This window comes from Amaranthus tricolor, chromosome 11 (genome assembly GCF_026212465.1).
Source record: "Amaranthus tricolor cultivar Red isolate AtriRed21 chromosome 11, ASM2621246v1, whole genome shotgun sequence".
Taxonomy (NCBI): Eukaryota; Viridiplantae; Streptophyta; class Magnoliopsida; order Caryophyllales; family Amaranthaceae; genus Amaranthus; species Amaranthus tricolor.
This window is the reverse complement of record NC_080057.1, coordinates 21,066,762-21,138,850: the sequence shown is the minus strand read 5'-3', so window position 1 is coordinate 21,138,850 and position 72,089 is coordinate 21,066,762. Positions and strand designations below refer to the sequence as shown.

The window sequence follows — 72,089 nt, the reverse complement described above, 5'->3', positions numbered from 1 at the left end:
TGAACATGGCTGCAGAAGATGATGATGACGATGATTAAGATAAAAAAAAATGACTTTTGCTAAAACCTACTAATTTGCTATAACACTTACTTTAATACTTAAAATATCTACTTTGGATGGTTAAAACACTTTGTGCTCTTAAAAGTCTCGTTTACTTTTGAATGTATATTAACAGCTCGTTTGGTTGACGGTACTAATTGGTGGTAATGGAAATGATTTGTAGTGTAAATTTTTATAATATGTATCATGTCATTCCCATGGTAATGAAAGTTTGATCATTGAAAAGTTTTTTTGTTCATAATTTTCCATTTACTATCCAATATCACATGTTCAAATGGTAATTCATTGGAATGAGTTTTGCTAAAAAAAAATGAAATTCTTGAAGGAGAATAAGTATGACCATTAAACTTGTCAAAAGATATTCCTACCAAATTGCACTAATTTTTCATTATCATTCTCACTATTTAGTATTGATTATCAAACATGCGTAAGTCTAAATTGTGCATCAACTATCAACATATTGATTTGTTAAAACATCTACTTTAATTCTTAAAATAAATATTTTGGATGTTTAAAACACTTATTTTGCTATGAAGAGTCTCTCATTCACTTTTTGGTAAATGGTTCTAACACTAATTTTAATACTTAAAAATACCTGTGTTAAATGGTTAAAAAACCTACTCTTACTCTTAGAAGACTCTAATTCAATTATTGTCTAAATGATTATAAACAAAATATCTACTTACTTTAAATGGTTAAAACATCTACTTGTGTTTTTAAAGTGTCTCATTTGTTTGCAAGAAAATCTAGTGTAAATTGACTATTAATACTTTGTTTGTTAATCATTTACTTTAGATCTTAAAATACCTACTTTTGCTTTTGAAAGTATCTAATTCAAATTTTGCACTAACGGTTATAAGTTATAACACCTACTTTAATACTTGCAATACCTATTTTTAATGGTTAAAATTATATGATTTAAATTCTTTTACCGTTACAAATTACAATACATGAAATATCGATTTTTAAAACCTTTATATACATATCTTGAGATACGGCCTCATTTGTACCATATGCTTCTAAGTGGCTCTACACTTAAAGCTGCAAAAAAAGTTATCATATATCAATAGGATGATACTTCAACAATCCATAGCTACCATTTCCATAGAAAATCAACTACAAATGTCTTTTTCACTCTCACAACTGCTCACAATCTCTCCGACTAACATAGAGAACCACATATTAGACAAATACAGGAGATGGTTAAGATTCCACCTCAAAAAATTGCCGGGTTAAAGCCTCGTATAGCTGGGAAAAGGAATACAAAGGTCACTATTAGCAATAACGATACGATTTCATTATAATCTATAATCTCGTAACACCAAGCTTCTTGAATTGCTTAACTCTATTGAAGTCTAAGGAATAGTAGTTCTTTTCCACTTCCCACGCGATTTGCGACATGCCATTGAACGTTGATTTCACACCTTTCTCGTTTGTCACTTCTCTAGGAAATGGGATCCGAATTTCAAATAAACCATTAGGAGGTGAATAGAGACGCATGTCAAAACCTAATCGATCAACCCACACCATCTTCGCCTCAGATACCTGCAACAAAAACAAATATTGATCAACCAACAACAGTTTATTGCCAGTCTCAATACGACCATAAAAACAAGATCATACGAAACTTCATACCTTCTCTGTTTCATATTCTTCACTAATCAGAAATATCACAGCAATTAAATTAAGTTCATGCATTCAATTCAAGAAAAGTCGGAGAATTTGTGAAGCTAACATAAAACCTTATATACACAAGTTGACAGAAAATTTAACCAATGAAACTGAAAGATCCCCCTGCCGTCTTTACTTTCAAGTTTCAACACCGGACACAGCTTGGTGCAAATAAGCAACTAAATAGACAGGGTTATGGTATTCATTGTTGGCTAGACCGTTAGAGGCTGAAAGGAAATAAGCATAACAACGGTCATAAATAATGTAACCCGATCAAATACAAGGTATAGGCGCAGAAGACGGTGATTTCAAGAAGTCAAACTAATTATGATTGAGCATGATAAGATGTGCCGATGTGCAATTCTATCTAATATGCACATCATTACAACATTCATACCTCTCGGCTCTCACTTTCCTATTGTATTGTGAGGCTCCAAGGCACTAACGGCTCGTTTGGTAACCGGTACTTTATGGTGGGAATAATAGTGAAATGTTAGTGTAATTTTAGTACGAATATCTCTTGATGAATTTAATGGACATACTTATTCTCCTTCAACAAGCTTATTTTCTTCATAAAAAATCCATTCCAATGCATTACCACTTAAACATGTGGTATTAGGTGGTAATGAAAAATTGTGTAAAAAAAACTTTTTTATGATCGAACTTTTATTACCATGGTAATGACATGATACATATCATGAAAATTTACACTACAAATCATTTCCATTACCACCATTCTCAAATGTCTCATGTTGCCCTCTTGACATACATCGAACAACTTGGTCAAAAAATTCCTTAAATTTATTCGTTATCCCTAAAAATTAGATGAGAATGTTTTGTTATTTATCTCTAACACACTTCAACCTACTATGATCATGTCTAACTACTTGTCTTCTTATGAGCATCCAATAAGTAGTCGATTTGGTTGTTCACTTCTATAAGTCACCCAATGGTTTTCACGTTTCAATATTATAATTAATTACTGACAAGTCCTTCAACATAACCCATTGTTCGGATCACCGTCAATACATAATGTTTTCTAATATTAGGATAAATTTTGTTTTGAGTGCTTCTTTGTTCCCATTGGGGCACACATACACTATACAGTGATTTTGACATTCAATATTTCTCTTCCATATATAAGCTTCACTATACAGTGATGACATTCCTTCAATTAGTTTACACTATCACATCATTGGCTAACCACTCATTCATAACAATATCAACTCCATTTATTCCCTTATCTAGCTCTAAATACAAAAATTTTCCTAATGGGATGGGGGTATAGCATATCTAACAACAATTAGTTCATTTGTGCCAAATTGATGTCGCAACCAAATATTAAGTGCTATAACATGAATCAACGGTCATGAGCTTGAAGATTACCTATCAAAGGTCTACTTAAAAGATTTATCTACATTTTAAAATAAAGCTCAATGCATTTGATCCCCTACCATAATAGGGTGTTAGTTTGATAGGCAAGATCCTTTTATGAGGCATAAATTAAGAGATTGAAAACAACTCTTAGAGCATATCTAGTGGTAGGATACTATTGGGAAGAAAAAAAGGCGAATTCCACCATCTTTTTATAACCTCATTTCCACTCTTTTCTTTAGTGGGTATCTCCTATTTTCAAGATGACAAATATTTGTCTCCCCAAATTTTGTAACCCCACTAGACATGCTCTTAGGAACCTACTTTTAAGATCTCATACAAGGATAAACTAGCGCAAAACTCACTAGTTTTTGTTGCAAGAGTAGCTTTGTTCTTGAGCTAAACTTGAGTTCAATAATACGTATTTCATAAAGATTTTAGACAAATAATAGTAAATGATTGTGGTATGCACAAAGGGGGTCAAAATAAAGTGATTCCCATTTGGGTTTCTACTTGGACGAGGTCCAGGGGTCAAATGTAATGCAACCTTACCCTTGTGATGGAAAAGACATGTTTTTTATTGATTCTTGATAGAAAACATCATTAGCAATGTCACACAAATAATAAGTACACATTGCGTCATTTTTCTATATTCCATTACAATCAAAAACCAAAGTATAAAAAATCTTTAGCTAGATCGAGAATAGACAAAATAACTCTAGTAACCGAGAAGATTGATGCTTAAGACATGAACAGAAAAGCATGTGTGTGATCACACCCCATCGACATGAAATAAGCATCCTAGCTTGAAAAAAAGTGACTTGGATAGAGGGATCCTTTTGTTGAATTACAATCTGTTGCTGAATGTTAACGAAAAAGGACTAATTTTGTAACCACTAAATCCATCATAATGCCCCTTTTTAAAGTTCTTTTCTAGGTGAGGGGATCGTCATGCCACATGCCAAAAAAGGAAATGTTGCACTACAATTATTACAAGGATTCAGAATTTTAAGTCAAGTATAGCCGGATATACCTGAAATTGCAAATCAGCGTAAATGTTGCAAAAGCGGAGTACATCCTCCATGTTGTTTGCATTGATCTCGTTCACAACCTTTTCAGCAATATCTCTTAGAGGATCTGGGTATGAATTTTTATAATCTGAAGATGTCACCCATACACCATCCTGAAAACATTACGTGAAAAGAATACGCATTGAGATAATCTAATTTTGATAGCATGAAATCAGCCAGTCGGGATTTTCATATAGTTAAAAAGTACACCAATGCTTTTTCTGTGTCGTCAAAGAATTAAACAATGAAATTAGATAACTAACAAACTTCAAGAACACACCAAAAAAGCAAAAACTACTCGGTTATTCACAATTCACAAGGATGGAGATTAAGTGATACCTCCTGAAAATCTTCAAGCTGCAGGACGCGATCCACAGAAACGACATACAAGAGGTCTTCATTTATTTCTTCCCCGAACCTTTTCTTCCACACTGAATGAAGCTTCTACATAATCAAACACATCAAGTCAAGCTCAACTTAGTGACAATGATTCCATCAATTTACACTATCACTCCATCAATAATGGAAATGAATGATTACCTTCAGAACCGTTTTATCCTCCGGTTTATCTAGGCTACCTTGTATGGTACACTGAGGAGTTCTCACTTTACATTGTTCTAGCTGCATTTACATGAAATTTTATCATCATACTAATGTCAATTCAATCAAATAGAGTAACAAATGACTTCAATATAGAGCCCCATCACAGGTGAAATCTTATGGTAAGTTTGTATCATTTACTAGTCAATCAAACTCGACTACTTGTGTTAGACACAAGTTTGCGTCCAAGTGTCCGTCCTGCTATTTTGTGACAATTTTCCATGATTTCGGCCTAAATGTAGCGTGCAAATGTCATTCATGACGATATGTCGACGATCGACAAATACTTCAAGTGCAATGAAGAGTCTCATTAACATATTGGATAACATAATCAGGACACTTTCATTACAGACAAAAATGCGGCAATCGCCACGATTGCGGTAACAAAACGGTGATGCACTAACAGGAATGATGCGTTTATCGTAACGTGTAAATATCGTCGAAACCAAAAGATATCCATTGATGCTACACATTTACAACACAGAAAATATCGGTTTGTTGTCAACCATAAATTTAATCAAAACAGCAATGCCCATCTGAATTAAGATGGTTCATTATGCAATTTTACCAATTCCCCTAATTATTCAGACAATTATTTTGATAAACAAACATACATGAATAAACCCATCAGAATTTAAGCTAATTATAGTCTAATAAAGCCCTTAATTAAGAAACCCAAAAAGCTACCAACTTTAAAATGTTAAAAACAAATTAGAATTGGGAAAATTTTAAACCTGAACATGAAGAGTAGACCTTTTATCAATGGAAAAGTGTCTATTAGAGAGATTCAAACAAACAATAGGAGTACCATCAGCATCAACAGTAAAACGAACTCCAATTCCGAGAGGCCAACCATCATGGGTCAAAGTAGAAAGAGTCCCAGATGAAGATAACTCCATTATAGTTCTAGAAACTTCAGCGGGGAAAGGTTTTACCTGGGTTGTTGTTGATGGGTCTGAAGCTACTGAAACGGAGCATTTTAAGGGGAATTTGTGAGATGGGTTTGGTTGAATTGGGAGAAAATTAAGGGGTTTCAAGGATATTGGTTTATAGGTAGGATGGAAATTGGAAGGGAAAATGTGGGAAGACAGAGATTGGGTTTGCAAGATCATTGTTGCAGAAGATGAGTTTGAGATTGAGGGAGAGGGATGTTGAGGAGCTTAAGGATTTGTGTGGGATAAAGGTTAGGATGTTTTTTGATCGTTTTGTCTGTTGTGATTTTGTCAAAGAGATGAAAAATGGATCGCTCAACATTGACTAGGGATGGTTATGGGCGGCTTTGGAGCGGGTCTGGCCAGATCCGGACCCGGACCTTTTTATTTTTTATGGATTCAGATTTGGATCCGGACCCTTATGGTCCAAAATTTTCAGACTCAGACTCAGACCCTACGGATCTGACGGGTCTAGGGTCTTTAATGGGTCTTATACAAAGCCTCTTTAGTTTGTCAAAGTTGTACCTTTTGCGAGTCTTTTTGTATTTTTTTAAGCAACTTATTATCATATTACAAACACTTGTTCGAGTCCATAAAATTCAAAATACAAAATAATTACTAAAACGTAAAAACACTTGTCTAAATATATAATTAAAAATCAAATATAAAAGACTAAATGAGAAACATGGTGAATCAAGTGAATGAGAAAAAAATTAGGGACTTAGGATTACTGAATTGAGAATGAGAACTTGAGAAGGCAATCAAATGAATCAAGTAATCAACTGATCAAGGGCCCAAGGCATTATATTATTATATATTAATAAAAAAAATTAATATTAGAATTCAAAAATCAGAAATTCATAATATAAAATTTAAAAGTTTAGGGTCCGGGTCCGGGTCTTTACCTTAGGACGCGGACCTGGACTCGTCAAATATTTTTTGGATCCAGATCCGAGCCGGATCCGATGGGTCTCAAAAATTTAGACCCAAGCCCTTAAAAAAAGGGCGGGTCCGGAGCGGGTCCAATAGAGTCCTGGATCCATGACCATCCCTAACATTGACCAATAGTTGTGTAATTTTGTAATTCGAAATAAAAATTAACAAGAATAATCTAATTTTTTTTTATTTATTTTCTTACAATAATTTTAATTTTTGATTAAACATGAATAATCTCAATTATAAGAGAAGGTGTTTGCTAAGAATACACCAAGATAGCCTCTTACTTATACAACTCACTTTGCATTAAAAAAATTTTAAAAAAATAAATATAAAATTAAATTATAAAAAATTGAAAAATTTCAGAACTCATTTTTAATCTATATTTGCTCCTAGCATATTGTGGTGCAAATAAATAGCAAAGGTTAAATGATTAGATAATAACTCAAAAGTAAGATTATCCATAGCGAATAAGAGACGAGTGAAAGGTTTATCTTCAATAAATCTTCCTTTCTAATTTTGGCTTGTAACTTTGGTTAAGAAAATTTTACTCAATCAATAATAATTAAAGTATAGTCATCCACTTATGGGTCTAGTACTTTGTTTAATTTGACACAAATTTGATCCTTGAATTCGATCTTGAAAATTTGAAACAAAAAATATAAAAATATAAAAAATTCACATAATAGTCAAAGTTTTAAAATATTTTCCAAGATAAGCAGTTTTTTCCCAAAGCAGAGGTTCGACTTGTTCGCTATTAGTAACAACGAACAAAGAAGCTTGGTCAAAAAAAGTCAAGGTCTTTGTTCCCTGTTAATAACTACAAATAGAGATTTTGACTGTTTTTGACCAAACTTCTTTGTTCGCTGTTAGTAACAACAAACAGCTACAAACAGCTAGTGAAGCTATTTTTTTTCCCTTTTTTTATGTTTAAAATTACAAATCAATATAATATATACTTATAATATACATATATACTTGTAATATACATATATACTTATAATATACATATAGACTAATATATACATATATACTTATATACATATATAACTAATGTATACAGATTTAAATATATAAATATACATATATACATATATAACAAATGTATACAAATATAAATAAATAAAACATTAGGTATATAATAAACAAAACAAATATTATATACATATACATATATAACAAATGTCAATATTGTTCAAATGTTCAAAATACAATCGTACGTACACCTACACACAAAACTAGTGCTCATCACCCTTGCCCACCCATTCTAATTGTGAAGGTCTCCTGCGCCTCTTACGATAGTATGAGGCTATCGTATGACGATCAAGGAGAAGAGGTGATTGATATTGAGATGACCCCTTCTGTAACGGTCCGGTTTAAGTGACTCGGAAATCCATATGAAAATATAAATTCCGGTTCACTCTTTGGACTCCAGAGAAGACTTTCCTCTAAGACCGTCAACGTTCCGTCGATAAAGAAATACAAATAAAACAAAAATCAGAACCAGCGTGAAAGATAATAAGTCAGCGGAAGCTCTAACGTACAACTCGAGAGCCTAAAGGCCTCTAAACCAACTAATTGAAATAGCGGAAGCGAAAAGAAAACTACATTATCTCCTGTTACTTAAATACAGAGTTTCTTTCTACTCATAATCTAATACAAAAGATAATAGCATAGTTTTGATGATTACGGGTTCTAGGTCGAGATCTCACTCCAGGCCTCACCTGCAATCAACCTACTAGTCGTCGTATGACAACACACAGTAGGTTCCAAAGAAACAAACCAATACACGTCAGAGACTTCATACCAATATCAATCAGGTTGAATACAAGCAAAATGTTCATCCTAGCATGCATAGGCTCTAATACATTTATTATTAATTAATCCCAACTTGTAATGTTGCCCGTCCTGTTCGGGTCGTTCAAGTATAAACCATTCATTATTAGATAATTCCAACTTGTAACGTTGCCCGTCCTGTTCGGGTCGTTCAAGTATAAGTTCAAATATTTTTGGAGGAATACATTTGGGAGAGCTAATCCCAAGGCAACCACCGACCTAAGACGTTGCCCGTCCTGTTCGGGTCGTCAAAGGCTAAAGTATGCATACGCCCATGGTGACCGTAATGATCCAAAACTGCCATGGGAACAATAATTATAATAATCCAAACCAATTCGTTAACCCCTTTGGGTAACATAATACATATATTCTCAATTTCCAATAAATTTCTTTCAAATTATTTGAGATGTCTAATCCTTATGCGAATTACCATGCCTCGATAGAAATGAAACAACATTACTTGCACAACCACATAAACAGTATGGTCTAAGCGTGTACCTTTAAGCGCTGCAAACAACAATATTCAAGCATGACCGAAATTTCGCCCTCTTATGAATCGAGGTCCTAAATAACACACACACAAAACGATCACGTATTAGGACGTGTTTACACATTTAATCCACTCTATACGCTAAAATATCACTAAGACGTGATAATTTTTAATTGTTTACATCCAATTCCCAAAGGTTCTAAATTTCACATTCTGACCAGAAACTTTGAGGGCTATTTCGGATAGGTTAGAAAATTCAAATGAAAAATCCGACTTCGCCATTGCGTTCGGAACGCGTCAATTACCTTGGGTATCAAATTTCGTAATTTCTAACATCCATTTACTATTTTTATTTATTTTAAGCGTTTAACGAATTTTTAACGCAACGATGCATAAAGCAACGGAAAACAACTAATGTTTCCGGGTCGGCACCTTTAACGAGGCAGATCAGCTGCTGCCCGAATACATATACATAGATATTTTTTTTATTCATCATTATTATTATTTTATACATACATTATCAACCCCTTTCTCTTTTAAATCTCATGACCAAAATAATTCTAGCTAGGTCACATTCACAAAATCCTTCAAGAGACTTGAAATTTCATAAACTATGATAACTAAATTAAATACTTAATTCTCTTAACAAATTAAATTTTGTAGAGAATTACAAAACCAAATCACCCCTTTTAAATCAAGACACATATATATAAATATAACACAATCCTTCAGACAAATCAAATTTTGCTAAAGAATTATTAAATTTTGGATGACTATATTACTTAATCCATACCATTTACATTTCATCTAACAAATTGAAATTTTGTTAGAGAAAAGTAGACCATAAGGAATTTATTAAAATATCAATATAACTTTAAATACTTAATTCTTATAACAAATATAAATTTTGTTAAAGAATGTTGATCATGAAGTTCCTTTTCTTATTCCTTTTAACAAATTATAGCTTATTAAAGGATTATTAGAGAAAATTTTCGTATATAAAAGAAAAATATTCAATCCTCTTATAAGTCATACGATATCATCATACATAAAATATATTGTATATAAAATCTACAATTTAACAATTCAATTAGACTTACCCTTAGATCACAAGATTGGATGGAACAACAAGAAAATTTTTTTTTTCTTTTGAACTGCCGAAACAAGGGAAGCAAGGAAGAAATTTTTCTGAATTTTGAGAGCTCTTGAAACAATTGAAATGGCAATGAAATCCAAGAAGACTAAAGAATTAATAGATAATTTAAACAAGCATTATAATTGTGCCATAAACACAATTATGAGAGGAGTTACAAGACTCCTTCCATGCCATAAAACCCAACTGGCCACTCTTCACTTTCCTTTAGTTTAATTTTTTTTGTATTAATTAATTAAGTAATATTATATTATTTTTAAAAACAGCAAAGAAACGTCACGCGATAACATCGTACGCGATAAAACTCGTTACCGTTAAAATAAACTTACTTCGTTTCTTATAATTAACCATGTAAAATAATATAATTCAATATTACTTATTTATTTTATTTTGTTATACTTTATTTTGTTATATTTTATTTATATTTTAAACCCGATAAATTACAGGGTGTTACACCTTCCCTATGATGACCCTGTTCCCTCGTGGGGGTACGTCACATCAATCTCCTCTAGATGAACGTCAGGAGGAGGAGGCGATCTTTGGACATCGGTAGACGGCTATGCCGTCTCAGCGACTTCGGGAATGAAGTGCTGGAACTGCGTCCCTAGGAGTATGCCCTGGGCTATTTTGCGCACAGGCTCCTCATGGGTAGAGCTAATCACAACTTCCATGCCTTGTGCCTGCAATCATTTAAAAGTTAGAATATTTTTATATTATGAGTTGTAGGTAAAATTAAACAATATCGAAAATACTTACAAACTGTGTCATAGTCGGTGTGGCTAGTGCGTACTAAGCAGCGGTGATGATACCTCGTGGTTTCATCCATCGACAAGTGATGAAGAGGAATCACGACATGTAATCTGGAGTGGTAGCTGCGCCAGCTGCATTGATCGACACACCTTAGCTAAGCAGCTCCAGGCGATGATCCCAACAAGCAATATGTCGCCCGTTGACCTCACTCTAGTTCTACGCCCCTTGACCCTTACGTGTGGTGAGATGTAGCTCAACCTCTGTGTCGCAGGGCGGCAGGATGCCCTGTACCATCCCATATTGGCGCATTATGTGCTAGGGAAGATGTACTTCGACTATATCGAAGCGTATCAATGGTACAAAGGCTCTCCATGCACCGGACTGTATGCGCGAGTGCTGAGGCAACGCAGCATATGCCTCAGTGGGGTACGGGTCCGAACGAAACTACAAGTTAAGAGAATATTAATAAATTACGTAATATGCTAGTAATGAGGTTAAGGAGTTGAGCATTTACCTGGTCAGGGCGAAGTAGAACCAGCTGATCGCGATAGAATCCCACACCAGATCCAGTATGAGTCTTCGTGTGTCGATCAAAAGACCACGGCGATCCATGCGGAAGCTCGGGCGGTGAAATGATAGGTGGAGCAATAGCACCACGGCCAATAATCCTCATTGGTTGCCAATGAGCATGTGCTCGTAAGCCCAAAGCTATGAAATGTAAACATAATTAATTAGATGTAACTATTCATACATATTAATTAATAAAAATTTAAAGTTAGTATTAACTGCAGAATAATTAGTGGTTCTTCCATCTCCTTTCGCGTTCTTTTTTGAAGGCACCAGATAGCCTCTTCTATAGGTAACCCAAGGCTGCAGATCCCCAACTGTATCCCTCAATGCGCTCCCAGGGCGCATCGAGTAACGTTAAGTATAGCAGCTGTACTTGGTTACTAATCTTGTCGGCAAACAAGACAGCACCAATCAGGTACAAGAGATATGTCTTTGCGTATCTCTCAACAGTGACTTCATCAGCACCCTCAGGGAGGTGTGAGAATGTCTGTGTTATCCACCTATAATACAATCCGCTCCCTCAAACTGCCTCAGCGGGAGGTCGCACTCTTAAGACCTCTCTACGATATCTCGCTAGCTCGATAGCTGGCGAACAATTGTGGACACGACATGTCCCTTAATGGGAAGTCGTGTGAGTACAGCTACATCTAAGAGAGTGATAGTAGCCTCACCCAATGGAAGGTGGAAAGTTTACGTCTCTTGACGCCAGCGCTCGACAAGAGCCGTGATCATCGCACGATCCATTCTCCCGTAAGCAACAAGGTGGAAGTCATAAAACCTCGCTTGCTGTATGGAAGGAATGATCCGTGCGTCAATCTCCCACGGAATAGAGTCAGGATGCCTAGCGTATATAGTGTTTGTGTCGGAGACCTAAGATGTAACACCCCGAGATTTTCTGACGTCATTAATTAATGTTTTAATAACTTTTGGGGATTTTATAATCATGTTAAATTAATTTAGATTTAGTTTTAATAAACTCCTTTCATATACAAATTTAAATATTAACATATATTTATATTAAAAATACAATCACGATTTCTAAATAAAGAGGTTCGAATCAAAATAGTTATTTTATTGAAATGTGTGAGCACGTGAAGGTGAGATTCTTAGTTGGGCCTTGCAAGAAGATGAAACTAGGTAAACAAATAAGTAAATAAGTGTATAAATTTTAAATAAATAGGATGAGTTAGGGTTTTAAGGGGGTATTACTCCATCCCTCACTCAATTCACACGCCGTCACTCCCCCTCTCTTCTCTTCTCTCTTTCTCTTCTCCCTTTCCCCTTACTGTGCCGCCAGTAGCTGGCCTCAATCAGCAGCTCACGACCAGCCTTAGTTCACCATCATCAGGCCACCTGCCTTTTTCCCTCCACCGTGAGCAGCCAGCCAGCCACCAAGCAAGGCAGGCCCTCTTCCTCCCCACGAACAATCACGAGCAGCAGTGGGCTGTGTCGCTTGTTCCCAGCTGCGAGCAGGGCTGCGTGTTGCTCTCACAGCAGCCGGCGGCCCCTAGTGCCACCAATTCCTCACCTTGGTCCTCCACCACCACAACAACCACCTACAATCTTACCTTTTTCTAGTTCCTCCATTGTAAGCCATCTCTTTTATTCGCTAATTAATTTTCTAGTTTTAATTGGAGTTTTATTAAGTGTATTGAGTTTGATGTTGGTTTTGTGTTAATTTCATTGAATCTTTTTGTGGGTAAGAATTTGATTGATGAATTAAACATGTTTATGACTTAGGGTTTGATGTGTGATTTGAAATTATGGGTTGTGTGTTGATTTTGTGTTAGTTTCTTCGAATCTTAGTATGGGTAGTAACTAAATATGTTATCTTTGAACACGAAACGATTAGGGCTTGGATATAGAGATGAAATTACTAATGATGTGTGTTTTATACTATATTTTGGTGATGATTGATTAAATAACTTTAAAAGTTGTTTTAAGATTTGGTCGATTGGTTATTATTGTGAATAATTAGTAATGGTGATAATGTTAGTTGACTATGAAAGTGATTTTGATTGATTAAATTGAGAATAATAGCTACTAATTGTTGTGGTTTGATTGTTGTGAATTACAAATACCCTTATTAGGTTGTTATTGAAGTTATAGATACATGATATTAGTAAGCCAAGAGCATAATGTCAACTTATCGTCGATGGTTGGTAAAGTTAATTGTTGTGTTGTTTTGACTATAGTTCTTAATAGCTTTGGAGAATGTAACAAATGATATCCCGATACGATAACTCTAAGATTTGCCTTATCGTTATATTAATGTTATATTAAAATTGTAAGATTTAGTTGTGATTAGTTATTTTTGGGTAACGCGAGACGATATGCTTAAAATTAGTTAATGTAAAGAAATGATTCACACATACTTCTACTTTAAATTGATGGAAAGACTTATGTTGTGTTGAGTTAATGATTTTGACTTGTATTGAATGAGTTGTGTGCGTGCTAGAGTAATCGAAAACTCATGTTGAATGGGTGATAGCGGTTACTTTGGTATTTAGTTTGGTATGGCAAAGTAGTTAAGGGAACTTATTAGTCCTACTCATAACTTATATAGGTGCCCATTTTGTAAGAGGAAAGTAGAGCCTTAGTTGGGTGATTTTGTGACTTTTGATCGTGCAGTGATGCTTACAGGTACGTACACGCAGTAACTAACCCTTATATGCAATTTGCTTTAAGACATTATTGTTTATTGTGACAGTATGCATTGTATCGAAACTATGAGGTACTAGTGGGTACACTTTATATGAAGAGCTATCGACTATGAAATCCTTGCGCTTAGAATAGTATAGAGAATGAGAGTGTTAATAGAAGGCGAGAACTACCCCCCTTATCTATTTAAGAATTGGATTATGCCTTGGAGTTAGATTGACTCCTTTTAAGTGAATATCATATTTTGTTGAGTGGCTCAATGGATTTTGGCGTGCTGCTATCCCAGGGCGCTCATTAATAGTCGAAAGTGGAAGTTATTCCCATCTGATAAAGTATTAGATTATGATTAGCTAGCGTGACACAACTGGATTATTTCCGGTTGATTTAGTAGTCCCCTAGGTGAGGTTCGACGGGACCACCGTAAGGGGGGTATGAGCATGCTTGGTTCATTGGGCGCCGGGTGGGCGATACCGCCCCTTGACCGAGGTGTTACCATGCGGGCCTTGCAAACCCCAATATGGTGGCCTATTCACTGGTTTAGTACCCAAGTGTGTTAGTTTTTCCCGAAGGTAGGACCCGAGAGGGTCAGCTGGAGGGGGCATGAGCTCATACTTTGCCATGGGCGCCGGATGGCCGATAACGCCCTTGGCCGTGTCACTATGCCAGGAAGTAGAGAAAAGATCCACTGATATAAAGTTATTTGGTGATAGAAAGTTTATTCATGGATCGAAAGTTATTTAATGATAGAAGGTTTATTCTTTGATAGAAAGCTTACACATTGATAGAACGTTTAGTCATTGATAGAACATCTACTTATTGATAGAATAGTTTATGCTAATGAGAAGTGTGCCTAAGTTAAGTTACCTCAAGGGTATTAGAGTCTATGATCACACTTACCTTAAGATAGACAAGCTCTATAAGGTCATGTGTTAGGTATTCTGTTAATGCCTTGGTCGAGTTGATATTATACGTGTTTTGTAAGAGTTATGTTTGAAAAGAGGAGCGTGAAGACCTGCATTCTACCCAAGAACACATGGTTCAGGTTGGAAGGCGCGTAATGAAATTAAGAAGTATAAGTGGCTGATAAACGGTTACTATTTGTGCTTGCGTCTTATGAAATCATCTTATATTGTTTTATAATATAATGCTATCTATAGTTGGCCTTATTATATTTGATGCTAGTTACTGACATGTACGTGTTTGTGTTTATGGTTGATTGTTGATGACTTTCTATGATTGTCCTGCTATGACACATTGGCCTTTGGTCTAATGTCGAGCAGCAGGAGGATCATAAACAGGCGTAGCAGGTACTGGAGCTTCTTTTGCATTGCATTGCATTGGGGGATAGTGATGAGGGCGAAGCATAACCTGTGTCATACCGCTATCTTTCGATTTTGTAGCTCCGGTTATCTTTTGTAAACTTTGGTTGTACATGTTTTGTTATGAGGCCTTGTGTCCTCCCTCGTATATTTGTATTTCCGCTGCGTAGTTTAAAACTCTGTATGGTTTTAAGGAGTTAATTCTTTTTAAAACGCAAACGTCGACACTGGAACCATGATCCATGCTTGGCATGTTGATTTGAGAAGCCGGCGACGAATCATCCCGCCGTGGTGTGAGATTTTAAAGGCAATGATTTCTTAGATTAGTTTAATGTTTTATTGTGTTAATTGTTCTACCACATGTTCGATTTTTAGAAGAGATGTTGCCGAAATTTCCACTCACCTTTTTAAAGTTAATATTTAACGTTTATTTAAATTCTTTTCCTTTTTCTTTATGTAACACCCGAATTTCCTCCCGTCCTTTACGGTTTTGGTTTCGTTAAGTGGTCGGAAATTCAGGGGTGTTACATAAGAGCAAAGATAGTATATACTATAATCACACGAAATCATTACAACTAAGACAATTCATTCAATAAATATGAGCTAAACCAACCTGGACATCCCATAGTACACTACTCTTGTGATCTGCCTGCGTAGTGAGAACACTATGATCATGAGGGCTAGGAGCTCTTGGATCCATCTCAACTACTGCAAAGCAATGTTTTTGATTTAATTTTATAGTGAAGTCAAGGAAGCTTTGTGTTTCTATGAACTATTTAGGAATCAAAATTCGAAGTTTTGAAGGTTCCATCTCTACGGTTTTCATTTGTAGGTGTTGATTGTGTATTTAAGTTAATCGAAAGTGTATTGATCGGAAGTATGAAAGATCATTGTGAAACAAAGGGGGTAGTTTATATTGTTGATCGAGGAGATCAGTGTCTTGATTGTGTTTTTAAGTTAATATTTTTTATGATGTTGGAGTTCTTTGTGATGCTTGAACCTAAATCTACATGTGCAACAACCCTTTAGTTTTGATAGTTTCTATGTTGGAAACTATTCACCATGACTTTGTTCGATGTCTCCAACTATTCACCATGACTAATACGTGTATAAACCAAGTATATTCAACTACATTGCAGCTTATAACAACAACAATCATCAGCTTATGAAACATATATATACCAGCAACATTCACAGCAATTCAAAATTAATTATGAAACAACTATAAAACAAGTGACTTTAGTTTGCAGCTTAATTAGACAACCATCAACAACCATCAATAAAAATTACACCAACATGATTCAAGTACATTTGTAAAATCCACTATCAACATTCACAGAAAATTACCATCAACAAAAATTACAAAAATAAATAAGCTGGGAGAGAATTTGAAGAATTGAAGGAATTAAGCTTTTTTAATGGTGGAATTTGAAACGGAAGTGTCGTTTAGTTTTTAGGGTTTTGAGAATTGAGGGAAATGAGGGAATAAAGAATGCAACAACTGATTTTAGAGCCGTAGCTATTCGCTGTTAGTATCAATGAACAAAGAATTTTGGTCAAAAACAATCAAAATCTTTGTTCGCTGTTACACTTTTTTTGACCAAGCATCTTTGTTCGCTGTTACTAACAGCGAACATGCTGAACCTCTGCTCTGGGAGAAAACTGCTTATCTTGGAAAATATTTTAAAACTTCGGCTATTATGTGAATTTTTTATATTTTTTTGCTTATTTGTTTCAAATTTTCTTCGATCTTGATGTAAGTGTTTTATTTTGTTTGATTCAATGAGTTAGTGTTGGGTCTTGGTCCAATAGAACATACTTATATTTAATTTTAATATTTTGACACTAAACTTGACCCATTGAACCAGACTATTCCCATACTTGATTATAAACTCGAATCTTACATAAATTCAACTTGTCCCAACATGTGAGTCATTTTATATTCAAAGGGTTTAGATGTTATGTTTTTGAAACCAGATGGGTCAGGGTCTATTCTTGATTCTATAAAAAATAATCAGTATGGATATGTTGTATTTGAATCATATTTGCCATTAGGTTTTATCAAATTGCGATTCAACTCTTTTACCAGGAGTAAACTACCTAAATATGATCTGACATATAACTATATTTCACCTAACTTGTACCTAACCCAATCAATAGAGTCGACTACAACTTAAGCTCGTCATAATCGTGACCCGTTTTCAATTTTTGTGGACCCTTATTTTTTCCTAATTTTGAGATTTTGTTCTTATATTTAATATATCTAATGAGTTTCAATTTAGAATCTTAGCTTGATAAAAATAATTAAATATGGATCTAATCTTTTTAAACTAAACCTAATATATAAACTTGAGGCAAACTTTGTCTCGCAATTTGAACATTGATCAAATCCAAAAATGTAACCCCTGATCAATTCTGGACATACTATTCTCATTTTGGAATCTAAATTTGTAAAACTTGTAAAAATTATAAAGTACATAATGCCAAAATCTATTTTAACCCTTTACGCATCATATATGGGGAATGTAATTCTGATTTTAAAACTTTAAATTCCTATGAGTATGGGTTTGGGTTTGATATTCAAAATGAATGAACTTGTCTAAAATCTAATTTTATCTCAAATTTGTCTTTGATGTCGTAAGATTGATAAATTCCAAAAGTATAACTTTCAAGTATACAACTGGATTTGAAAAAATTAAAAATTGTTTTGACAAAATTAAAAATCAAACACAAAAAATTGATTAGAAGATGTGTTTCGGCCCAATTCTAATAACTATCCATAGTTACCCTTGTGCTAGATGTATGTAGAATAAATTAATTTCACTTCTTACAACTAGTAGTATAGTAGCTTAAAGGCCAACCACCATTAGAATACCTATGATATTCTCAAAAGGTATTTAGTACTTTAGAGCAAGCCAACTCTTACACTCATCATCTAATGTTTGCATAGACCACCAACTATAAGCCGCCTAAGATTAAAAGTGGGCATGACACATTAGATAAACTTTTTACCATTGACTTAAAACATATTTGTCCTTCCAACCATAGTACTTTCTAAACTTTAAAGTTGTGCAAATGCCTAATGTAGACTTGTTATTATTCCAAATATCTTAATGTTTTATTATTTTGATGAGTCCAAACCCTAAACACTAGTTTTTACCTTGATTGTGCGCTAGGGTTGGGAGCATTTTTGGGTTCATAAGATTTTGGGTTTTGGGTTTTGGGGCTGGGTGGGGTGAGGGCATTTCACAGTGAGAGACGTTCTACGTAGGGGTGATGGCTAGCAATGAGAGGGTAAGTAGATGTAGTGGTGGTGGTGTTGGTAGAGGGTGGTGAGAGAATTTTTTTTGACAATTAAACTATAATTGTAGGTTATCAACAAGTAAAAAAAATGTCAAGGATAAATATCTTTTAAAAATTATTTTGTCTACAGAAATTGTTAAAATATTATAGGAAAAATTACCTAGAATAATCAACTTTTTCGTGATTTTCCTACAATAATCCCACCTATTGATTAACCATGAATAATTCCAATTTTCGGAGGTATTTCCCTAGAATAAACTTAGGTAGCCTGATGACTTGCTGTAGTAGGTAATTCACCAAAATAGTTAACTAAAAATTAATTTAAAATTAGAGTAAAAAGTTGAAAATTTACATAAAAAGTTCTGGATAGTAAAAAAAAATCATAAAATTTTTTTAAACATTTTTTCGATGTTTTATTTAATTTATCTTTTTTTTTTAAAAAAAACTTAATATAGCAAGTTATCCGGTTATCAGGTTTACTCTAGGAAAATACCCCTCAAAATTGAAATTATTTGAATCAATTAATAAAATTATTCTAGAAAAATCATAAATAGATTGAATTATTTTAGATAATTTTTCTAATATCCAAAAATATTTTAGTACAACTTTTCCTTTCCCCATCATCTTAATTTTGTTAAAGTAATCTAGAAAAATCTAGAATTTTAATTAAACATAAAAAATATCTAAACTAAAGAATTAAAAAACAAAATATATCTAAGATAATATAATAGAAGTTCCTAGAAAAAGTAATAAAAATATCTAAGATATTTTAGTAAACTTGTAACTAAACTCATCACTATAAATACCCATTAATGTAATCAATTTTTGGGCAATGAATAATAAGAATAGTCATTTTACATATTCACTCATCTTCCTCCTTAAATAAATAAATTCACTATTATTCTATCTAAATTTTCCTACATTTGGTATCAGAGCTAATTAAAACCAAGATTTTCAAACAACCTAAACACATTAACCAATATACTCCACAATAAAATAAAGCTCTAACTAAAAAATAAAAAAATGACCTCAACCATTAATTACCCCCAAGTTAATTGGGTTCCCACATTTAAGGGAGAAAAATATGAACAATGGGCTATGCAAATGAAGTCAATATTTATCTCCCAAGATTTATGAGAATTAGGACAAGAAGGTTATGAACACCCACCCAAAGATGACACTAAAGAGTCATTTTGGGATGAAACAAAAATAAAACAATATAAACAAAATAAGATTAGGGATAACTATGCCCGAGTCGACGAGGCAATATTTACAACGATCATGCCCGCAAAAATAGCTACGAAGGCTCGGAGGATCCTGGAGACAAAATACAGAGGCTCTAAAAAGGTAATTCTTTTTAAAATCCAATCACTATGGAGAGAATTTGATAATTTACCAATGACAGAAAATAAGACATTACATTCAGTTTTTGACCGAGTCACTAATATAGTCTATCAAAAAAGATCAAATGGTGGTAAAATAAAAGATGAAAATGGTGATTCGAAAAATATTAAGGAGTATAATCAAATTAATGAGATCACTATTTGCACATGAGGATAGATTAAAAAGATTTAACGAAGAACCTTTTCAAGCTAAATTAAAATTTTTTAATGGTGAAAATAAAATTGGTCATTATAAAAATTATGAAAAAAGACAAACATGAACTAATCGTAGCAAGGGGAGAGGAAATTTTAAAAATCAAGGGAGTCAAGTAAATAATCAAACTGACCTTTATTGTAAATTATGTAAGAAAATTAACCACAATACTAATGATTGTCGGTATAAATGTAAGAGGTGTAAAAAATACACTCATCTCGAAAAAGATTTTTGGTATTGACAAAAAGAAGAAGCAAACTATTCCGAAAACAATAATTCCGAAGAACAAATATTTTACACTGGATTAAATACACAAAAAAAGTAAGTGACATGAAGTATATATTGATAGTGGTTGTTCAAATCACCAGTAAAAATTATTTCGTCACTCTTGACGAAAATGTTAAAACCCACATCACACCTAGCGACGGTAAAAGAAGAAGATGTCGCCGAAATAGGGACAATCGCCGTTAAAACAAAAAATGGTTCATCAAAATTAATTTATGAAGTTTTCTATGTCCCCGGACTTGCACAAAATTTATTAAGTGTAGGCCAATTAATTAAAAAAGGATATATGGTTAAATTTGAGAATAACAAATGTCAAATCTATGATAAAAATAAGGGTCAGATAATAACAATTGTCGAAATGGCTCCCAACAAAATATTCCCGTGAAATGGTAATTGGACTATCATCAATAAAGAATGAAAGAAAAATTAGCGAAGGCTGTATATATGGCAAGAAGCACAGATTGTCATTTCCTACTGCATCTTGGAGGGCCAAGGCTCCTTTAGAGCTTGTTCTTGCAGATATTTGGGGTCCTACCAAGAATCCGTCTCTTGGCGGAAAAAGATATTTTTTTTGTTCGTAGATGACTACTCCCCCATGATGTGGGTATATTTCCTAAAGAAAACATCAGAAGATTTTTCCCAGTTCATGCAATTTAAAGCGTTCACAGAAAATCAAAGTGGGCATTCTCTTAAGATTCTTATAACGGATCGTGGCGGAGAATTTACAAGCAACAAATTCAACAGCTTCTGTAAGAAGCATGGAATTAAAAGAGAACTTACAACAAGGCGTACACTTCAACAAAATGGTGTCGCAGAAAGGAAAAACCGCACTATAGCAGAGATGGCCCGTAGCATGATGCAGGGTAAACATCTACCCAAAAAATATTGGGTCGAAGCTGTTCACATGGCAGCATATATCCTCAAAAGATCTCCCAAGAGTAGAGCACCTCAAAGTGTTCGGATGCGTAGCTTATGCCCACATTCCGAAGGAGAATCGGGAAAAGCTCAATGAGAAGGGAAATCGCCTCTACAAGCTGAATCTAAAGAATTAATCATCTCTAGGGACGTAATTTTTGACGAAGCAGCCGATTGGACGTGGAAAGAAAAAGAAATTAAAGCTCGCGAAAGAAATACTCTCCCAAGAGATCCAAGTGAAGAACACAGATCAGACCAACCAACAAACCTACCATCTCCGAGTCCAAGCACACCTAGAAGTACAAGATCATCCCCAAGCTCAAGAAGCCAAACATCACGTTCAACTCCTCAATATCAAGAAGCCCGAAGATCAACACGAGATTGGCAACCGCCATCATGGCTACAAGATTACCATTGTGACCAAGCAATGATGGCTCTCTTCTCTAGTGAGCCACAAACATTTTAAGAAGCAGCACAAGAAGAAACATGGATTGAGGTTATGAACGAAGAAATCAAAATGATCGAAAAGAATCACACATGGGAACTTGTAGACAAACCACAAGACAAGGAAGTAATCGGACTCAAGTGGGTTTACAAGGTGAAACATAACGATGATGGCTCCATCAACAAGCACAAAGCAAGGCTCGTAGCAAAGGATATGCGCAACAACCAGGAATTGACTTCAACGAAACATATGCACCAATTGTCCGCATGGAGACAATCAGAACAGTCTTGGCATTAGCAGCACAACATCGGCTACCAATCTTTCAGCTGGATGTCAAATCAGCAGGGATACATCATCAAAGGCCAAGAAAGCAAAGTATATCGCCTTCAAAAAAGCTTTGTACGGACTCAAATTGGCACCCCGAGCGTGGAACAACAACATCGACAATTATCTTCTCCAGCATGGTTTCATCAAGAGTCCTAGTGAACCTTCACTATACATCAAGACACAAGGTAAAAACTTTCTCATTTTATGCCTGTACGTGGATGATCTAATTTATATAGGCACACATCCACAAATTATCGAAGAATTTAAAAAGGCTATGATGAAGGAGTACGAGATCACATACCTTGGTACAATGAAATACTTCCTTGGCATACAAATCAAACAAAGCCCAGGAAGAATATTGCTATCACACGAGAAATATGCAGAAGACCTTCTCAAGAAATTCAACATGGGTGAATATAAACTGCTGGCTACACCAATGGCAATCAATGACAAGTTATCAAAGTATGATGGCAAACCAAAAGTCGACGAAGCAATGTATCGAAGCTTGGTCGGCTCTCTCATTTATCTCACACATACAAGACCAGATATAGTCAACGCTGTCAGCATCGTATCTAGGTTCATGAGTTAACCGAGCAAGGATCATCTAACAGCAGCAAAGAGGATTCTCAGATACATCAAGGAAACGAAAAGCTATGGGATCATGTACGAAACTGAAAAAGATTTCAAGCTCATAGGATATACCGATAGCGACTGGGCTAAAAGCGTGGATGATAGAAAAAGTACAAGTGGGTACGTATTTCAACTTGGAAACAAGGTGGTCTCATGGTCATCAAAAAAACAAGTGACAGTAGCTTTATCATCAGCAGAAACAGAGTACATTGCAGCAACAAGTGCAAAGCAGTCTGGCTCAGAAGGATATTAATCGATCTACAACATAAGTAAGAGACACCAACTAAAATGTTCTGCGACAACATGTCAACAATAGCAATGACGAAGAATCCAGTGTTTCATAGCAGATCAAAACACATCGAGATACGACATCACTACATTCGTGAGTTAGTAGACAAGAAAGAGATCGAACTACAATTCTGCAAGACGGGGGAACAGCTCGCAGACATTTTTACAAAACCCATATCAATTGATAGATTTATCGAGTTCAGAAGACAACTCAGAGTTCAAGATTTTTTAGTTTAGGTGGAGTGTTAAGATAATTTAGACAAATCTAGGATTTTAATTAAACATAAAAAATATCTAAACTAAAGAATTAAAAAAAATAAAAATATCTAAGATAATATAATAGAAGTTCCTAGAAAAAGTAAAAAAAATATCTAAGATATTTTAGTAAACTTGTAACTAAACTCATCACTATAAATACCCCGATGTAATCAATTTTTGAGCAATGAATAAGAATAGCCATTTTACATATTCACTCATCTTCCTCTCCAAATAAATCAATTTACTATTTTTCTATCTAAATTTTGGTACATTTCCAATACAATAAGTCAAATCAGAGATGTTTTAATTTCTGGCAAGTCCGAATCCCCAACCCCAATCCTTACCAACAAACACCACAAAAGGTAAGGGTTTAGGCCTTTATGGCGTCGTCTCGAACACCTTATTAGGGCATTTCGATTAAATATCCTTCCAGATTTTCATTTCCGGCCACCTTCTGCACATTCCATCACTCGAATTCAAGGATTACAGTTTCTCGGATCTTACAATTTTGCATAAAAAATGAATTTAATTTTTAGATTAAGGAAACACTCAATTGCCCTCATTCCGAAATTCCAAAACCCTGCTTGGGTACATTGCACATTCGCTCAAGCTGCCCACCAACAAGTAGAAGAAGTAGAAATCGATCCAAGAAAACTTCCTGCAGATTATGACTCATCAAAATTCGATCCCACATCCCATAGAAGCTGTCCCAGTGACAGAGTTTTCAAGCTTGTTGATGAAGTTTCATCACTTACATTATCTAAAGCAGCTGAATTAGGGAAAGTTTTGATGAACAAAATGGGGATGAAAGAAGATGAAGTTCCTGTTGTTGGGGTCTTAAACCCTAGTGCAGCAGCTGGGTTAGCTCAAATGGCAGCGAATTCGGGTTCCACTATTGGTAATGATCAAGAAGCGAAGAAGGAAGAAAAGAGTGTGTTTGAATTGAAATTGGAGTCATTTGAGGCTACATTTAAACTTAAAGTTATTAAGGAAATTAGGTCATTTACTGATTTGGGATTCAAGGAAGCTAAAGATTTAGTTGAGAAAACACCTTTGATTTTTAAGAGTGGTGTTCCTAAAGATGAAGCTGAGGCCATTATTGAGAAGATGAAAGCTGCTGGAGCTAAAGTAGTTATGGAATGAGAAAAAAGTTTATTGCATTGGAAAAAAGGTAGGGTTTATGAATTAATGAGTTATTTTTTCCATTGATAATCTAATGTTGTAAGTTTTGCTAGAAGGGTGAAATGTACAATGTAGATGTTTATTGAAGCTTTTATGCTTTCACCATGTTTAGTAAGTTTTAGATAGAAGTTTTGCATAATATTTATTCCTTTGATAAGATTTTATAATAAGAATCAGTTTATAGCTTTATTACTGCTACCATTATATGTTAAAATTTTGATTTTGTTTGATTATATGTAATTAGTGGGATGATAGATTTTCATTCGATTCACTTTGTTTGAGAGGTTATAGTGTGTTTTCTATTGTTCTTCTAAGTGTGATGTTTGTAGGCATTGTGAGAAGCTTTAAATTCTGTGAATTTGCTTGTTAATAGAGGAGTAGACATTGTTCTATATTCCTACCATGCTAATGGCGCTTTTGGCATCATTGTTGGAAGCTTTTTTTTGCTGTTTGACGATGGATACTTACACTATATTTGGATAAAAAAATAAGGAGAGAAAACAAAGGAATGGAAGGGAAAGAGAAGGGAAAGGAAAAGGAAAAGAGAGTGCACCTTGTTTGTTTAGAAGGGAAGAGAATGGAGAAGGAAGGAAATTGATTTTTTTTCCTCTAAATCTTTTCACTTTAGGAGAGATTGTATTCTTAACAAAGTTTTTCCATGTTTTCCCTCCAAATTCCTCCCCTCCCTTTTTGTTATCAAAAGAATGGATCTTCCATCCTTCCGAATTCCTTCCCTTCCTTTCTCTTAATTTCTCTCTATCCGAACATAGTTTATTGTTCAAGGACCATATTGTACCAGTAGATGGCCTGTTGAGAGCCTATATAGGTTGCCCTGTTGTAATAATACTTTAGTTAAGTTGTATATAACTGTCTTAAGAGAGTTTACTTAATTGGTTTGTAGCATCTAAGGACAACAATATTCCATTAAGCGCAAATGCCATTAACTGACTGAAATTGTACCATATAAGAACTGGCCCAAGTGATTTGCATGTCTATCTCTGTTAGTTGGGGCTGCCCATGTGAGCTTGTTCTAGTTTGTTTGTGTTACTGCGTTGTGCATGGGGGGATCTATTCATAGGCACCCCTTGGCACGTGCCCCACAGGAATTTTAAAAAATTACGAAATTCAAAAACAGGGGGAAGGGAACGCGTTTCACTGTTCACATATCAGAATTCTCTCAAACACTCTCCCTTCTCTCTCTAAAAGATAAAACCTTAAAAGACGCAAAAATTACCGCCGTAGCACAGCCTCTGCCGTTGGCCAGCCGCCGCCTTCCCCAGGCCCTGCCGTCTGTGTGCTGTTGCTGCTGCTTATCGGGCTCGGCAGTCGGCTATCACCAATCACCATTCATAAACAAACCCTAAAAATCAGAATTTTTTTAAGGTATTTTTACTCTTAATCATAGTCTTAATCATTATGTTCTAATCTTTAATCGTAATCTTAAATTCTTAATCTCGATGTTCTAATTTTTAATCTTAATCTTAATCTTGAATATTGTTAGAATGTTAGTTCTAGATTTTTTTTTTGTTTATCTTCTATTTTTCTTTGAATAATTGAATATTTGTTAATGTTAATGTGTTTGCTAACGTGTTTCTTAATGTTAATGTGTTTCTTTATCTTGAATAATTGATATATGTTGAATTCGAAATAAAGTATACACAAAATGTAACTTTTTCTACAAAATGGAGAAATTGTTATTTGAGTTTAATCCTTGAAGTCAATACTGATATCTCATAGCTATTGCCTATTGGTAGTGTTTAATTCATTGAAGCCATGCATATTTATGGATGGGATTGAGCCCAGGAAGAGTGCAATCAGTGAAATCTTGGAGAGTAAACTACCCTTGAGTCACTCTATATTCATTGCTTCAACAATGGCTTTGGTATGTAGTAGCTAGGTAGCACTCTTTAGTTTACCTCTATTTTCCCAAATAGTTGTTTTGTCCCCAAATACACTATGTAGTCTGTGAGTGAGTACCTTACCTTTGGCTAAAATATGATTATCTGTCATTCTAATTTCCCTCTTTCTCATGGGTGTGTACCTGTGTATGGTCTGGCTCCAAAACAGAATTGTGAACCTAAGTTCGTTCATTGTAAATTTGAACTATTGTAGTTTGTTCGTTACCTTTTATATTACTTTGGCTTTGTCTTGGGATTATTGCGCTTCTACATGTCATTATTTAGAAATAAAAAATATTTTAGTTGTTGATTTTACAAACGAAACTCTGCTGAAATTTCGTCCAATTGTTGGTGCCTCATGGGACTCTGAACCCTGAACCCTGAATCCGCCACTAGACTGTCTATGTTGTAGCTGCTCTTGTGAGGCGTTCTGTCTATGGTGCAGGGTGTCTGATGTTTGGCAGCCTGTTCTTTTCGTTCTTGCCTCCCGTTGGATGTGCTGAAACTTCTTTCCTGATGCTGTGTTTGTTTCTTTTTGGGCTGCTGGCTGGTTTTTGTACTCCTTTTGCTGATTGAGCTCAGCTGAGTGCATCATGGTTGGTACAATTCTTCTGGGTTTTTGTACACCATGTGCATCATTTGCTGTGTATGCTTCCTGCTACTGATTGTGACAAAATTGTGTCTGATTCTTGTAACAAGATTGATGTTTTGCTTGATCTTGCAATCCGTTCTTCTGGGTTGGCTGCTAGCAGGCTATGCTGCTATTAGGTAAATTTTCATGCTGTCTGGTTTAGCAGTGAAATCGCAAGATCCTGGTGTTTGTAGTTGAAATAACCCTACTCTTAACTCTTAAGCTGTCTATTGGGTGTTTTTTTCATGCTTGCTGACAACTCTCTCTTACCATCTTACCATGAGACGGGCCATGCAATTAACCTATTTTTCTAATTGATTACTTTAAAATTATAAATGATCACGTTAAGGTTGTAAGTGATTACTTTAAGCCGTAAAAAGTGATTAATCTACGATTGTACATGTTCAGTTTTTAATTGTAAGTGATCCAATTTAAGATTGAAAGTGTATATTGGACCAATCCAATAAAAACAATCTCACCGTTAGTCCGTTCATTTGAAAATTTGTGACATTCATGAGTTTTTATATGAGACGGTCTCACCGTGAGTCGCGCATTATACATGTGTTAAATGGCCCAATAATACAATTATTATCATATGACTTTCTTATTTTGAAGTCGTCTCATGAGATACAATCTTTCACGAGCGTAGCTTTAACACAAAACAACAAATCTCCTGTGAGACGGCCGCATATATGCGACCACTCACAAGTCCAACCCATAATTTTGAAGTTGCTATTTTAAAGCTTGAATTGGACATTTTAGACCTTGAAATAGGCATTTTAAATATTGAATTTGACAAACTTTAAACTATTAGAATGAATATTCTAAATCTTGAAATGGATATTTTACAGTTGAGTAGGTAAGTAAAATATAAAATTAAGGGTTGAAGTCGAGGTGTTAAGAGTTTAGAATTGACATTTTAAGTGGTGGAATGAGTATTTTAATGGTTAAAGTTGATAGATAAAAATTTAAATTAAGTCTCTGGAGAAAGAAGATTGAGGCTTGAAGTAGGGGTTTTAAGTATTAGATGTAACTTTTAATCTTAAAATTAGTGTTTTAAGACTTGAATTCGGCAAGTGTAAAATTTTTTTGGTCGCCTCGTCATGGAGAACACAAAAATATCATTTTCAGGGTTATTTAAGACTGCTAGTGTATATGGGCCGTGATGTCATGTGGGGTGATATTCAATTGGGGGAGGTGTGAGAGCCTGATGGGCCTGATATCATCTGCAACGCTCCGTTGGCCTAACGTTATCCCAATTTCATGAGAATGTTTACATTTCAATGCGATATTGTGTAGGCCAGGCCATTGGCCTATAAATTGGTTCTTTATCCACCCATTTGGAAAACTATGAGCAATTTGGTTTTAATGAACAATTTATCATCTGCACATGCTTTGTTGTAGCTAGTTACTTTCTTATAATAAAATTGCAACTATTTTAAATTTAAATTTATTCTTGTTTGAATTTTTTTTCATGTTAATATGACTCCTTATTTTGAAGCTATCTTTTAGTAAAACGGTCTTTTACATAAATAGCTATTTTTGACAATAATTGTATTCTATTTTTACATAATCTCATCCAAGATTCAAGTGCAAATTAATATTACTAAAAGATGGGACACAACAATTTCATAAGATAGAGGGAGTAACTTTAAGTAATTAATGAATAACTGACTCTCTGATTCTCCTCCCAAAAGTTTACAACAATTAATTATTATGTATTTTAAAAAGGGCCGATGTATAAAGCAATGAGCAACTAAACAAGGATATTAGAGAATAAAATTAAGAATATAATTGTTGTCAAAAGGTAAAAATATAGTTATAAAGTGACGGAGAAAAAGAAATTAGAATATTAGTCATTTTATTTTGGGTAAATATTATCCCTAATGGGATAGGGAACATATTTCCCTCCTCCCAAAACAAGATGGTAATCTCTAATTTCTTTCATCTTTGCTATACTATTATATTATCTTTCTGAATTAACTTTTACTTACCTTAATTTTATAATTTGACTTTTATTTCTCCGTAAATATTTATTCTGATTTTAGACATGCTCTAAAAAGAACTATTTTTCGTGTAAATTCAAATGTATTAATACTAATTGAAGGCAAGGAAATGAAAGGCGGTTACAAAGTGTATGAAACTTGATAGAGAAGCGTTATTACTTACTCCTATTATAATAATAATATAGTAAAGCTAAACATAACATATTTTGACTCTTGAGTTATACCATAAAAAAGCTTATTTTTTTTTATTGGGTTAAATATGAAAAATCCTCCTTTGAAAAGAAGGGGAAAAATAATCCTCTTTGAAATTTGATGAGAATTAACTCTTATTATAAACGTGAAAATAAAAGCTTTAATTACTATTAATCTATGATTTTGAACAAAATTGTAAGTTTTAATTGTAAACCAATTATTATGAATAGGATTTCTTTTTAACCTTATTAATTAGGTGAATGTTTTTAAAGTAATTTATGTTTTTCCTATTTATCATGGGACAATCACATTGATATGCATATATGCTTCTAGACATGTGTGATGTTGCACATCTTAATTATCCTTTTCTAATGATCCAATTAAATATGTTGTTTGTTGTTAAAGTTTAATTGAAAACAATTTTTTTATCGGTAATAAAAGTCATGTAAATTCAACTCTCTCCGCTAATTAGGCCATCACAAAATCTCGTGAGAGATGGTTTTTTTTGAGAGGCTATCTTTAATTATGCCCGTTTATTATATACTTTTTAAATTATTATAATTAAATATTCAGAATGATGTAAGTAGACATTTAAGATATTGAAAGTAGGCATTAAGAATACGATAAGTAAGCATTAAGGATAATGTAAGTAGACATTAGGAATACGGTAACTAGACATTAATCTTTAATGGGCGCTGGACTTGAAATACGTGTTTAAAAAAGACGATCTTTTAAGAGAGTACCTGTTGCTTAATAGTATTTAAGTAATGAAATGTAATATGCTTCTAGATTAAGTGCGGAAACTTGGACATGCTACATTGAGGAATATATAGGGTTAAAAATTCCCTTATCACTAAAATATATATAAAATATATGCATATTTATATTTGATTTGTCACAACAATGTAATTTGTTTTTAGTGGGATATATTTAATGACATTTAATTTCATAACTTTAAATTTCAAATAGTATATATAGTGAATTTAACGACATTTATTACACCCTTTAGTAGCATAATAAAAAATCATACTAAAGCTTTTCGCAACATAGTTACTAGTGACCTTTCTTATAAATACCACTATAGACTATAGTAACAATTACATATGCCACTAAAGGCCAAATAAAGTGTCACTAAATCACTTTATAGTGGAACTTAAAATAAAAACGAACAATTATCACACTAAAAATATAAATCAATGACATGTTTTTAATGTCACTAAATCCAATGTTGCGAAAAATTAAATTTATTGTAGTGTGTTATAGTTAGTCACTACAACATAATTTACTTTTAGTAGAATATATTGCGACATTTAATTTAAATGTCGCTATTTCAAATTTCTAATAATATATATAGAGGATTTAGTGACGTTTATTACACCCTTTAGCAGCATAATAGAAAATCACACTGAAACTTTTTGCGATATAGGGTCTAGTGACATTTCTCACAAATGCCACTATAAACTATAGTAACAATTACAAATGCCACTAAAGACCAAATAAAGTGTCGCTAAATCACTTTATAGTGAAAATTAAAATAAAAGCTAATAATTATTACACTAAAAATATGAATTAGTGACATTTTTTTAATGCCACTAAAACTAATATCGCAAAAAGTTAAATTTGTTGTAGTGAGTTCATATCTTTAAGTGTGAAAAATATTTATCAAAATGTTGTAAAAGCCTATAATAGTTAATGTAGTAAATTCTTAAGGGTAGATATCAAAACTAGCACATAACTGGTGTATTTGTCGAGGAATCAACTTATCTAAAATTTTAGCTAATGTTTAAGGCCCTAGGATGTATTATACACTCTAATATGCCCCTCACACGAGAGTTCTTTGGCTAGAAGTGCAGATACAAAACATTCCTTCCTCATACCTACACTGAGTATTTCACTTTAAATGTGAGGTGGTTGAGATTCAACTTTTAATATCATGTCATAGAACCAATAACTGAACCAAAAGCTTAAGCTGATGGTTGAGGCTCTAGAATATGTTATATACTCAAATACTCTCCCTCACACGAGAGCCATTTAGAATAGAAATGTTGATGCAACACATATCCTCCTATACCTAGTACTGAATAGTATTATCATGTTATCAAATGTATGATAATACTACTCACTAATGTATTTGATAATTACTTTTCTATTTAGAGAATGCAATTGCCCTACAATGAGATAAAATTTAAACTCGAAACCTGAAATTTGGAAGGTAAGCTCTCAACCATCAAGCTAAATCGAGCAAATGTTATGGGTGTGGTATGTCTCATCTATCATGTGTAGTGTAGTACAATTGGAGAAAATGTGGGAGCCTGGCTTAGATATGTGAATGCTTGTGGGAATGAAGTTATCTACAAAGTTTGAAATTCATGAAAAGTGATTATCAAAGTGATCATAAATGAAATTGTTATCAAACATGGTAGTGTAGGCCATGAGAAAGTTCATAATCATCTTTTAATAACACCCATCATAATTTGGTTTAATGAACAATCTATCATGTGCACTTGCTTTGGTGTAGGATAATTTGCTACTAATTAATGAACATCTCTTTCTCTTAGACAAATTGTTGATAGATGAGACAATGTATATATACAAATTTATACAAGTATATTATATTATATTATATTTATATTTCACTTAAATTGTTTCTTTTTTCTCTTAAGTAAGAGTTTTTTTTGATAAAAAATATACTTCTATACAATCATCTTTATTGAATGGAAGAGTAAAATTATTAAAATATTATTAGGCAAGTTAGAAAAAGGCATATAAGAGTACAATATAATGATTTATTTACTATTCTCCCTAATTTATTTTGCATAGCACAAGTCTAGAAGCGTTTACATTATATGGCAAGTTAAACAAGGGCATATAAGAGTAAAAAATTTATCATTACATTTCATGCATGGATACATTTTTGGTTCATAATACACTCACATAATGTCTTTTTTTTATATATGATTTTTTCGATGTGTTAGAGTATATACATATCATGAGACCTTAATCTTAAACTTTAGATCTGATATAATGTCACGAAACCTACTCAATCAAAAGCGTATGCTTTTGGTTGAGGTTCCATTTAATGTTATATACTCTAAAAATGTAATTTCTACTCCATGAGTAAAGAGTACAATATAACTATTACTCGAGGCAACTACAGATGATTAGGGTTTGGTTTAAGCCATTTCAAATTTGATTTAAAAAAATTTGGAGCTTGATTGAAAACGTAGCGGCAGGTTTTAATTTCGATTCATATTAGCGATTTAACAGTTTTGTCAGGCGAAGTTATAGAACCACTATAGGTCATGGTTCGGAACTGATTCCATGTTGTTTTAGTTTGGACCATTTCCAAGAGGTTCAAAGTCGGTTTGGTTCCAAAGTAAGTCGCCCATGCCTATCTCTAGGGGAAACATACTCCATTTTCACGTTGCATAAACAACATGATTTACCTTTCTTGGATTGCCAAGCAATACTTATATATGAAATTTAACAGTACTTATTTATTTCATTGAGATTACAACATTATATTATTTATTTTATTGAAATTACACCATTAAACAAATTTATCTGAAAATTTTTAAAAGAAATTGTTACAATTTTAAGGAGATGAAGAGAATAATTGCTAGAAGGACACATAATTATGAAGTATTTTTTTAAAATATTACATATATTTTTAGAGGAAAAAATTCAGACGACAAGAAAGAGATAAGCATGCAGTAGCTAGTTGGTGGAAGTAGGACATTTTGTACCCATTACTATTTACGTAGTTCCCAAATTAATTATTTATGTCTGCTCTATTCTGATGCTTAATCTTGGAAGAAGTGCCTTATTCTCATGCATGCTCCTACGGAAAATATAACTCATCCCTTCCTTTATAATTTTCCACGATATAATAAAAAAATATTACATATTTAAATTATGTATAAATCATATAAGGTAGTGTTTAATAATATATAATTTATTTAAAAATAGAAAATTTAATTTTGACATTTACATTTTGCCAAATATGCAATAAAGCAAATTTAAAATAATTGAGAAAAAGTATGAGGATAATAATATTATCATTTATAACATTCTATACCACAATGTAAATTACTTGTAACACATTCTAAAATGATAATTTTATATTAGCAAATCACCACATAACCTCAATTTTTGTAGTCCCGTAATTTATGAATTTTACTCCTCTTTTCTTCTAAAATAGTAGTAAAAAGAAATATGGTCATTTTAAGAAAAATGTGGATATTTGTAATATATAAAAAGAGAAATTTAAATATATAAATGAAATTAAAATAGAAGTAAATATATGGATGATAGTAGTATTAAAAATTTTATGATTATGAGTCAAACTTGTATAATAAGATGTAAACTTATAGATTCAGTTTTGCTAAGTTATTTTCGTTGCAGGAACCAATCATTCTAAGGATCTTTCTCGAACTAATGAACTCTTTGGCCGCACCCTACTTTTTTGGATATGGATTGCTGTCTTCTTTCTCTTTTCAGACCCTGTTCATAGTTTCTTATGGGAATGATACACTAAATATAATGATGATGTTAAAAAAAAGTAATGGACTAATTTCTAGAAATCAAAATGAGAGGAACAACGCATAGAGGCTAATACAAATTAAACAAAATCAAATGATGAAGTTGATAATATCAATAAAAAATACTCCCTTTACACCAATATAAATGTCCCATTTGCTTGGGCACGAATATTAAGAGTGGTGTGGAGTCCATTAAAAAGGTAGTAGTTGGATAAGTAGTGAAGGGTAATTAGTAAAAGGTAAGTAGTGAATGGTAGTTGGGTAAGTAAGTTATATAGGGGTATATTCGTAATTGCTTGTGTGAGCTAAAGATATTTTAGGTAAAAAAAAAGATTGACAAAAAAAATATGACAATTGATATAGTTTTGCCAAATAAAAAAATGTGACAATTATATTAGTATGGAGGGAGTATGATTAATGAGATTTGGATCCGGTTCAACGATGTCACATAAGACATCTCCTCCCAACTTAACTAGAACACGTCACTATATGTTAGAGGCTGTCAGTTCCCATCGTTAATTACCTGTGAATTTATCCCTAACAACCCAAAATAAAAATTAATGTTAAATGAAAAGTACATGATTATTAGTTTACAAGCATAAGTTTGATAATGTCTATCAAAAATATACACTTTGGTTTTTGTGATAATATAAAGTATATAAGAAAGTAGGTATATTTGTTAGGGAATGTTTATTTATAATTAAAGAAACATTAATTCTTAAATGAGACGGTCTCACGATGATATTATTTTTATTAGGCTGATTCAATATACATTTTATGTCTTAAAGTGATCACTTATAACATTAAATTAAGGGAAATTATCAATGGTGCCCTTGTACTATTGAAAAATTACAATGGTACCGAACTGCATTTCAGTGGTACCCCCCAATTATATGGTAATTACAACCGTGACCTTAATGATGAATTTTCCGTTAAATGTCCGTTAAATTTGGAATTTAACCTAACCATGGTTAGTTTCTTCATCTTCTTCCCTTTTCTCTTTCATGGCTGCTCTTCTTCCATGGCAGCTCTTCTTCCATGGTTAGTATGGAATTGCAAATTGCAGGAATTTGAGTTCAGCTCTTCAATTTCCATAGTGAATACCCAAGAATAAATGGAAAGACCAAAAGCTTCCATTTTTCGAAAAAGAAAAAAATGAAATTAGAAAAGGCTTAAGGCTTTTGCATTTATAATCTGGAATTTTTTTCGATTTATCGAATTTCAATATTCAACATTTTGGTATGAATGAATTTGCAATTTATATTGAGCAAATATACAGGGATTGAACAATTGAACCAAATATGGTAATTATTTTGCCCACTTTTTTAAATATTTTATTTGAATTGTTTGAAGATGATGAAGGAGGGATTGAGACCCAACTTTTCTTCCATTTTCTAATTTGACCGTTGAAGATTATTGGTGTTCCATATTAGCTTGACATCTGATGGTGAAGAAGGAGACCGATCGACGGTGGGTTTGTCGACGACTCTTTGATATTTTATCATTTAATTTATGCAACTTTTGTTCAAATTTTGATATTTTTTATTTTTTAATGTTATTCAATTTCTGGGTTTCAATTTTAGCAATTTTATGGGTTTAATTTATATAATTATTTGGGGTTTAATTTCTACATTTTTCTGCACTTTTTAATTTTTAGGTTCTTAGTTTATCCTAATTTGTCTATTTATTCTTGGGTATTCACTATGAAAATTGAAGAGCTGAACTCAAATTGCTGCAATTTACCCAAAAGTGAAAAAATACAGATTAAAAGAGAGACAAAGAATTTACCCAAAAATGGCATGAACTAAATTAGGGTTCATGTTTTACAATTTCACATTTTTTTTGAGGAATTAGCAACCCCATGGAAGGATTACACTGAATTTAATGCCGAGAAATTAGCTAATTTCCAGAAATTTAATGCCGAGAAAGAGCTTGTACTGGAATTAGGATTACACTGAATTAGAAGGAATTATGGGGTTTTGTAAGTGTATTTCTAATGCAAAGATTCAAAGACTAATTCCATACTAACCATGGAAGAAGAGCAGCCATGAAAGAGAAAAGGGAAGAAGTTGAAAAAAGTAACCATGGTTAGGTTAAATTCCAAATTTAACGGACATTTAACGGAAAATTCATCATTAAGGTCACGGTTGTAATTACCATATAATTGGGGGGTACCACTGAAATGCAGTTCGGTACCATTGTAATTTTTCAATAGTACAAGGGCACCATTGATAATTTCCCTTAAATTAATTACTTACAGTTTTAAAATAATCACTTTTTATAGTTCTAGAGTGATTACTTATAACCTTAAAACGTTCACTTACGATTTTAAAGTAATCAATTAAAGAAATAAGTTAATTATATGGGCTCGTCTCATGGTGAAACGGTTCCATACACGACGAGCTATTGTTTCACAAAAACTTGGGTGAGAACGTCTCACTTGTGAGACGCGTCTTATTGGGCAAGCCTAATTGTATATATTTTTTTACCAATTTTTTCAATTTAAACATTAAAAAATAAAAGAAAAAGAAATTAGAAAATGTTACAGTTGTAAGACGCTCAATAACACGAGGATACCATTAATAATCAAAAAAACTTAGAAGTACCATTAATAAAGTGCAAAAACTTAAAGGTATCATTAATAATTTCCCATATTTTAATCAGATCTACTTTTATAAATTTATCATAGTTCAGGTAATACAAGATTTGCTCAACTTTAAGGTAATGTAAAGGTTACATATATATTAACAGAGCCCAAATGCAATATAGGAGGAAAGAAAATCCCAACGGAGTTCAAGTGAAGACTATAGAGAGAATATTATTGCACACGACCGTCTTGTTTATTTTTGAAGTCTAGAGCAAAAGATAAAAAAATTCATTGAAATATAAGTTTAAATGAATAATATAATATTATTTTGTTTTTTTGATATTTGAACTATTTTATAAAAAGAGACTAATAACTTTTATTACTTGACAACAAATGTAAATTATATCTGAATTTAATTCAAGTTAATATCATTTTTATAGATCAAATTACAATTTTTAATCTATAAAAATTTTAAATCGTAAGTAATAGTTCGCTTTGTTCTTGCTAATCAATAAACATATTACTAGAGTATATTACGTCAATCGTTTTAATTTTACTACATAAATCATAAAAAACCTTCACTATTTAATTATTTACAATATAGCTAAATATAATGATGACATGAAACAATCCCAACTCAGCGTACTTAAAGATTTCGAAGGATCATTCGATACCCGATGGGGTTATCAAATATTATAGCTAAATATAATGATGACATGAAACAATCCCAACTCAGCGTACTTAAAGATTCCGAAGGATCATTCGATACCCGATGGGGTTATCAAACTTGGATCGACATGAAACAATCCCAACTCAGCGTACTTAAAGATTCCGAAGGATCATTCGATACCCGATGGGGTTATCAAATTTGGATCTGATCCTTCTGTTAGCTGTATACCTACTCTATTGTGCTCATTTAATATCATTTGTTATTTTGATTCATTTCATTCATTTTACGTTATTTTTTTATGGATAATGATTGATCATTTTTCTTTGGAAATATTACCTTGAATAATCCGAATTTTTCGCGATTTTCCTACAATAATTCCAACTATTGAGTCACTAAATTACAAAAATATAAAATAAAATAATTAAAATAAAATAAAATTAAATAGTAACCACTATCTACCCTACCCCGACCACTCCACCTCAGCCTATCCCCACTCCGGCCAGCCACCGCTTTTCCTCCCTACCCTCACTGCCAGTCTGCTACCCACCCCTCCCTCTCGCTACAGTGATTAATTCAGGCCCTAATTTTTTTTCATTAAATCTCATGTTTTTAAATGGTGACAACTCCATTATCAACCATCACAACCTCTTCTTCTTCACTCTCAATCCACAATTCCCTTTTTTCTATATTCCCAAAACCAATTTCATTTCTCTCCTTCTTAGACAAAATATTCTGACATTGACATGGCCTTCTTGATGAAGTAAACCCAGATGAATATATCATCTTTAACCCACTTGAAAATCTTAAAGGTTTGAAGGTGGTGATGAGTTGAATCAGAATGTGGTGCGACTAGGTCTTGGGCCTGGGTTGTAAAAGGGTTTTGGGACCTGTAATTTTGTGGGTAGGGTTGTGCGCCACTAAAGAAAAGCAATTGGCGGCGGCGGTAGTGGCTGCGTGGTGGTGTCTCCGGTAAGAGGGAGGGGTGGCAGTGGGGCTAAATTGTTAAGGGGTATATATTTTTAAAAAAAATTTTTAATTGTAATTCATCATTTTTCTAAGAAAAATTTAATTTTGAAAACTCTACCTTTTGCTCGTTATCTTTTAAAAATTTCATCTTTTGATTATTTTTTAAAAATTTAACCTTTATACTGTATTTTTTTTTTAAATCTGACCTTTTGGTTCTTAATTTGTTTATTGATGAATTTTGCAAGTAACTTAATGAAGTCAGTACTTTAAAAGAAAACACAGTATAAAAGTCGGATTTAGCAAAAAGTGGAATTTAAAATTAAATTTTCCTTTTTCTAATTCAAAATGACTTCTTCAACAAGTAGTAGGTAACCTAATGTAACCAAAGCAAAGATCCTTTTAAGGTCGGATTATTCATAGTTAATCAATAAGTAGAAATATCATAGGAAAATTGGAAAAAAAACAGATTATTCACAACAATTTTTCTTTCTTCTTTTGTTTATACATATTATTTAATTTTCTATTTATTATCAAATATCTATATTTTTTAAAATTATTTTATTTTTTCCTGATTTAAAGGGACCGAGTATTACGTACGACAGCCTACAACCTCTAGTATTAACTATTTTTGTACCCTTCCTAGCTCAACACTGCACACATATTATTTCTTTTATTTTCAACCTTCTGTATCTACGACCCATTCATTATTGGTATTCTTCCATTTTTTTCTTTGATTTTCTTTTAAAAAAAACTTAGTCATTTTTACTATTTATCCTAATTTCTTTAATTGATTTAGCTGAAATCAATAGAAGTTATTTTATTAATTTGCTGTAAATTGTATAAAATGATACAAAGACATTAATAATAATGAGTTGGAGATGAAGCCAAGGGAGAATGTAAAATCAACGTAAAAAAATCATATAAATAAATAAATGACAAGATTATTACAACATCAAAAGGAAATAAATAGTATTTTGAAATGTTGCTATCAATTTACACTCTTTTACCAATTTATCCACCATGTATAAAACCAAGTTGATATAACACATTGAATAAAGTACGTAAAAAATTCAAAATTACTCAATTCAAATGCAATTTAACTAAAAACTAACATTGATAGTTAATGTCAAATAAATATGTTATATATACTATTATGTCCTTTCACATGTTGCTCTGATACCAAATTAAAGTATCAATTTAATTAAAAGATTACGCTGATTGTTAAAGCATTATAAAATAATTAATTTCTTTTAAAAATCTAACAACTAATTTTGTATACATCATCACTAATATTGTAAGATTGCTAAAAGCCAAAAGTAGGAAACAAAAAGTGGAAAATTATAATGTGCCATTGATTTATAAATATATAGTCCAAAATTAAAAGAAATAGAAGTTCAACTGTTTAACGTTGTGATTTTTGGCACGCTTGATGAATTTTGTCTTTCCCTTAAGATTTGGCCATTTGGGGCCTCCTCTTGTATTTCCCAAATTTTAGGTTCATATCACAATTATTTGCGTCTTTTTTCTTTTTCTTGTTGTGGATTTATCATGCATATAAACATACAAATTTTGAAGCAACAGTTTTTGATGTTTGTTACCTCTATTTGTTTGTTACCTCTTTTTAGTCTTTCCAACAATTATAATCTAATCTTATTGCCCACTCTCATTTAAGTGTTGGGGTGGCAGTTATGAAGATGTATAAACATAAAATGGAATTTAGCACAGATGCAAATGTTATGGTACATGTGCGAAAACACTAGAATTTATAAGATTCGAAACCAGATATTGAGAGAGAGGCTATTGGATTACACCCATTTTTGCAAATATATGCGAAAGTAAATTGAGATAATTTGAGCATGTGTAAAGAAAGAGCACCAATATATGCACCTGTGAGAAAGGTGAAAAGCATTACAATTGATGGAAAGAAAAGTCGTGGTAGACCTAAGAAATGACAATCACATTTCTACAGGCACAAATAATAATCATGACAAATATACTGCCTATGGGCTAGGATACAAATACAACTTCTTCCAATTAATTTTATCCCTAATTAAGTCCTAAGAGAAGTGCAACTCAATTAGGACTTAACTAGGGATAAAGCCAGTTGGAGATGTCGTATTCGCATCTTTGACAATAGGGAGTATCGTGATTATTTTTTGTACTGTTGTGTATGTAGGAATATCATTTACATATCTTTTTTTATGTGTCAGTTTCGATATATGTCTTGCCTTGCTTTGTCATGCTTTTATCGTGCCTATGGTGTGTTCTTAGTATTCAGCTTTCTTTTGCAGGTTTGTTGTGGGACTCTTTCTAATCGCAAAATTTTTTAATAATAATAAGATATGCCATCTTTCAGACTCATTTTTATCTAGGTTTTTCCTCCTAATCTTTCTCTTTGACTATCCTCCCTTTATCATATTTGATTAAGAGGCAGAGCTAGAGCGGTTGGGATTGGTCATGATCTCCCCTCAACTTAATTTTTTTCTTTGATGATGAGTTATAAAGTATTTTTAGAATTTTGACCCCTTGGAAAAATACAATATTAACTTCTTGCCTAGCCTCATCTTAATAGTTGGCTTGCCACTAATTTGATTTTACTCAAAATATTGAAGATGACTAACTAATAAGACTGCTCAATTTATCATTTCAATACTATAACATGACTTTTGCAAAAAATCATAAATTAAAAAAAAAAAAAATAAAAGCATATTTAATGGGGTGATAAATATTTGTCTAATGGTCACCTTAAAAATAGAGGTTACCTACTATAGAAAGGACCACAAACTAAGATGAAAGGAGGTGAGAAGATTAGTATGATATGTTAAACTCTTGTACAAGAGAAAGGGGCATAAAACCCACATTTTTCATCCCAAAAATAGAAAAACAAGAGTAAACAGGATCTAAAATAAGAGTTCAAATTTGGGTGACAAAATGATAAAAAGTGGCAAAAACCAAAATTTCTTCCCCTCGTATAGCGTTGTTTTGAACACCAAGGTCATTTTCATAGGATTTAGAGTCAAAAAGACTTTTAGTATCTAAAATTTCTGGTTAATAAAGTAAATTATTATAAATTTATAATTAGTTTTTTCATCAATTAAGAACTACTTCTATATGACACGTCTATATTTATAATGAAAATTATTATATATAGAGTTCGTCTCTATTATTTTAATGATTAAGGGCCAAGCTTGTACAGTATTATGTAAGATGGCGAATTTAGTTTCACTTACTTCTTTTTTGTTGTACGAACCTATCATTTTGAGGATCAATCTCGAGCCGGGGGACTCTTTGGTCGCATCATTCTTTATGGTTATGGGTTGCTGCCTTCCATCCCTCCCCAGTCTCTGATCATAATTTTCTATGTATTGAATACATCGGGTACAATAATGATGATGATGTCTCTGTTATTTTTCTAAACACATGTTAAAGTTTAGGAAAATTTACCTGGAATAATTCAACCTTTTATTGATTTTCTTACAATAATCTCAACTTTTGATTAACCATGAATAATCCAAATTTTAGGGTTAATTACCCAAGAACATTGTTCCCAATATGAAGATAGGTTTTTGCAAGTTAATTTCCACACAATAAAAAAAGAAAAATAAAATAAAAAATCAAAAATACAAAAAAATTAAAAGTTAAATAAAAAATAAACTTACTTGATTCCATTTTTTAAAATTAAATTTCAATTTTTTAAATTATTTTTATTATTTAAATTTTGTATTTACGTTTTTAATTTTTTTATGCAAAATGACTAATTGTAAAAGTAAAAGGTTACGTTGAGATTATTCATGATTAATAAAAATTTAAGATTATTATAGGAAAATCAATAAAAACTTAAATTATTTTAAACACTTTTTCCTAAAGTTTAATCAACCCTCTATAAGAAATTTTATTTCTTTCAGTTTAGTTGATATCTATAAAATATAAAGAACTAACACTGAACTCTTATGAAGATACCCACTAGACATGCTTTTTAATAGTCTAATCCATTTAAAAAATTGGGATACACGCAGTATAATAAATGTTTCAGATGTAATAAATAGAATAATTCTGTAGTATTAAGCAATAAGTAAACGCACAAACATGTATAGTTGGCTTGTTGCTAGCTACTATACTGGGATTTGAGAACTGTGAAGTCAACGCTTCTTTTGAGTAATCTACTTAAACAAGTTTTACTAATTCTGAAGATCCAATCTGTCCTAAACAGTTCAGAGGAATCTTATATTTTACTTTAATTATCAAATCTTGTGCTAATTTAATACCAATTGTAATTGCTACTTTCTCCGTTTCTTAAAGTTGTTCCTAAGAAAAAAGTTTACGAGAATTAAAAAAATAAAATTTTTTAGATGGTTGATTTATCATTTTATTAATTTATATTATAAATTCGATGAAGAAAAAGTAAGGACCATAAACATTAAATAGATATTAAAATAAAGTTAGTGGAAAAATATAGAGACCACACCTATTCAAAGATGTTGAAATAAAATTAGTAGAAAACATAAACATTATTAAAATATTGAAATGAGGATATACACAAAAGGTTAATAGTGTCTAAAATCTGTAATATAGACAAAAAATTCTTTAGGAAAACAAAAAAATTAAATTATCCAAAATAACAAATGAGAACAATTTTAAGGAACAAAATTTTTTGAGTTTGCGTTCTTTGATTATTTAATATGGGAATTTTTTTGAATTGCGAAAGGTAATTTGATAGTAATAATATACTACTCCATTTTTTTAAATTTGCGATCTTTAATTATTTTATATGAGAATTGTTTCTAATTAATTGGATAAACTCTAAGGGATGGAAGAAGGTACTATTTGTGATTTGTGAACATTGTTAATATAAAAATTATTAATAGAATTAATTAGTTCTGTTTTATATACTCTACTTTCAATGACTAGTAAAAGGTATGTTTTGGTTCAAGTGAGTACTATAGCATTTGACCTCTTGTATATACGTCTTATTATATTCCTTGTGTGAAAAATAGACCAATCATTTTCAGGGCTTGTATGGTTGGAGGTAAATTCTAGGGTATATTGACAAAAAAAAAAAAACTTTTTTTTAATGTTATAGGCTATATATAATTCATCTTTTAATTATGTAAGAAAATTTTAGCTTTAAAATAATAAAAAGTCAGCCTAGCTTGTACAATGTTTTCAACAAATAACTTTTAACTATACAAGATTTTATTTTTTAATATAACTTTATTCTTGTAATAACAAAATATGTGTAAAAATGGAGTATTGACAACCCGGTAAAGAAGATTAAAAGTAAAAGCTAGGGAGAGTTAAAAGATTATGAGGAAGATTGAAGATGATTTGGAGAATATGAGTGAAAAATGATATATAGGTTTAAACTTACAAATTAGGATGGTAGAAAATCATACTGTATCGAGAAGAGAAATCTATATAGATGACAATTGAAATTGATATACACTACAACAAAATTAATTTTTCGCGACATTATATTTAGTGACAAAAAAATGTCACTAATTATATTTTTGGTGTAATATACTTATTGGTTTTTATTTTAAGTCCTACTAAAAAATAATTAATTGACACTTTATTTGGCCTTTAGTGACATATGTAATTGTTATGAGAAATGTTATTAGATCCTACTTCATGTCGCAAAAAGTTTTCGTATGATTTTTTATTATACTACTAAAAGATTTAATAAATGTCACTAAATCTACTATATAAAAATGTACCATTAAAAATTTAAAGTAGTGATATTTAAATTAAATATCACTAAATATATTATGTTGTAGTGATATTTCGTTCATATAGTTAATCTTAATTTTTTAGAATTAAAACTAACATTTCTATTGATGTAAACTAAACCTAACAACAGAAAATGAATTTTTTAAGTGAAAAAGAAAATAAAGTATTTTAAGTTTGTAACACTTTTCATTTAAAAGTTACTTTCATGAGGAATTGTTTTCCAAAAACAATAATATTTAATGTCTAAATCACTTGTATAGTCGTTTTATTAAGCGGCTAATTTAAGGGCATTAATCATACAATTAAATACTGCAATCATGAAACGAAATCTGGATCCAACTGTGAAAGTGAGTGAAACTACCAAAAAGAGAGTATTGATCGAGTTCACTACAATCATGGGACTCAACTCTTTTATTTTATTAATCGTCATTTTTGCATTAAAATATTCTCTCTTTATGTTGGCTATCTTGCACCATGTTTAATACTCTCTCCGAACCAATTTAGATGTCCCATTTGATTGGACACGGTTATTAAGGATGGTGTGAGATCTATTAAAAAGGGTAAGTAGTAAAGGGTAAATAGTGAAGGTTAAGTAGTGAAGGGTAGTTGGGTAAGTAAGGTATATGAGGGTATATTCGTAATTACTTGTGTGAACTAATGATATTTAGGTAAAAAGAGATTGATAAAAATAGAAATGGGACAACTAAAAAAACTTTGCCAAATAAGAAAATGGGACAATTAAATTGATTCGGAGGGAGTACTATATATTATAAGTACTTATGAAATATAATGTTTTACTTGGTATTTTATTATAATTTATGGTATTACAAATTTGAAATTAACTTTAGAACGAGATTTATTTATTTTTTAATTTTTGTATGATAAGTAATAATTAAGAGACTTTTAACATTTTTGCAATCTTTTATAGATTAATGAACTAATAAAATTGCATTGATAATTTCTCAACTGACCAATTTAAAAAGCTTTTCATTAAAAGAAAGATTTTTAATATAACCAACAAAAGAAAACACCCAAACAAAATGTGTCTTTCTTAATCTATCCTTAATTCACTATTTCTTAATAAAATTAGTGTTCTTAATCATTGATTAACTCGCAAAGTCTTGTCACCTTGTGTATCAATAATACCTCTAACTCCTAAGGCCATATTATCTCTTTATGTGACTTTATTAAAGTGAAATGCAATATTAAAAGTGGATCTTATATAAATTTAATTTCTTTCGATTGCTTTAAACATATTTTTTGGAGTAATTATTTGTTTTTTCAATTAAAATTAGAACTTGCTAAAAATAATTATAAAAGGTGAAAGACAGTATATTCTATAAAAATCCTGTAGATTTACTATGAACTCGTTTAATTGACCTTGAAAATAAATATTCATAGGAATTTATAATGCACGGGAATTTAATTCCATTCTTAATTATAAATACTACTCCATAAAATAGTCTAAAATTTCAAATTAAAAATATATAATTTTGAGAGTCGAAGCAATCACAAATTCACAATGATGAGAAAAAACAATTTGGGAAATAGGTGATTTTAATCTTTTTCAATAATAATTAAAGAGTCAAAGAGGAAAACAAATTTTTAAAAAAAAGGTAAGAGAGGGTATAAAGCCAAAGAGGCCACTTGGTTGTTTTTTAATTTCCTTGGAATTTCCGTTGCTTAAGAAATGCTTATTTTTAGAATTATCAATTTGTTTGAGAGTTTTTGGCGAGCATTGTAATAAGAAAATTCTCTTGGAAGTAGAAATTCCCACCATAATGTAAATTTAATTATCAATTAAGCATTAATAATTCCACTTTTATATGTCAATTAAAATTTGTTTTTGTATCGGAGCAAAAAAAATTGCCTACGATTTTTATGAAGGAAATAACTGCTAAAAATTTAGAAATATTTATTACAATTTAGTTTCAGTGTCAACCAAATGAGTTTCATATTGAGTAACAAGAGCTCAACGACCTTTGAACTCAAAAGTAAAAACATGTTAAGGTAAGTTACAAAATTTACATAAAATTTTTAATAATAAAACTTTTTAATATTTATATATTTTAATATATATATATATATATATATATATATATATATATATATATATATATAATTAAAGCGTGATCATATATGTTGTTAAATGATTTTCCAACTCAATTTACATTAAATTTTCATTACTATTTTCGTAATATTTTTTAATCTAATAACCAAGGGAGCTAGCCATTACTAGTCCATGTTGCTAAAGATCATGTGTAATAACTCCAGATCCTACCAACACTGTAGAAGTACGTATTCTCTACATCTTGTATACTTGCCAGATGATCTTAGTGTAATTATTGACACATACAACTCATATCATAATACAGCAAGCAGCTTATAACACAACCACTACGAAGAGATCAAATCAACCTGAGCTTTTATATTGAAACCGAAATCACAATAAGAAAAACTATTTAAAATTGTTAAAAGAATATATAAATATATGAGATCATCTCACCATGAGACGAATCCATATAATTAATTTGTTTTTCTAATAAATTAATTTTAAAATTATAAATATCACTTTAATAAACTAATATACTTAAGTCCGCCTAAAAGAGATCAGATTGTCTCTCTATGGGACCGTTTCTGTAATACCCCAGATTTAGCTTGAAAAAGGATTGATAGACTACTCATATCAACAAGGTGCATCTTTTTTTCTAGGGAGCCCATTTGCTAAGAACTCCACAGTTAAGCGTGATTGGTGGAGATCAATCTTAGGATGGGTGACCTCCTGGGAAGTTTTCCCGGGTGCGCACGAGTGAGGCCAAAGTGCGCTGGAAAGACTTGTGTTGGTTTGTGGGGCTAGTCTACAGTCTTCATGAGTAGTCACAAGCGGTCCGAATGGCCGGGGTGTTACAGTTTCATTTAAGAGTTTGTGTTTTAAAAATCTCAACTTTGAGATATTATTTAAATTTTTTTGAAATTTTATTCTAAAATTTCAACTTTAAAATGTTATTTATAAATTCTAACTTTTTAACAAATTTTAGAAGAAAAATATACATAAACCAATAAAATAAGATCATTACGTTTATTTTTATCTTTTACAGTGATCAGTGAACACTAATAACTTAATTAGGTGTCTCAAAATTAAGATTATCTCTATTAAATAATATTTCAAAGTTCGAATTTTTAGATTTGAAACATCTATAATTTTTTTAAACTTTATTTTTTTCAAATAAATATTAGTTATACTATTATAGGAGTATTATTAAGTTTATTAAGCATAAAAAATTGAAAAAGAAAAGAGAAAAAATAAAGAAGTGATGACGAGAGAGGCAGTCACATGGCATTAATGAATAGGGTGGTAAACACTAAAGACATGAAAGATTTTTGGTTTGGAAAGCCCCCACCATTTCCATTTTGAAGGCAACTACCCTTGCTGGGTCTCTTCCCCTTCTTTCTTATGGAGAACGTGATTTTGTGTTGTCGGTGGGATACTTCTTCATTTATTTCCTCCTATTTTTTTAAAAAAAATTATTATTTTCGATATGTCTTGTATGAAACTGTCTCACTATAAAACAAACCTCATATAATCAAGATATTTTTCTGATTGATCATTTTAATATCGTAAGTGATTGCTACTTCTTCCGTTCCATATTACTTGCATCGAACCAATTTTTACAATATTCATCAGGATATTTTCGATATGTTTTATTCTCGAGTTGCATATTTTCATAATATTAATTTTTTTAATTTTTAGTTAGGTATTACTCTAGATATAAACGATTCGACAAACGCATTGAATTGCGCAAAAATATATATTTGGTACAAGTATTTTGGAACGAAAAAAATATATAACTATACTTTAAGGTTATAATTAGTCATTTCAAGATTATAAATAATGAAATATAAGCGATTAATTTGAAATTGAAAATAAAAATGATCTCACGGCGATGCCCTTTCATTTGAAACTTTCAAATTAAACGGCTACAAATCTACAACTAATAACTGCCGAAAAAACTAACAGTTACGTCTTAGTTAATTTACATTAAACATACTAGTAACATATTTTATCAACCGCTACTATTTCTAACTGCAATTAGGTATGAAATCAACGAAAAGTAAATATTATTTATAGTTCATTATTTATCAACTAGTCACAGGCTACATATTAAACTATAATTTTCGTAGGGGTAACATGATTGAATATATAACATATGATATGAGATTCAGTCAAATCAAAAGTATGAATCCATAGTTGCAATTAGGTAATGTTATCATACATTATACTAAAAATGTTTGGAAAATTCTAACTGTCATATTTAAAGAAAGTTGATTTAATTATTAGTTAAAAAAAATAATATAATATTTAATCTTGATCAATATTTCTAATATTAAAGTATCTTTTGACTAGCATTGTTTATAGTTAAATTGAGTAAATTAGAAAAATATACTGTACATTATATTCTTGATAATTTCCAAGATTACAATATTAATTTATATATATAACTGTCAAAATTGAGTGTTTTTACTGCATAATATTTTTGGCCTTTTTTTTTTAATATCATATGTTTATATATGTCGATGCTAAAAAAAATGTACATATCATGAGCTTCTACATATACTTTATTATGCTTCATCACGCGAACTTTATTATGATTCATCACACGAGAGTCGTCTATTAACTATTAACTTAAAAGTATTAATGCAATATAGACTATCATCTTACTTGATGTTAAAAATTTACATGAAAATAGAAGTGTAAAAGATTTGAAGCTGTATGACGATCTTTTATTACATTAATTAACTTTTAATACAATGTCAAAAAATTATAAAACCAAAAGTTTAATCTTACGATAATTGTTGTTTTTCTTAGCGGATGACTTTACGGTGGTCTTAAACTCTCAGGTAAATTTCCAAGCATAACAAAGCCAAATCTTTTACAATACAATCTTAATACGATAATTATATTTTACAATATAATTTAAGATTACAAAAATTACAATTTGTAAGATTGGGGGGGACTGGTGTTATATACTTATATTCCACATATTATATGTATCTTATGAATTTTTTTTACATATTTCATATATCTGATCTAATGGTTAAAAATATAAAAATATTCTAAACTAATATACTATTATGATTTTATACATGTATTTATAGTATATGTATAAAATAAGAACACTATAGTTGTTACAGTATGGTCTATTTCAGTGGTTTGATTTCGTGGTCTGTATTCTTAAGAACTAGCTTCGTTGGCGGGTCAAATATCCAACATATGTATTAGTGGGTCCACTTTCTTGCAAGATCCCCATTGCTCGTGGACTACCTGCTATACTTCAACGTTAAATGTATGAGTATGTTCTACATTTGATTACTTCGTATACATACACTATAACTTCAATAATTAGTATTAGCTCTACAGTGTATACAAAAAGTTTATTGTCATATTATACAAAATTAAAGAATGTAAATATAGTGGAGTGATAAAGTTAAAAATTTAAACTAAATTTATTAAGTAGAAAAATAATTTATTTATAGGCTTATAAAGTCATAAAAAAAATTTCCTTAAAAAAAAACTAACTCTAGATATGTAATAGAGCCACATGATCTCTGTAACTCCTATAATTCTAGCAACTAATTTAATAGGTCAACATAATCCCACTAACTTTCATATTTCTAATAACTTGCTAAAATAACTACATCCTAAATAATAATTACTTCATTTTAATTATGAATCAAATCTCAACCAGATTAAGTAGTATAACTACATCCTAAATAATAATTACTTCATGTAATAAAGTTTTTTTTTATTACATGCTAAACTGAGGAAATGAGAAGATTAAGTAGTGTAAATCTATGTTACATGCTTTCCAACATATTTAAGGCAAGATTTTTAATATTATAACTTTGTCTTATTTTTTCAAGCAAAATTCAAAACAGTAAATAAGATCCAAAAAATTTTCATAAAATTCAATGAAGCAAATTTCTCTAATATATTCTAAATCTCTAAATATTTTAGATTTATTAAATTTGTAAACTTCTGTATCCTATTTTACTTTGTTGAATCAAGAGCCAATTCCCACAATATTGATGATGACTTTGAGCACCTCGTTGCTCAGGCTATGTCTTGCACACTTGAGAGTAGTGTAGGTTGTGTCATGGCAAAAGAGGTACTTAGGTTTGGGTCTCTTGATCAAGTGTCACATGAGGATGACTTGAAGAGGATTGATCAAGGGATGAGTAGAGGAAAAGATTGCTCAGCATGGCAGCGAAACTCACAAAGGCCAGGGGGCACTGTTGAAGGCTGCTCGACCAGTCGAGCATGTGTGGCTTGATCGAGCGGATTGTCCAATTTTGGTCAGTAGGTCCAGGGAGCTTGCTTGACTGGTCGAGCACTATAGCTCGGGTCGAGCGGGATACAGGACCACTCACTGACGGGTTTCTGTTTTATGCGGGAAACTTTGTGGGCTTTAAGCCATTTCTCCTAAGGTTCTCTAATATGTTGTATGACTATATAAGGAGTCTTAGAGCATCATTCAGGTTATGTGAGTGAAGCTAATACACTAAAAGCAACTAGGGTTTATTCCAAGAGAGTTCTTCATTGTATTAGTGAGTTTGTGAGAGACCACCATTAAAGGTGAGGACTTTGCTTTGAGAGGTTGTTCTTGAAACTTGTAAGGTGAGTTATTAATGTATTCTTTAGTATATTAAAGATAAGATACTTGTTTTGAGGGGGAGGTATGCTTAGATACCTCATATATCTTGTGTTTTTTGCTTCTCCATTGTTGTGCTCTGTTTTTGGTGTTTTTTCTTTGCATTTGTTTGTATTTGTTTCTTCATCATTGGCATAGCTCATTCACAACAATTGGTATAAGAGCTTTTGGTGTGATTTGTGGGTTGTTTGGTGGGTGAAAGTTAGGGTCTTTGGTGGAGAAACAAGATGGGTGATGGTGCAAAGTTTCATATTCCGTTGTTTGATGGAAAAATGAATTTTTTGGTGTAGAGGAGCAAAGTAGAAGACTTGTTGGTGCAAAAGGTATTGATAATGCTCTTGAGAAGAGCAAGCCCACAACAATGGATGAAGGAAAGTGGGTGGCCATGAAGAAGAAGGCGGTGAGCACCATTAGGCTTGCCGTTGTACCCGAAATCAAGTACAATCACTTGATGGAGACCGATCCCTGTGTGTTGTTGGAGAAACTTCAAGCGGTGTATGCTTCTAAGTCTCTTACCAACAAGTTATGCTTGCGATGGGAGTTGTATCAACTCATGAAGGAGGATGATACAAGTATGCAAGATCATATCAATACATTCAATCAATTGGCGTGCCAATTGTTGAATGCCGATGAGAAGATTTCCGATGAGGAGAAAGCCCTACTACTCTTGGCTTCATTTCCTAAGAGCTAAAAGAATATAGTTCAAACGTTGCTCCTTGGGAGGGAATCTATCATTCTCGATCAAGTATTGGCGGTGTTGAGGGAGAATGATAGGTTTATGGAGAGACATGATGGGGAAGACAAGAACGGGAGTAGTGAGGCACTATTTGGTGAGGATTCAAGGGGGAGAGCAAAAGAAAAGGGTTATCAAGCAAGGGGGAAGTCTCAATGGAGAAATGACTATAGTAACAATGAGTGTTACTGTTGTAAGAAGAAGGGGCACATTCAAATGATGTGCAAGGAGATGAAGGAAGACCTTAAGAAGATTAAAGACTTAAAGGTTGGAAGAAGAGATGGTGAAAGTAGCAGGAGTGCTGCTCTAGGCTTTGTGGATGATGACTATAATGGTGCGCTTCTTATTGATGGGGGAGTTACTCGTAGTAAGGAATGGGTGATTGACTCCGGTTGCTCATTTCATATATGTTGTGAGAAAGAGAAGTTTGCTAAGCTTAGCTATGTTGATGGAGGCCTTGTCACTTTGCTTAATGATGAAAGGGTGAAGGTGGAAGGTATTGGTGAGGTTGTGATTGTGACACATGATGGTGTCAAGAGAAGGCTAGGTGGTGTGAGGTATGTTCCAAAGCTTGAGAGGAACCTCATATCACTTGGTAGGTTGGAGTCCAAGGGATGTACCTTCAAAGCTAGTGGTGGGTTGTTGAATGTCATTACGGGGAGTATGGTGCTCATAAGAGGGAGAAGGAGTGAGAGCAACTCGTATATGTTGCAAGTTGATGGTGGTTGCCTAGGCCACATTGATGATGGTTGCAAGTCACCCAAGAAGGTGACATTTGATAATGGTAAGGGAATTGGTCTTGAGAAGGAGATTGTTGAATCAAGAGCCAATTCCCACAATATTGATGATGACTTTGAGCACCTCGTTGCTCATGCTATGTCTTGCACACTTGAGAGTAGTGTAGGTTGTGTCATGGCAAATGAGGTACTTAGGTTTGGGTCCCTTGATCAAGTGTTACATGAGGATGACTTAAAGAGGATTGATCAAGGGATGAGTAGAGGAAAATATTGCTCAGCATGGCAGCGACACTCACGAAGGCCAGGGGGCACTGTTGAAGGCTGCTCGACCGTTCTAGCATGTGTGGCTCGATCGAGCGGATTGTCTAGTTTTGGTCAGTTGTCTAGGGAGCTTGCTCGACTGGTCGAGCACTATAGCTCGGGTCGAGCGGGATACAGGACCACTCACTGACAAGTTTCTGTTTTATGCGGGAAACTTTGTGGGCTTTAAGCTATTTGTCCTAGGTTCTCTAATATGTTGTATGACTATATAAGGATTCGTAGAGCATCATTAAGGTTATGTGAGTGAAGCTAATACACTAGAAGCACTAGGGTTTATTCCAAGAGAGTTCTTCATTGTATTAGTGAGTTTGTGAGAGACCACCATTAAAGGTGAGGTCTTTGCTTTGAGAGGTTGTTCTTGAAACTTGTAAGGTGATTCATTAATATATTCTTTAGTATATTAATGATAAGATACTTGTTTTGACGGGGAGGTATGCTTAGATACCTCATATATCTCGTGTTTTTTGCTTCTTTATTGATGCGCTATGTTTTTGGTGTTTTTTCTTTGCATTTGTTTGTGTTTGTTTCTTCATTATTTCCGTAGCACATTCACAACATACTTTTTCTCATGATATAGCGAAAATTATCATGATATATATTGCCACGTATATGCGGAAAACTGCTGGCTGTTGACCATGACCATATTGTCACGTATGTCAAGTTTTCTTTCATTTGCAAAGACATTATTTTTTGTTGTTACATTTTTTGTTATATAGCACCTCTTTTGATTTTTTTTTTTTTGCCATTAGACATACTTTGATGTTCAAGTGATCAAAGAAATGGCTCTTTAAAAGCCCTAGAAGTAGCGGACAACGCACAGTTGATGCTACCACTATAGCTCATAATTTATGGCATTATAATAAGCTGATACATATTTTGACGTGGTGTGATTCAGATTTTGGTCCACTATAAGAAATTTTTTCTCTTGAATGTTTGATATCTTGAGTTTTTCATTCAATATATAATGTTATGTTATTACAAGTCTAATTATGGAGACTTGAATAATGAGAGAATAACAAGATTTACAAACCACAAATAAAAAAATAACTTGTTTCCGTTTTGTTAAAATATCTGTAATTTGATACTGACCGGTCGAGAACGTGAAGACGTCTTACTTGACCTCATGCACATATTTTCCACGGATAAAGTGGATATCTATTCAAATGTGCTTTGTTCATTAATGATGAGTCGAGTTGCTTGATAAATAAATAGCGTTAATATTGTCAAAATAATATAAAGTTGTTATTTTGGCCGGACAATAGAGTTTAAATAACAAGTTTCGTAACCAACAAGATTCAAGAACGACATTAACAATACTGTGATATCATATTCTGCCTCAGTACTACAACGATATAAGCTAAGATTGCTTTGTCGTTTAAATGACCATGACAAATTATCACTAAGAAAGACATAGTAGCCGGAGGTGATGAAGCGATGATAACATAACTACCACCCTACTTCACATCAGTAGCTTAATAATCAAATTCTCCATTAATTCCTAAAAGAACGAAAAGAAAATTTATTTACTTCCAAACCAAAGAATTCATCGAAGAAGATGATGAGAATAGAGGGGTTTTCGTGTTTTGAAAGCCATATACAGGAAATTAAAGTGGTTTGTTGCAAATTGCGGCGAACTAGCAATGGAATTAATGTTGTTGCTTGTAAAAAGGGAATAACATTTTAGCTATGAACCGACGAAGGGATTTAATCCCCAGCTAATTGAGGTATGGACCCAAAACATAAGTTGGTTAGTCGCTAATTTAGCTACGGACTAATTTCGTAGCCAAACCGTAGTTAATTTAACGAAGTACCAAATTTCGTGGCCAGTCCGTAGCTAATTTTTTTCTTTTAAAAAAAGCAGCGTATATTAGTTCTGTCTCTAGTCTGTCGCTACTTTATCAAAAGTTTGGACATATATTTGTCCGTTATCTACTTATCTTATTGTCTGTACATATCTTTTTTTAATGCAACTGGGATTTTCATTTGAACTCTAATATAATCTCTATGGAAACTTTTGTTTAAATACATTAAAGCTTAATATTTCATAATCAAAAAGAAAAATTGTCTAGAATAACCTTACATTTTCCTAATTATCCTACAATAATTCAAGCTTTTGATTAATCAAGAATAATTCGAACTTTAAAGGGTGTTTGCTATGAGTGAACTAGGGTTACCGATAATCTCAATACTAGGTTATTTTGAAAAAGTTCATCACCATCATCATACCTAGTGTACCCAACTCATAGAAAAACTATGATCAGGATCCGGGGAGAGAAGAAAAACGGCAACTCATACCCATATAAGAGAATGCGGTCAAAGAATCCCTCGGCTCAAGAAAGATCTTCAATACGGATGAAACTTGCAACTACCATGAAGCCTGCAACTTACAATACACATTTACCATTAACAATAATTAACAAATAAAAATAAAATACCTAAAAAAAATAAAAATAAAACTAAAAGTAAAAAAAGAAGGTAATAAGGTAAAACCCAATAAAAGAGCGATATGTAAAAGGCAAGGAACAATAACAACGGTAGGTAAGTGAGACATAGGCAGTAACCTAAGACGTGAATAAAACGCCGCCAACTAACTCTATCCCTGGTCAGATCCTTAGAGAGATGTAATTCATGCAAATCACCTTTAGTTTGTTCTTCTCACGTTCTCCTAGGTCTTTCTTGACTTCTCTTACCCTCCACTATGATACTTTTGATCCTTCTCACTGGGGCGTCATAAGTCTTTCTATGCACATGCCCAAACCATCTCAACTTATTCTCACGCATCTTTGCAGAGAGAGGTCCAACCTCTAACTTCTCCTTAATATCCTGGTTTCTAACTATCCATCATTGTGTGACCACACATCCACCTCAGCATACGCATTTCTGAAACTTTCATCCTGTATTCGAAAACCTTCTTTACGGGCCAACATTCTGTCCCAAACAACAAAGCCGACCTAATTGCAACACAGTAGAATTTACCTTTTAATTTACTAGGAAACTTTTTATCACAAAGCACAACGTTGCTTCTCGCCACTTAAGCCAACCCGCTTATATACGATGAGTAACATCTCCACCGATCTCCTCATTACTCTGAATTACCAATCCTAAATATCTGAGTTTGATGTACATGCAACAACTTCTCCCCCTATGGTCACCTCTGGCTCACCTACGGTTCTGTCCACAAAAGTTGCATCGCAAATATTTTGTCTTCATACAGCTTATGCACAACCCTCTACCCTCTAAGATTTCCCTCCACTCTTCTAATTTACTATTAGCCTCCTCCTTAGTTTCTGCGACCAGAACGATATTGTGAGCGAAAAGCATACCCTATTGTACGGTGTCCCAAATCAATTTAGATATTTCCTGTATAATGACCGTAAAAATGAAATGACTTAATGTTGATCCTTGATGCAGTCCCACTTTAGTTGGGAAAGACTCTGTTATACTCACTGGTGTATGAATGTTAGTCGAAACTCTGTTATACATGTCCTGTATTGCCTCAATGTACCTTTGTGAAGTACATTTAGACTCTATTCTTGAGGTTATCCCAAACAATTCTTTGTGGTATGCTATCATATGCTTTCTCCATGTCGATCAACACCATAAGCAATTACTTCTTACGCTTCCTATACTTTTCCATCAGTCTTCTCAAAAGATCAATTGCCGAATTGGTTGAAAAAGTTAAATATGGATAAAAAAATAAAAAGATAGAATTAAACAACCCTTAAAACGCTACCATCTCTAGTAGGCAGCAACAATCCCTTCCACCACCATGGCCCCAACCCAACAACCCCCTAATATGGACCTCAGGCACCCTAACCTAACATCCCCATTCCAAGATAGTCTCACGCGCACTCCCTTTAACAACCATCCCCGTCGAAAATCTCCCTTCCAGGTAGAGTCAACGAACAATCTAAAACTTGTTAAAGTGATGACGATGAAGTGATCTTATTGTGAGATTCATTATGAAGAGGAAGAGAAAATGATGGTGATTGGTGGCAGCAATAAACGAGCCGTGGTTGTGATGGGTTGGTTTCACCAGAACAATGCACCAATGGATGGGGGTTAAGGTTTTTTTGTTTTTTATTTTTTTATTTTTTTATTACAATTAACTACGTAGTAGATTACTTTACTCGTTTGGATGTCATCGGCAAACTTTCCCAAAATTCGTATTTTTTATGGTTAATGAAAAATAGAATTGTTATATCTGAAAACAATGAAATTATTTAGGCAATTTTCTTAATAAACCCAATTTGTATATTATTATAATTGTTATTATCTTGACTAATCTTAGTTGTATCTTCTTTACCATATAATATAGTCAAAAAGTTAACACTAGACATCAAGAAATTTTTAAAGAAAACGAGTGTCGTGAGTCACGAATCAAGATGACGTACATTTGTGAACAAGCAATGGATTTCAAGAGTTTGGTAAGTGAATAAAAGTTGTTTTCTGATTAATAATCTAAAGTGTTTTTTAGACTTTGACATAGTTCTCTCCTTCTTTGTCCTGTTAATAAGCATCAATTGTTTTTATGGAAAAAAAATATTTAAATTAAAAAATAGAAAGATGAAATTGTGTGAATGGTATTAAAACAAAATTAGAATTCAATAATAATTTATTTTCAAAAATAAAAGTTATGCAAAATAAAATGATATTAAATAAGAGGAACAAAGCAAATATAGGCTGAAAATTAATTAAACTTGATATGATTTTCCAAAGTATGTTTAGAAAGATCCTAAATAGAAAGAGTAGAAAGATCCTAAAATTAAATTCTACATGGAGAATATAATAAAAAATAAATAGATGGTAAAAATGAGGGTAAGATGAAGATACTGAATAATTTTGTAAAGGAAATTTAAAAAAGTAAGACTAAGAATTTGCTTAGTGTTGATTTGATTATGCAATGTTCATGAAGAAGAAGATAATATCAGAGAAGGAGAGAAAGAGAAAGGAAGGGAAAAACTTAGATTTTGTATATCCCCTTTCTTATTTTTGTATATTGTGTGTTAAAATGAAATACAAGAGATAGACTATATATAAATCTAATAATACATGTCTAAAAACATTGCTGAAAATATTTAAAAAGACCTAAGTATGTTTAACACCCCCCGCAAGTTGGAGGGTGATGACATCCCCAACTTGGAGAGCAGAAGTTGATGATCAGGTCCAGGAAGACTTTTGGTGAAGACATCAGCTAACTGGTGTTTTGTGGGAACATATGACAAACTGATTAGACCATCTTGCAATTTTTCCCGTACAAAATGACAATCAAGATCAATATGTTTAGTGCGCTCGTGATAGACAGGGTTGCGGGCAATGTAGATAGCAGCTTGGCTATCACACTTCAGGGGCACAGGAACAATATTAGGAATGGTGAACTCATGTAATAACCTGGTAAGCCATGCGAGTTCAGCCGTAACTCTGCGCATTGATCTATATTCAGCCTCTGCGGAGCTTAAGGAAACTGTATTTTGCTTCTTACTTTTCCAAGAAATGGGACTACCACCTAGAAGGATAAAGTATCCACTAACTGACCTTCTGGTATTGGGACAAGAGGCCCAATCTGAATCACAGTAAGCTTCAAGTTGCAAGTCAGCAGAGGTATTGAAGAAGATGCCTTTGCTATAATCTTTACTCAAGTATCTTAAAGTATGCAGAGCAGCTTGCCAGTGGGGTTCTCGAGGATCTTGTAAAAACTGACTTAAGAATTGAACAGCATATGTTAGATCAAGTCTAGTATTAGTTAAGTAATTCAACTTACCAATCAGTTTTCTGTATAAACTAGGATCTGGGATTGGCTTGCCAGTGTCTGATCTCAATTGGATTTTAGTTTCCAAAGGGCAATGTGCAGGAGTTGCTTTGAAATGATCAAATTCCTTTAATAATTCAGCTGCAAATGTCCTCTGTGTCATAATCACACCATTAGAAACATTCAATATTTCAATGCCAAGAAAAAAATGTAAATTACCCAAATCCTTAATTTTGAAAGTGGAATGCAGAAATGCTTTGAGATTGTGCATTTCTTCCAAATGATTGCCAGTGAGTAAAATATCATCCACGTATACTGCTACAAATATGATGTGCTTGCCCATTGCTTTATAAAAGAGAGAGTAATCATTCTTTGATTGAATATATCCTCTTGATTTTAATGCTGTAGAAAGCTTTGCATGCCATTGTCTTGAAGCTTGCTTGAGATCATACAAGGATTTTCTTAATTTCAAAACTTTTGTGGGATCAGAAAGGAGGAATCCAGGAGGAGGTTTCATGTAGATATCTTCATGTAAATCTCCATGTAAGAATGCATTATTTACATCTAATTGATGCATTGTCCAATTCATTTTTACCGCAGTAGCAATAAGGCTTCGTATGGTGGTCATTTTTACAACTGGAGAAAAAGTTTCAGTGTAATCTATTCCAGCTTTTTGAGTACATCCTTTGATAACCAATCTGCTTTTGTATCGCTCTACAGTTCCATCAGCATGTTTTTTTATTTTGTAAACCCATTTGCATGAAATAGGCTTTTTACCCTTAGGTAATGCAGCCTCTACCCAAGTATCATTGGCTTCAAGAGCAGATAACTCTTGTTGCATAGCAACTTGCCAAGCAGGTATGGCAGCAGCCTCTTCATATGTTGAAGGTTCATGTGACTCAGTATCAGAAAGAGGCAAATTCTTATATATAGTTGAGTCAGTTAAGCAGCATATATGATTTGGAATAGAAAAAGATGATGTTAATGTGTGATGACAATCATTGATGCAAACAATAGAAGAATGTGGAGAATGCAACATAGCATGACTGCAAACATAATCATTCAAATAGAGAGGGTGGTGAGTTGTTCTAGCAGATCTTCTTAGGACATGACCTTGAGTATGTGTAGTGTGATCAGTGGGTGAAGAAGTAGATGTAGAAGGAGAAACAGACTGAGAGGACAGATTACTGAGAGGAGAATGTAGAGGGACAGATTCAATAGACTGAGATGAAAAATAAGGAAAATCAAAAAATGTGTCAGAAGCATGAGGAAGGTAAGAATTTATGTGTTTGAGAGAAGGAAAAAGCGATTCATGAAAAACAACATCCCTGGATATCTGTATCTTTTGAGTGTCTAGGTTATACAATTTATAGGCTTTCTTTCCCAAAGGATAACTAAGGAAAATGCAAGGGGAAGCACGTGGTTGAAATTTGTCACGTCCTTGTCTAAGAGTGGAGACATAACATAAACAACCAAAAATACGTAGGTGGGAATAGGATGGAGGATGACCAAAGAGGATTTCAAAAGGGGATTTATTGTGGAGGAGTTGCATAGGATACCTGTTTATTAGATAAGTAGCTGTGAGAATGCAATCACCCCAAAAAATGATAGGTAACTTGGATTGAATGAAAAGGGCTCTAGCTGTTTCAAGCAAGTGACGATGTTTTCTCTCAACTATGCCATTTTGTTGAGGAGTATCTCGAGTACTTATTTGATGAATAATGCCCTTAGACTGAAAAAATTGTGTGGCAGCTCTGCTGGACCCTAGTTCAAGGGCATTGTCAGATCGGAAAATTTTGATTTTGGCATTGAATTGAGTAAAGATCATTTCAGTGAAAGTCTGAAGAAGAGGAAAAGCATTACTTTTGGTTTTGAGGAGGTGAGTCCAAGTAGCTCTACTAAAATCCTCGACTATGGTGAGAAAATAGTGATATCCTCCATGAGTAGCTGTGTGATAAGGACCCCAAACATCAATATGAACAAGTTCAAAAAGATGGGAAGATTGAGTATGACTGAGAGGAAAAGGTAGCCTGTGTTGTCTAGCTTTTGGACAAACATTGCAGCATTTAATAGTATCAATAGAATTATTAGGAAAACAAGAAAGCTGTTGGAGTTTGTATAAGGGCAAGTGACCCAATCTTTGGTGCCAAATAAGACCATTTTCATTACATTTAACAGAATTACACAAAGCTTTATTTATAGAAAAAGAAGAGACAGAATCATCAATATTTTTGTTTGTATTATCTAGTTAATAGAAATTAGGAATACATTTATTTTGTGAAAAATAATCTACTAGATCACAAGATGTGTTAAGCTGAGTAGAGTCTCTGTAATGCTTGTGTGGATGAGATGCAGTAGATTTGGCTTCTTTAGGAGTATGAGAAGTGGGAAAATGTTGTAGGAGATACAGCCCAGAGTGGATTTCACCAAGTTCCAGAGGCCTCTTCATTAAGGGGCCCTGAAAATAGCATTTAGAATTAGTGAAAAGGGCATAAGAAGAGGACTGCTTGCATAATTTGCCTATTGAAAGCAAGTTGTACTTAAATTGAGGAACATGGAGCACGTTATGCAGAATGAGATCAGAATGAATGTGAACAGAACCTACTTTATGCACATGAACAACATGACCATTTGGCAAAGTAACATGATATGCGTGAGGAAGACTGTGTGTGTGGATGAACAAATTGTCATTGTGGCACATATGATCACTAGCACCAGTATCAATAATCCAAGTATAATCAGCAGCTGACCAACCATTATAAGAAGTACAATTACCAGAGAAAGAATGAAAAGAAAATGCAGTGATACCAGAAAAATTAGCAGCTGTGAATGCCTGACCATTGTTTCCTCTAGAATAAGAAAGAGTATTATTATCACCAGGTAAAGTATTAGGTTTACTATTTGTTTGTAGATTACTCATCATAGACATTAGTTGATGGAACTGAGGTTGAGATATATTTTGCGGATGATTGTTGGAGTTCCAGGATTGGAAATCTGGAGAAGTGTTCTGATTACCATTGTCATTGTTACAAGAAGTGCAGGTGTTGATGAAGGTCTCTGCAGATGGAGGAACATCATTGACTTGTTGATACACAACATTACCAGAGAATTTCTTGTTTTTAGTAAACCTAAAATCCTTAGGGAAACCAACAAATCTGTAGCATTTACTTGCAGGATGCCCTGGTTTCTTACAGTGAGTGCAGATGAACTTTTTGCCATCAAATTTTTGCTTCTGACTTTGATTATGTTGTTGGAATTGTGGATGAACCTGAATATGATTTGTTGCATTCATGGATGCTGATTCAGTGATAAAATGTGATGAGGCATGAACTTCTCTTTGCTTCTCTTCTTGAGATAATAGGGCATAAGCCTGACTTATGGAAGGCAAGGGTTGCATCATTAAAATATTACCTCTGATATGGTTGTAATCACTGTTGAGTCCCATAAGAAATTGAATAAGGCGTTGATCTTCATTAAATTTTTGCAAGGCTTGTGCAGCACCACAAGAACAAATGGGCAGAGAAGATAAAGTGGATAACTCATCCCAATTTTTCTTCAATTTAGTAAAGTATCCAGCGATATCATTTGTACCTTGGCCTGATAAACGAATATCTTTCTCTAATTGAAATAGTTTGGCACCAGTGGCTTGGCCATAGCGATCGTCAAGATCTTTCCAGATGTCGTGAGCGGAATTCGAATAAAGAACACTATCAGCGATGTCGTGAGATAAGACATTCAAAATCCAGGAAGTAACCATATCACTGCATCTTTTCCATTGATGATACTTTAGATCAGTGGGATTAGGCTGGGAATTCGGGCTGATGAATAGCAATTTGTTCTTTGCGGACAAGGCGATCGACATGGATTTCTTCCATGAGCCAAAATTCGAACCATCAAAAGGTTTTGATACCAATAATAAACCAGGATGATCAGCGGGATGAAGAAATAGGGGATCGGAAGGATCAAGAAAGCTTAAACTAGAATCTTGATTTGTCATGGCGGAAGACCGATTGAATCAATAAAATCAGACAAGAAACAAAGAGAAGACCAGAAACTTGATTAGGTTAAGCGAAGAATCAAGAAAAAAGAAAAGAAAATGAAATACCTAAATCAATGAAGTAAATTGAAACAAGTAGAGACGAGATGAATGAATGGAAAAATGATCTAGGTATTCAATTTGAACCTTAACATCTGATACCATGTTGATTTGATTATGCAATGTTCATGAAGAAGAAGATAATATCAGAGAAGGAGAGAAAGAGAAAGGAAGGGAAAAACTTAGATTTTGTATATTCCCTTTCTTATTTTTGTATATTGTGTGTTAAAATGAAATACAAGAGATAGACTATATATAAATCTAATAATACATGTCTAAAAACATTGCTGAAAATATTTAAAAAGACCTAAGTATGTTTAACACTTACATTGAGAGTAAATATTTAAAAGGGTAAAAAAAGTCAAAATAACTGATTAAAGGTAATTAGAGATCCAAATAAAGTAATAGTAAAAGTGATTAAATGATAGTGAAGTAAGAAGAATAATAAAAAAGAAAGATGATTTCCCTCATATAGAAGGAATTATTTTCCCCACCTTCCCTTAAGGTAAAATTAACACCCTAAAATAAGGAAATTTTGTTGATTTCTCATTACATTCAAACCAACTTTTTCACCTCTCTAACAATTAAAATTCTTTAATCATCTATCTAATTAATTTTTTTCCTGCTTTTACTTTTATTCGCCCCTTAAATATTTACACTCAATTCAATCGAACCCTAATACCAAAATAAGAAATAATGTAAATTGAGTGAAATAATCCAAAAAAAGAGCTGTTTTCTCCTAAGAAGAGGGAGTAAAATGCTTTCACCGATTATGGTTTCGTATGACAAATAATTTTTCGGCCAATTTATAGTTAAGTTTGATTTTAGCTTGTTAATTGGTCAAATCGCAAAAAATGTGCTTTGTAAATGGTTTAAAGTTAGCTGCAGACTTGAAAATAGTACCTCATTTCTTGTTATACACATTAATAAAGCTATATAATGCAATTAGCAATATAAGTAAGCATTTAATTTGAAGAAAATATTATGCAATAATTAAGCAAAAATTATACGCTATAGTGGTGTGTGATGTCCATGACCATGCCTATGCACAACCAAGTAAAATTTTAATTTTAATTGTATAAAAGAATATGATAAATTATTATCATCATTATTTTCGGTATATTTCACTATAAAAAAATTATCAATGAAAAAAATATACCAATTTTTTTACTAAAATGTTTTCCCAAATAGTATTTTTAAGATCATTAATTGTTATGTTAAAATCAATATTACCTTTATATTTAGTAGATTTTTTAGTAGACGATATTAATTAATTTGTTACTATTTGCACTAATTAAGAAATGCTTAAATTAGGCATGATTAATCGATTTTTTTTCTCATCATAATTAAAATAACTACTTATGATTTTTGCCAGTCTTTTCCGTATAAAAATGGATCAATAATATATACAACTTTCAAAACTTTATAAGTATCTTAATTTAGGAAAAATTATATAAAATAATCCCCCCTATTGTCCATTTGCTGTGAATAATCTCTACTATTGTTTATTTCTAAATAATTCAACCTTTGTATATTATTTGCTGGCAGCACTCCTTTTCATATTTTAACCATTTACTGTAGATACCTACTAGCCGTTATACTCACTTCTTCTTCCCTTTTATCCTTTTTCGTTGGTCTTACCCTAATCTTCTTTGCTAGTGGATACCTATAATAGCCGGTTAAAATGTGGAAAGGAGTGGTGTCAACAAATAATATACTAAGGCTGAATTATTTATAAATATTCAATAGTAGAGATTATTCACAGCAAATAGACAATAAATAGATTATTGTAGACAATTTTTCCTTTCATTTAAAATGTAAAAAATAAATATAAGCATAGTGAACTTTAATAAAGTGACATTAAAAATTTACAAATTATGAAACAAGTGAAATAGTCAATTTGGTTTGATTTGACTGACCTACTCTTTATTTATTTATTTATTTATTTTTTTGTTTTGAACTGCGAGTGAATCTTTTTTATGTTAATTTATTAAAAATTTATATCAATATCAGATTAGATGAAATTTACCTAAAACCATTGCAATCAAAGAATGGTATAAGATCACACTTATTTTATGGATATACAAATTCTAAACTAGGATCATAATTGATTTTCAGTGACAACTTGAAATAAGTTTATAATCTTGTATACATGGGTACATGCACTTTTTTCTTAGAATAAAGAATAAACATTTCATCACTAATTAATCACTTCTACAATATACTTTAACATAATTTCTTATTAAATTATTTTATTTTTCTAACCTATGCACCTTGTGCATATAGGTTTAGATAATAAAATTGATAATTATTTTAATTTAATCGAATATATTTTCTAAAATAAGTAAATGTAATAATATTTTAGATAATATTCCAAATGAAATTTTAAATACTATTTTATTCTAATTGATAAATGTAATAATATTTACCTGTTACATTAAAAAAAGTTATTTACCAATTACCAAATATTATTGTAATAGGAATGTAATAATATTTTAGACGACCAAATTATTTTAAATGAAATTTAAGGAAATATATCATCTAAAATAGATATTGTAATAAAATTGTCTAAATCTATGCATCTCATACATAAGTTAGAAAAATTATTTTTTATTTTATCATATGTAGTACTAATATATAGATTAGAAAAATCGTTTCTTATTTTATCTTATATTTTGTATCATCTACAAATTTACAATATGTAAATAGTATCATTTTCAACATAATTTCCATTTTCAACATAATTCATTATAATATTCATAAAATCATATATATTCAGCTCACTATTTTCCCATTTAAGCATAGATATTATTTTAAAAAAATATGATTTCCAAATCATAATTTTTAAAATACGATTTCCAACATATTTTTCCTAATTGAGCATAATACACTATACATAGTAGAAGTATTAATAATTAAGCATGTATGATGTATATATACAGTCTGTGTACACATGCAAACATGTGAAAAAGACACCCAAAATTTGGACAAATTCAAGGGAAAGGCCCAGTTGGTATCAATATTATCCCTCCTGTCTTCCAAATCCTCAAAAATCTACCCTCTTTTTGTCCTTCACTACTCACTTTTTTTTGGATAATTAATTATCTTTTTTTTTTTACTGCAATTCATATTATTATTCATACTTTAACCAATTTACACAACTCTTTCCCATCAAATCATGTAAGTAAAATTTTGTATTACTATTTCAACTTTTCAGATTTATACTGATAGCGACTTTTTTTCTTAACATATATCACTTTTGTTAGTAATTTCAAATAAGGTAGGGAGTAAATTTTACATATTTTTTTATTGAATTTGTAAAACATAAAATTTTAGAATGTGACAGTTGATTGTTAGCTGATTTAGTTGAATCATTCGATTAGCTAGTGGTTTTGCTTTTCTGTTGATCTCTCAACCAACTGTATAAGCTAGCTACTATTCAAAATATTTGATAATATTAATTATTTATTGTTGACTATTTATTAGAAAAAATCAAATTATAAAGCCAAAAGTTACATGTTGGCTTAGCTACTAGTTGTTCGGTTGGTTTAAATTTATAAAAAAAATTTAAATTTTCAATTTCACCTAATTACTAGTTATTCGGTTGGTTTAAAAAATAAAACTTTTTTAAAAAACTTTCAATCAACCCAGAAGCCAAAAACTAATTACCTATTCTAAACTATTTCATTTTGGCGAAAAAACTACCAAATATAGTCCATACTCACTTCGTCCCTTTTATTTATTATCATTTTTTTTATTTTAATCTAATTTTTTACTTTAATGTATAAAGCTCAAATTCCAGAAACCCACAAATTCTCTACTTACATGGCTTTTTTGTACTTTGCCACATGCATTATAGAAGTGTTACCAGTAGTATATTTATATATATTGTAGCACACAATTTATTGTTATCATCTTTTTTTGCTGTTTTCTTCACCATTTACAGAATCAAAAGCTTCTAAATTTCCCTCTCTTGCCTTCAATGGTTAGATAAATGTTGTAAATTAGTAATAAAAATTGGAAAATTTTAAGTGGGAAATTTTCATTTTATTTTTAGAAAGTCACTCACTAATTAGTATAATTACCCCACTAAATACTCTAGAAAAAAACAGTGCTTCAAAGAACTTTCTCCCTGTTTTGGTAATTTCCATGTTGGGGGCATAGCCTTCTCTCTTATAGTCCCGTCCCTTCTTGAAGCTTTTGGGAGTAGCAAGCAACCCTTAGAATCTCTCTCTTGCTCTTTCTCTTTGTCTTTCTCTCTCTTCTTTACTTTCTCTCTCTTCCTATTGGCTTTTTTCAGCCTGTTTTTGCTGCATTTGGTGTGGAATTTCATAAAATTATAACAAATTGAATTGGGTTTTTTCTTTTTGTTTTTATAAATTAATTATAGTGTGCTTTTCCCTGTTTGTTGTGGATCTGTGAATACTTCCAAATTGAGTTGGGTTTTCTGCAATTGCAAGATTTTTGCACATTCATGGCTAAATCAGCTCCTTAAGCTGTGAGATTGTTCATTGTTGAATTGAAACCCTAATATTTTGTTGTTTGAAGAAAATAAGGTTTTTGTTCTGTGTAAGATTATTGGGGAAAAATGGTTCCTGGTATAGATATGAGTAAATGGTGGGCAAAAGAACAAAGAAAGGGAACTCCAGTAATAGTAAAAATGGAGAACCCGAATTACTCTTTGCTTGAAATTGATTCCCCAGATTCTGCATTTAGGCCTATGGATAAAGATAGAGGTAAAAATGCTAAACAATTTACATGGGTTTTAATGCTTAGGGCTCATAGAGCAGCCGGTTGTCTTGCTTGGCTTGGGAATGGTCTTTGGTCATTACTTAGTACCATTAAAAAGAGGCTTTTTCTAGGTGAAGGTGTTAAAATGGAGAATGATAAATCTAGTAAGGGGAAATTATTGTATAGGATAATTCTGGGTTTTCTAGTTACTGCTCTTGCATTTTTGGCATTTGAAGTATTTGCCCATTTCAATGGTTGGCATTACTTTAAGAATAGCACCCTTCATATCCCTCAAACTGTTGAGATTCAAGGCTGGTTCCATGAGGTTTATGTTGGTTGGCTCGAATTTCGAGCTGGGTATATTGCCCCTTTGATCCAATCTCTATCCACTTTCTGTGTGATCTTGTTCATGATTCAATCTCTTGATAGATTGGTTTTGTGTTTGGGTTGTTTTTGGATTAAATTCAAGAAGATTAAGCCTAAGTTTGAAGCTGAACCTTTCATGTCCAATGATGCTGAAAACCCTGGCTCTAATCATCCTATGGTTCTTGTTCAAATACCAATGTGTAATGAGAAAGAGGTAATCACTTGATCATTAATAATGCTTGTATTTTCTGTAGGTATTGAGAATCAAACCGTCTGATTAGGGTGCTAATCAGTGTAAAAGGATTGGTCAGTTAATTCGTTTTGAATCGCTCAAAATGACCTAAAATAGCTCAAAATCGACTATAATTCATTTTTTTATTTACAATTCGTAAGAAGATTATTAAACTATGTGACATTGGTGTTAACCCATATTTGTCCTTATTATAATAGTAATCCCGTCTTTTCTGTCCTTTTTTTCCGCTTCCCCCATAACTAAGGGATATCTATTATTTGACAGGATCGAATCTAGCTTGATCATAGATTAGAACTTAAAAAATTGAATGATTGGGTGATGATTGATTTACATTTTCCAATAATTGTTTTGATAGGTATATGAACAATCAATTTCAGCAGTTTGTCAACTAGATTGGCCAAAAGACAGAATTCTTATTCAAGTTTTAGATGATTCAAATGATGAAAGCATCCAATGGTTGATCAAGAATGAGGTCACTAAATGGAGTCAAAAGGGTATTAATATTATCTACCGACATCGCTTGGTTAGGACTGGTTATAAAGCTGGGAATCTTAAATCAGCCATGAATTGTGATTATGTTAAAGATTATGAATTTGTTGCTATCTTTGATGCTGATTTCCAACCAAACCCTGATTTTTTGCAGCAAACCATACCACATTTTAAGGTTTGTGTTTGTTTTGTTACAATCAATTATTGGATCTTACCCTTGAAAGCGAGCTGGGTATGAGTTGCCGCTTTTTTTTTCCCACTAGACCTTGATTGTAGTTTTCTGTGAGCGGGATACACTGAGTATGATGATGATGATGCTGACCCCTGAAATTATCAGACTGTGTGTATATCCCGCTCATAAAAGCTATGATCACAGTTTGGGATGGGTTGGGTGACAGCAGATCATACTCTTATTGAAAAAGATAAGAGGTTGCAGCAAGTGGGACCGCTTGTAAAAATTACTGGACTGTGAAAACTAAAGGAGTTGTTTTATGCTGGATTTGATTGTTTGTAACAGGATAAACCAGAACTTGGATTGGTTCAGGCAAGGTGGTCTTTTGTGAACAGAGATGAAAACTTGCTGACTAGGCTTCAGAATATTAACCTTTGCTTTCACTTTGAGGTGGAGCAACAGGTTAATGGAGTGTTCCTTAACTTCTTTGGATTTAATGGAACGGCGGGTGTTTGGAGAATCAAAGCTCTAGAGGATTCGGGTGGTTGGCTCGAAAGGACTACTGTCGAGGATATGGATATTGCTGTTCGTGCTCATCTCAATGGATGGAAGTTCATCTTCCTTAACGATGTTAGGGTAAGTCGACATTGCCTGAACCCATCATCGTCATCATACCTTATGTATCTAGACCCTATGATCAGGGTTTGGAGAGGGTTCATTGACAGTAGACCATAGCGCCTAGCCGCCTAGAGGTGTTCATTCGGGTCATCGGGTTGATTTTGGGTTAAGTGTTTTAGTTTGGTTTTAAATCGGGCTTTGTGTCCATAATATTTTGCATAATTGTAAATCATTTTTGAAGTCGAGTCAAATCGGGTTCGTTACAAAGTCGGGTCCTTTTTGGATCATCGGGTATGTTTTGAACACTTCTAATAGCCCCGTACGCCCGTACCCTTATCAAAAGAGATAGGAAGGTTGCGAACAGTGAGATCAACCAGCAACTAAATAGATCAAATCGATGAAGATTTACAATTAGCCTACGTTTCTAACTGATGTCGTTTTCAGGTTCTTTGTGAACTTCCGGAATCATATGAAGCATACAGAAAACAGCAACACCGATGGCATTCGGGTCCAATGCAGCTCTTCCGTTTATGTCTTCCGGCTATCATAAGCTCTAAGGTAACAATTTTGTATTTACGATTGCATTATCGACACTAGAAATGTTGGTTTAATCTATGTGTTGCACTTGATCTTTACAGATATCATCGATGAAGAAAGCAAATCTCATCCTACTCTTTTTCCTCTTAAGAAAACTAATCCTTCCATTCTATTCCTTCACATTGTTCTGTATCATACTTCCCTTAACCATGTTTGTCCCTGAAGCCGAGCTACCAATATGGGTTATCTGTTACATTCCCGTTCTCATGTCATTCCTAAACATCCTTCCTTCACCCGGGTCATTCCCCTTCATCGTTCCATACCTTTTATTCGAGAACACAATGTCGGTAACCAAATTCAACGCAATGATTTCCGGGTTATTCCAATTGGGTAGTTCATACGAGTGGATCGTTACCAAAAAAGCAGGCCGAGCATCAGAAACCGACCTATTAGCAATGGAAGAACGAGAAACAAAGGCAATGAATCAAACCCAACTCATACGAGGTGCTTCCGATAGTGGCCTTTCGGAACTAACCAAACTAAAAGAGCATCAAGAAGCAACCCCTAAACCAGACAAGAAAATGAACAAAATCTACAAAAAGGAACTTGCCTTAGCCTTTTTACTACTTACTGCTGCTCTTAGAAGTCTGTTATCTGCACAAGGTGTGCATTTCTACTTCCTGTTATTCCAAGGAGTCACATTCCTCCTGGTGGGCTTAGATTTGATCGGCGAACAAATGAGCTGAAAATACATTACACAATCATACAACCATTGTCGAACCCAAATGATCAAACACCCATCTAATTTCCGTGATATAAGATTTCCGGTATTTAGATCATCGAAAAGGCGCTAACGGGTAAAAACCCATATGATTCAGAAGAATAAAATTCCTTTCAGAATCATGATTTCTTGCTACAAATTTTTTTTCCCTAATAGAATTTACTGTGTCATTTAATTTATCACTTAATTATAGTGCTGTGAATTGGTGAGAAATAGGTTTATGGGGGATGAAAACCCATATAAATTTCCAGTCAATTCTGTTACTTTTGCATCATAAGAAAAGACTGGAGTTTGTTATATTTTCTGGGTATAATATTCTACATAAACTTGTATTTAAGAACAGTGTAGATTTTGAGTGATCATCCTGATGTTCATCTTTCAAATTTAGATGCGTAAACTGCTCATATTTGTATATTTCTGCATTGGATCAATTGATTCATGCTAGCTTATTTGGTGCATCCTTTGATTTTCTCTCTAATATTGTAATTAATTATACTTAATTATTATTATTATATTTAATGAGAATTGGTGTCGAACGGGTATCTGATATAATGTTTCAAGTTGGGTTAATATCTTTACAATGACGATTTAAAAAAATAGGTTTTGTTGAAGTTAGATTATGCATCACTTTCTCCAAGATTTGAGTTTGGTTTTCAGGTTAAGCTTTTAAATTCATTTTGAAGTCAAGTTCGATTTCAAAATTGAGTATATATCAAATTCATCGAATCTGTTTTAAACATCTTAGTTTTGAGTGTCTTAAACCTTTCATCATCTGATCCCAATTGTACTCAAAAAAATACAATAAAGTAATTATTAAATTTAATATAATAATTAATGTTGAAGCATTAATGGTAAAAATGATTATTAATTTGATGACATGATTAGTGTACTGTGTCGGCAGGCTTGTTTATTAAAAAAAAAAAAAAAAAGTGATGTGTGTGTGAGTGTTCACTTTTTTGTGTCCGCATCTTTGATGATGATATTGTTGGCATAGGAAATATAGGAGTAGGAGTAGTAGGTAGGACCCATTCATTCTCAATACTAAACTTATATCCATGTCTTTTTAGTTGTGAATTATGATAATTAAACTCCATTCATGTAAACTAATCCTATACGCTATTTGGGAAAACCATCTCAATTTTTTCTAACAAAAAGTTTAATTTTTTCCTTTGGCTAAGCCTTTAACAAAGTTTTTAACTTTCTTTTTTTTAAAAAAAAAATTATACATAGAATTTTTTAATACGTGAAGTGAAGTGAGTTGCTGTATTTCATGTGTTAATACAATATTTACATTTACTTTAAAAAGGTGATTGTTTTACTAATGTACTTAATAACCTTTGTATTGTTTTGTGTATAGAGAAGTCAAAGATGAAATTGAAGACTTGATATAATGTCTGTTATAATTACCATTTTCTTAATTTGACAATAAAAATCTTTTTACTTAATTTAACTTTGAGAAAATTACCGTGAATAATATAAAATTTTGATAATTTTCCTATATCAAATTTTAATTAATTATGAATGATACTAAGTACTAACTTAAAGGGCATTATTCAAAAAAAAATAAATAAAAATTAAGGGGCATTATTCTAGAATGATACTAATTTTTGTTTACTATTAATTTACCTTTGTTTTTTTATAAAATAACCTAATATAAACAAACCTTAATATTATTTTTGGCAAACACACTATTAGATAATATTATTCATTATTAATTAAAAGTTAGTATATTTTAGTGAAATCAGTAAAAATTTTTATCATTCACGATAATTTTTCCTTAAATATTTTACTCATTTTCTCTTTTTGTTATTTTGTTTGCACTAGTTAATAATCTTCACTAGACTTAAAATAAATCAAACAAATTCTAAACAATTTAGCATCCACAACTTTATTTAAAAATTTTCTAATTGAGAGGTTTTATTTATTT

General features: G+C 32.4%; 4 protein-coding genes across 4 annotated transcripts; 3 read left to right on the top strand and 1 right to left on the bottom strand.

Moving 5' to 3' along the window:
* Positions 1-1,129: 1,129 nt before the first annotated feature.
* On the bottom strand, positions 1,130-6,000 carry LOC130827292 (glutamyl-tRNA reductase-binding protein, chloroplastic). The gene is made up of 5 exons (XM_057692960.1): positions 5,510-6,000; positions 4,716-4,796; positions 4,515-4,619; positions 4,139-4,288; positions 1,130-1,605 (listed from the first exon to the last, which is right to left on the bottom strand). Exons 1-5 carry the CDS (start codon positions 5,885-5,887, stop codon positions 1,366-1,368), a joined length of 954 nt encoding a protein of 317 aa, XP_057548943.1. The 5' UTR covers positions 5,888-6,000; the 3' UTR covers positions 1,130-1,365.
* Positions 6,001-22,954: 16,954 nt separating this feature from the next.
* On the top strand, positions 22,955-24,612 carry LOC130826655 (uncharacterized). Its single transcript, XM_057692225.1, has 2 exons — positions 22,955-23,043; positions 24,006-24,612. The coding sequence occupies exons 1-2, from the start codon at positions 22,955-22,957 to the stop codon at positions 24,610-24,612; spliced, it is 696 nt and encodes a 231-aa protein (XP_057548208.1).
* A 26,745-nt stretch (positions 24,613-51,357) lies between these two features.
* Positions 51,358-52,500, top strand: LOC130826654 (uncharacterized). The gene has a single exon (XM_057692224.1). It carries the CDS (start codon positions 51,358-51,360, stop codon positions 52,498-52,500), a length of 1,143 nt encoding a protein of 380 aa, XP_057548207.1.
* Positions 52,501-66,127: 13,627 nt separating this feature from the next.
* LOC130827177 (probable xyloglucan glycosyltransferase 5) lies at positions 66,128-70,545 on the top strand. The gene is made up of 5 exons (XM_057692829.1): positions 66,128-67,526; positions 67,921-68,229; positions 68,572-68,862; positions 69,289-69,402; positions 69,483-70,545. The coding sequence occupies exons 1-5, from the start codon at positions 66,804-66,806 to the stop codon at positions 70,125-70,127; spliced, it is 2,082 nt and encodes a 693-aa protein (XP_057548812.1). The 5' UTR covers positions 66,128-66,803; the 3' UTR covers positions 70,128-70,545.
* The last annotated feature ends 1,544 nt before the right edge of the window (positions 70,546-72,089 follow it).

Bases quoted from the DNA above. Each gene is read 5' to 3' on its own strand.
- LOC130827292 (XM_057692960.1), bottom strand. From the start codon at position 5,887: ATGATCTTGCAAACCCAATCTCTGTCTTCCCACATTTTCCCTTCCAAT. The intron at 4,620-4,715 runs GTAATCATTCAT...TTGATTATGTAG, and splicing joins AGGATAAAACGGTTCTGAAG to AAGCTTCATTCAGTGTGGAA. The intron at 4,289-4,514 runs GTATCACTTAAT...TAATGTTTTCAG, and splicing joins AGCTTGAAGATTTTCAGGAG to GATGGTGTATGGGTGACATC.
- LOC130826655 (XM_057692225.1), top strand. From the start codon at position 22,955: ATGTACGAAACTGAAAAAGATTTCAAGCTCATAGGATATACCGATAGC. The intron at 23,044-24,005 runs GTACGTATTTCA...TTTAATTTTTAG, and splicing joins GATAGAAAAAGTACAAGTGG to ATTAAGGAAACACTCAATTG.
- LOC130826654 (XM_057692224.1), top strand. From the start codon at position 51,358: ATGGAGAGACATGATGGGGAAGACAAGAACGGGAGTAGTGAGGCACTA.
- LOC130827177 (XM_057692829.1), top strand. From the start codon at position 66,804: ATGGTTCCTGGTATAGATATGAGTAAATGGTGGGCAAAAGAACAAAGA. The intron at 67,527-67,920 runs GTAATCACTTGA...TTGTTTTGATAG, and splicing joins CAATGTGTAATGAGAAAGAG to GTATATGAACAATCAATTTC. The intron at 68,230-68,571 runs GTTTGTGTTTGT...TGTTTGTAACAG, and splicing joins AAACCATACCACATTTTAAG to GATAAACCAGAACTTGGATT.